At 39.9% G+C, this 57,984-nt stretch overlaps 3 protein-coding genes across 4 annotated transcripts in view; 1 reads left to right on the plus strand and 2 right to left on the minus strand.

Annotated features, from left to right (window-relative positions):
- The window catches only part of LOC101864406 (GPI transamidase component PIG-T), a 12,267-nt gene extending 6,663 nt beyond the window's left edge, over nt 1-5,604 (minus strand). Inside the window, exons 1-4 of the mRNA XM_035971116.1 lie at nt 5,384-5,604; nt 1,854-2,031; nt 879-1,116; nt 465-546 (exon numbers count right to left, since the gene is read on the minus strand). Coding sequence (XP_035827009.1) covers nt 465-546; nt 879-1,116; nt 1,854-2,031; nt 5,384-5,594 — 709 coding nt within the window. The 5' untranslated portion in view covers nt 5,595-5,604. The remainder of the gene's footprint in view (nt 1-464; nt 547-878; nt 1,117-1,853; nt 2,032-5,383) is intronic.
- Nucleotides 5,605-9,563: 3,959 nt separating this feature from the next.
- On the plus strand, nt 9,564-33,645 carry LOC101861672 (zinc finger CCCH domain-containing protein 15). Of its 2 annotated transcripts, none has more exons than XM_035971118.1 (12): nt 9,564-9,743; nt 17,484-17,585; nt 18,206-18,308; nt 20,593-20,727; nt 22,286-22,377; nt 23,267-23,369; nt 23,974-24,050; nt 25,391-25,459; nt 26,590-26,667; nt 27,646-27,741; nt 30,056-30,194; nt 31,411-33,645. In XM_035971118.1, exons 1-12 carry the CDS (start codon nt 9,672-9,674, stop codon nt 31,620-31,622), a joined length of 1,278 nt encoding a protein of 425 aa, XP_035827011.1. In that variant the 5' UTR covers nt 9,564-9,671; the 3' UTR covers nt 31,623-33,645. The 2 variants fall into 2 exon arrangements, with proteins under 2 accessions (XP_035827011.1, XP_005103635.1); XM_005103578.3 differs by having other exon boundaries at nt 9,566-9,743; nt 18,200-18,308.
- A 10,446-nt stretch (nt 33,646-44,091) lies between these two features.
- Nucleotides 44,092-56,500, minus strand: LOC101861902 (ankyrin repeat and SOCS box protein 8; the record flags this gene model as incomplete). The annotated part of the gene is given in 7 exon segments (XM_035971119.1): nt 44,092-44,616; nt 46,440-46,540; nt 48,364-48,529; nt 50,119-50,202; nt 52,860-52,963; nt 53,816-53,952; nt 56,481-56,500. Coding segments are annotated over 6 exon segments (918 nt in total). The 3' UTR covers nt 44,092-44,283.
- Between the last annotated feature and the right edge of the window lie 1,484 nt (nt 56,501-57,984).

Below are 57,984 nucleotides of genomic sequence, written 5' to 3' on the forward strand. Positions count from 1 at the left end.
CCCCCCAACAGGGCAGTGCTTCTGACTGAAGTTGTCTTTAGGCATTCCTAAAGGGGGGATATAAACATTTCTTATGCACAGCAGAATCGTAAATGGGTTGATTAATCAATGTCATGCTCATACTGTGCCTGAACAACATAGGGGGAACTGTTGCTTTTTCTTTCCTCATTCTTACTATCGTCATTTTTCCTCTACTTCTTTTGTATGTTTGTCACTCTCTTGTGAACTGTTATTTCCAGGGTGCCTTGATAGTCGAAGCAGACTTTGTGCTGCTGAGGCTAGAGAGGTGAGCAGAGTAAGCCTGATTCCTCGTTTCGACTTCTCTGTTGGCATCCACCCCTCGGCACTCATATGACCGTATGCAGTTGCGAGCGCCGTAAAACCTTACTATATTAAACTAAACAAAAGACCTGAAACTAATTCTGATATGAAAATGTATGTACATTCCTAAAAACTCACAGCACAAATTGGCCGCACATGAAGACCAAGAGAATGATAATTCGCATCATGGAAGTGAAAGGCGTTGAACAAAGTTGATAAACCAGCCTGAAAAAGAATGGTTAAGAATCACACTTTGAATAAACTCCTACAAATACAAATTCTCTCAACTTCAAATATTAACTCTTCAACCACTGTGTGTCTAAAAAAAATCTGAGAAAGTCAGTAAGCTCTGACAAAAATTAAATATGGTTCTTTTCATATTACCTTGTGGTGCTATTTCTTCAAGATTTCTTTTATCATTAAATTCTTGATAAATCTTATTTACCGATAAAATTTAAAGTAAATTACTGACAGTTGAAAATAATACAATAATGATCCAGAAATGGTATATCTTTAAACTTCATAGCAAAGAAAGTCATCCCCAAAAAGCAATGTACCTTGGAGTCACAAGGCAGCAATTTTTTCCACGGTGTCAAGTTCTCAGTACAGACAATCTCTCTGGGCAGAGTGCCATAGCGCACAAAATGAGAGGACACAGAATAACCCTGAGGGGCAAGTCCTGCTGGTCTAAAACTCCAGCGTGGGGCAATCGTGCTCCGTGAGTCCAGGAAGTTGAGAGAAGAACAAAACAGACCCGAGACAGCATTAACCAGTTCAGTCCAGGCCTTGTCCACACTGAGAAGAAAATTAAAGCACACAGCAGAAATATAACAAATCGTTTGTGGAATCATAAGCATATAATAGTGGGAAAAATATCCTAAAATGTACGGTTTAATAGCATTTATGTCAGAATATTAAAAGAGCGTTTATTTAGCTTTTTCTTCCAAACATCCTGAGCCAAAACATGTAAGCTTGAGTGAAGACTGAGCACTGATCGTTGCAAAAAGAAAGAAAAGAGAGACATTGAGAAAGGTCACAGAGAAGACAAGTGTCCATTTGGATGGAGGCAGGGAAGACAGCCCAGAACCGACACAGATTTATAAGACTGGTAAATGGTACACTATGTTAAGTAGGGAGCCACAGGTCAAAGTCAAGTAAGTAAACAGTTAAATAAAGTTTACCTATATACATATATGAGGGTGCGGTGGCAGAGCGGTTAGTGCGCTTGTCTCTGAAGCGGAAAGTCCGGGTTCGAGCCTCGGTTCAGACACTGATTTTTTTCGCCCCCTCCTGCCCACCCAGCAGTAATGGGTACCTGACTTCCAGTTGGGGAAGTAAAAGCGGCATGGAAAGGAACTGGCCACCCTACCACAATATGCCAAAGGCCCAGGAAGTTGTCTCACTAACAAGGCAATCCCCAATGTCCGGATCGGAAGCGGGAACAACTTTACTTTTACTTTATATACACATATATTTCAGTAATCAATATATGGCATTGATTAAATACAACACTAATATTCTGTACTGCTTACTCTTTCACACTTGGTCTGAACCACACCCATAACTCAGCTCCTGGTGGGGCATCATGGACTGGATAACCCCATTGCTTGTGTCGCCAAAGACCTTGAGTCTGTGACAAGTGAAGCTCCTGCACATTGTACCGAGATAAAACTTCTCCCAAAGCTTTAGGAAACAGATGAAAGTGATGAACTGAAATAAAAATAAAGAGGTTGTAAAAGAAATATCCTATTATAACGTATGTACTTTTCTGATATAACACAAATATCGTAGTAGTTTTCATGCTGTATTGGTCTACATATCATGTCTGTGACATTAGCAGACATTGTGCGTTTCAAGTAAAATTAGCTACAGTCGAGCAAAGATAATGCGAACTTTGAGTTCATGGATAGCTTGAACGATATGTTATTCCTCAACAGAGCCGCTATATTTTTTTGGTATTGTCAGCACTGTTTTCTTAAACACCTGCATCAGTGTGTTGAACAGCTCATCTCGAAAAGCCTGACCATTTCCTCAAAACTGTGTTGAATTCAAATCACACTGGGTGCATGGTGGGAAAACAATCTCACCCATCATCATTCACACTATCAGGTTACATGAGCTCACCAGACTCGCTCCTGCATAGTGTGACACACATACAGAATGTGTCAAGACATATCATTGCTCAATACCTGTAGTGTGTGTAAGGTATAAGAACTTCCTCTTAAAATCTAGTCATGTGAGGGTGGGTGCTAGGTGATGGGATTTGATCAAAGGAAGGCAGTGTGGTGCTGTACTGGGCCATATGATACGTGAATTGTACTTGTGTGCATGTGTGTATAGTGTATGTGTGGTTGTTTGAACATGAAGGCATGGATCCGGATGTGATTACACAAGAAGGGTGGGTGGTATGGCCATTAAAACCGTCGCAAATAAATCATTTTCGAGAAATTTTCAAACCTAATTGCAAAAATATCAAATTATTGGGAAATATAGGAGGGTGACTTGAACCCGCTGAAACCCCCCAGATTTCTTCAAAGTTACAGAATGACACATTGAGGAATGCAGTGGTCTGTCTCCACCTAAGATTCTATCACTTACAGATACCGGTTTGCTTAAAAGGTCCTGCTGTTTTAAGAAAACATAATTTTTAGTACACAAAAGTCAACACTAAGACCCCAATCTGAAGGATAATATTTGGTGAAGATTCCGCATTTAACATCATAATTTCCTGAACAAAAACTCGGGCAGGTGCAGTTGATTATGATCAGCCATGCAGTGAAAAAATTGTGATCGTTGTACTGCCCGTTGGTTGCACCACAGATCATCCACTCTCGTGAATGTGACTACAGCTCCGTAACAAATCTTGATGAAACGATAATGTTTGGAATGTTTGGCCAAAATGGGATCACACTGAGGTGAGAACTCGTTGAGACATTTGAATTCCCCACACATTACACTCATATAGATCTGAGCTCTCCACCTGAACTTACATCACAAGGGGGATGGGTAGGCCTACAAGTCCACATCAAAAGGGATCACACCGAACTATTTTGGACAGGTAAAGAGAAGTAGAAATGGGAACGGCGTAAATCTTGAGACTCATGATTGGATAAGTGAAAATTGCATGCCTATGCCTTTGTGATTGGTCATCAAGGTTGACAGCTCTTTGCTCGCCATAAGTCATAAACCCACCCAAGGGAAACGTCACTGGTACATTTCAGTTGATTTCAGAGCAAGGATAGACTATTATTTCACCGATTGTGGGCATGATGAGCCACCATGGATTCCCCCCTTGGTGCATTGGATAAGATCCTATTTGCATAAGATTCCGCAGTTTCCTTGCTCCCAAGCACCGGGATCTCAGGCAGACCACTGTGTATATATACAGTTTGGCTTGATGATAGAGTTTTAATAGAAACCATCAAATATTTTTAAAACTAATAACACTTTGCAACAAATATAAAGTCGAAAATCAAGTAAATTGGACAAAGGCGAACCAGAAAACTACAATTCAATACCTGGTCCTATAAATAAAAGTTTATTCAAAGTTAAGGGCCGTTGCCATTGGCCCACATCACATACACACATTTTATAGAAGAGACTTCCGTGATAATGGCAAAAATCACAAATGACATATATATGATACAACATTTCAAATTCATGTTGTGTTAAAAAGTAAGTCTTACTCCATAAAAAAATAATAAAACTGGAATGAAGGCTTTATAATTTAGGCCACAGGATACTCTCACCTCTGGTGAGAATAGTTCATGACCCGATATTCTCACCCACACCCCTGACCCCTCGCAGGCTGATAAAATCACCTAGGCCCAAGGTGGCTTACCGCATGTGGTTGGGAAATAACTCACGAGTGCTTGGCGCTTCAAGTTTCCTCATGTAGGCCAACTACTGATTAGGCTACCGTTGGCGTAGCCCCTCAATTTAAAAAAAAAAAAAATCAAATAGCCTTCTAGATCTAGATTCTAGAGCAGTATCTATGATATGAATAGATGATCTAGAAAACATGTTTCCAGGCGCGCACTCTGTACACCAACAGTACACACTGAGTGAGAGTGACCCCGGAACGTCCGACGTAATCGGTTGCTGATAATCGCATCTCAGCACAGACGCAGGAAAAGAGTTAATATAATGGTATTTTTATAGAATCACAACTACTGCTAGATCTATAGATTCTAGGTCTTCTAATCCAGATATCTAGATCTAGATTAGATTTCTAAACTAGATTAGAATAGATTTCTTGTCTAGAATGGCCACCTCTATTCTCATCCGGAGTGAGAATAGTGCAGGCGAGTCTTGTGGCTATTCTCACCCGGTGCGCGTTCACCAAATTTTGCGTTCACCCTTAACCACAGAATTCTACACTGTGACAACAGAAAAATTGTAGAATTCTGTGCCGTGAACAAACGTTCCATTACAACTGTAGCCTACTAAAAGCGTACAATTTTTTCTGTGGGCAGTGGAGAGAGAGAGAGAAAGAGAGAGAGGAGTAGCGCGAGAATTTCCGGGCAAAACAAAATGGCGACCCGCGTAGTTCGGCTCGATTCGAAAAGTTAAATAGCCGTAGCATCTTTGTAGACAACCAAATTAATTTACTTTTGTGTTTTAACATCATTTTAAAACTTTGTTTTGGTCAATTTGATCGTCCACACCGATAGACAGTATTCAGAAAGAGACAGAGAGTGAGAGAAGAGGGGAGGAGTTGATCTTGCGAGAACTTCCGGGCGGGTGAGAATAGCCACTTTCGTCTAGAATAGACGATGATCTCTCGGCGCTTTTTCGGTAGTTCCCACCCCGCATTTGTTATTCGCCGGTTTTGGCCTCAAGAGTAGGGGGGTTTCAGGGGGGCTTGCCCCCCTGACCTAATAAAAACAAGGTGGGGGGTTTCACAATTTTACCACAATTTAATGTTTTGCAGTTGTTAGGTTTGACATCTTAGCTTGCCGCGAATCAAACGTATATAGATCTAGATGTAGGTCAGGCTCTATCAAATAAGGGGGGTGGGAACTACCGAAAAAGCGCCGATCTCTCTACTGACTCTACTCACAAGTTGTTGGATCGTGGAGAGATGCGTTCCATTTTGTGGTAAACTGAAAATGAGAATAAATATAGCCTCGGGAGAGCGGCTTGATTAAAAGTTCCTCCGTAAAGCTGTCCTTCTGTTTAGAAGAAACACTAGTCGACACCAGGAAGCAAAGGAAAACCTTGAAGTAAACAGAAACTGCCCGACACCGGGACCAGCCGCTGGTAGTCGCCATTTTGTAAATTCAGCAGTGAAGAAAGACGCCGAGAAGGCTCGCAGAATTTGACCTTCGTTAACTACTTATTTCGCCACAATAATGACTCGATGAGTCGACGTCTGTCATAGGCCTGTATTCCTGTATATTAGTAGTCCAAAAGAGAATGTCTGCACTTTAACTTTAAGCATGCATTTGGATAACTGAAAGTCAGTCACAAAGTCAGGATAACAAAAACACGTAATCTTGGAACAAGAATGAAATGAAATTATGATTTAACACATCGGGTCAGTAGAACTATTGGCCAAACGGTCGGACGTCTGTTCACCTGCGCCTGACCCAAGGAGATTACTTACCTTGGCCTGGCCTGATCCCAAGCCTAGGCAAGCGATAATTATATTGCTCAGGTCCACAGAATTCTACACTTAGTATAGAATTATGTGCTCAGGTCACACATCATCATATCCAGACCTGAGAAAAAAAGACGGTTTCTTGCGTTTGCAGTAGCACATCCAGATCCATGCCCTAAACAAAAAATGGACAGAATTCCATGGTTTACAACAATTATTTATTTCTAAAGATTATTCTCTGTTTTAAAAAAAAATCCACCATTATCAGCAAAACAAAAAAACCCCAACTAAATTGAGTTCCGCTAGTATCTCTTAATCTACTCGGATCTGCTTATGAGGTAAAAATTAAGGTACAGAGTAATGATCGGGGAGTAGGAGAAACAGTGGTGGGGTGCAATTGGTGCAAGCGCTCCACCTAACCTTCACCCCCCCCCCCCTCCTTCATAATTGTTCTAAGCCAGTCAGTGCTCTAGATCTACATTACTACATCCTTGCGATCCGCCACCCGCTGGCTGCGCCAGTGAAGAGACAGGCAGCGAGGACGTTTATGCTCGTCGCACCGCTTGCGGTAGTGTCTGCTGGGAGCAAGCAAAATCTTTGCACCAAACACAGAATTCTACAAGTGTAGAATTCTGTGGCACCAAAGTAATTTTGTCACTGTAGATAGATAAATCAAGGGATCGTTCTTCCCGCACAAGAAGAAAGGTGCATGAAACTGCTCTTCGCAGCATCAGTTTGGTGCAAGCTAAGAATTTGATCCACGTTTCCACTAGCCCATCTACTACACTAGTAGAATCTACGGTAACTCAATGAAGAATGGGTATCAAAAATTTTGTCTCCCTCTATTTTGTAGCAAGTCCTGGTGCTGCACGAAGTAATTAGAAATCTTTAAATCTTCTCAGGTTGTGAGCATAGTGAGTAGTTAGTATAGTTTCACTTTATTGCAACTTTTATGCGGTTTCATATAGAAACAGTTGTAAATATCGATAGATGTAGATTACGGGATGTCCTGCAGATCCAAATTGACTTTCTCTAGAAATCTTAATAGCAGCTACTAAGCCTATTGCCCATTGAATCACTTTCCAATTATGCACCACCTTGTCTGCAACCCACGCGATGCCACTGAGGAGAAAATAATCTAGGAAGAATTACGGGGATTATGATCAGCTGGTGGTCGACCTGCTTTATAGATCTAGATCCTCTAGTGTAGTTTGATCAGTATGGCATATGGCGCTTTAATAGTGAGCCCCTCAGCCTCTCTACAGTTTCAATTACCGCAGCAGATCTGAACACTTTCTAAAAGGTAGACAGGAAAAAAAAGTTCAGTTACTTAATGTACCAAACATTTTGTAAGGAGTCACATTATTTGTATTTGGTTGTTTGATCGAGTAAAGAGAAGCACATCGACACAATAATGGTCAGTTATAAGTGCTGGGGGAAAAGTTAGACAGAAGCAACAGAGGGAAAGTGTGAAGAACCAGGACCTATAGGCCTTAAGCCTAGACCAGGACCTAGTGGCACAGTCCCTCTAACCACTTGCACGTCATTGTTTTGCGCTGATCATCCATGGTGCTGATACATTAAATTATTATCTTAAAATTCTATTAAACTAGCCAATAACTAGGGACATTTTGTAACGAAGCACATTTAAAAAATAGGCAGAATAAAAAAAATAAATAATAAAAAATAAATTATATATATATATATATATATATATATATATATATATATATATATATATATATATATATATATACAAATATTTAAATAACTACACACATAATACAAGTTAATGAAAAAACACAAACTTGATTTCCTCATCTTAAGTTTTGGGTAGCCTAATGTTCCAACACAACGCCAATTTTACACAACCTGAAACACAAATACAAATATATGTATTTGTACAAAACATATAACGTCCCAACAGTGTCATATCTTGAATACTCAATTTCTTGGTAAGAGAAATGATTTTGATTCACAAATTCAGAGCAACGACCCTAATATGATAGCCGCTTTAGATAGCCGCGACATAGGCCTATTTGTAATGATTATGTTTCACTACTCAATCAAGTTATAGAATTGTACAGGTTTTACTTCCTTACATTTCCAACCCCTTATTGCACGCCTTGCGATCGCTAGCAAAGTTAACTTCATTTTAAAAAATCGTTTTATTTGTATTTTCGATGACGAGCATAGGGCTAATTCTAATTGAATATGTAGCCGCGTCCCAGAAGGATGCACGGAGCTTTACCCAACTAAACCAACTTGGCAAATGTACAAGGCAAGCAAAAAACGATAATTTAACCTTTATTTAACGAACAAAAACATGGCTTTGCTTTTTTTTTTGGGGGGGGGGGGGGGGGGGGGGGTTGTCAGTTTGTTCTGTTTTGTTAATTTTTATAAATTACGTTATGTATATTTTTGAAAATCCGACATGAGTGCAACAAAAGTCAAAAGTAGCACTAAAGTATGGATAAGAAAAGTGACGAGAACATTTAACCCATTTGTACTCCAACTTTCCGATAAAATAGGGTTTAACAACCAAAGATTCTCTACGTACTATACTATACACACGTACAAAAATGTACTCGACCTTTCGCTTAACGTTTTGTTATTAAAATATATCCCTCTTGGACAAACACAGCTCCTGTATAGGTCTAAGCTGTTAGAAGTATCAATGTTTTTAACCTTGAGCACTAGCACAGTAGACTCTAAAAAGGAAAACAAAAATAATTTCGGACAGTGTGCTTTGTTTTCACTACTCCAGTAAGCACTAAATAGGGCCTTTACATTATACACGTAACGGTCTATCTTTATGGGAAATTCTTCAATTCCCACTTATGTTTAAACTGTCTTAGTCTCAGATCGTTGGAGTAAAATGATAAAATTAATTGGAGGTTGACAAGAGCCAAAGACAGTACAAGACGATCTTAGCTGAGTGCCCTTTAAAACTACCACAAATTATATATATTCTTCATTTACCTTCCATGAGTACATCCATGAGTACATGGGCAGACAGTTCTTAATTATTGTTATCGTTGTCATGTTCATTTTAATCACCACAATAATTATTAGGCCTACCATTTATACAATTTTATTAATGTTAGCAGATCATTATCATCATCCTTACCATTTTATCATCATCATCATCATATGATCATATTATTATTATTATTATTATTAATATTTTTATTATTATTATATTATTATTATTATTATTATTATTATTATTATTATTATTATTATTATTATTATTATTATTATTATTATTATTTATTACTACTACTACGTCTATTATTATTGTTGTTGTTGTTAAATTGTTGTTGTTGTTATTCGTTATCGTTATCATTCATGATCATTATTACTATAGTTATCATTTTTTCATTAATATTAGTAGTAGTAGTATTTGTATTATTATTATTACTATATATTATTATTATTATCATCAATATCATTATTATTACTATTATGATTATTATGATTATGGTTATGACTATGATTATGATTATGATTATGATTATGATTATTATTATTATTATTATTATTATTATTATTATTACTATTATTATTATTTGTCTTCATTTGTAGATCTAGCTGCTCTTTTAACTCACTTCGCTAGATCTACCTGGCTTCGGGTGCTTGCAGGACAGGAGGACTGAGTTCTCACTACTTCCGGTGTGTGTGCCAAATCCAGATTGTGGTGAAATAATTACCTTGTCACACAGCTGAATAAATCTTACTCTACGTGATGCCTCCTAAAAAGAAATCGAATGAGCCCAGTAAAAAGACTGAACAGAAGAAGAAAGAGAAAACCATTGAGGTATTGTGACCACAGGTTCTTTAACAACAAAAAAGGGGGCAAAACTTGCACCAAGTCGACTACTAAACTAAACTAAGTCAAGACCTCCTAAGTAGATCGAATGCCTACCACCAAGTGTGTAGAGTGTAGAAAATCTAGTGTAGCTCTTATGCCACAGTAGCAGTAGGCAGTAGGGTAGATGTAGATTCTAGTAGATCTAAGATCTAATGTAGATTGGGAAGATTGAACAATACCGGACCACTTGTTACGACTTGTATTATTGCGCCTTGCGTGAGCCAGATTACTTCCATAACAACACCGCTCTGCCGCATGCGCTTCAATTCATGAGAGGAGGAAGGCTAGCATTGGATGGTCCGACATTCTTCATTCACACACATCTTGGAAGGGTGGGGTTCAAGGGGGGTCTCCCTCCTGACAATTCAAATCTTGGAGGGGTGGGGAGGGGGGGTCACCCCTGACAAACTACTTTATGAACAGATATATAGGCCTGCCGGTCCGAAATTCATCATTCCGGTTGTAAGAAGAGGGAAGTTGTTTGGGGGGTTCAGGGGGGTTTCCCCCCTGACAACGGTTGGGGATTTTTCATTGAGAGTTATAAAAATCGATGTTATCTCACAATGCTCTTCGAAGAATGCCGGACCGCGCGGGGAAGGGAGAGGCGGTGGCTCGCGCGCTCGGTCTCGCGATGTTCCACACGCTGTGTTCTTTAGGCCCCGCCGTGCAGGCACATGATCCGTGGTCTGGCATGCTTCGCTGTGGTCCGGAATGCTTCGCCGTGAATGCAGGCTCTTGGTTTAGCCTTAGGGCCTTAGGTGAAGTTTCCCGGACTAGGTAGGCCTACATTGTTGTCTAAATGAAGTATCCCGGACCACGGTACGGTTGAGAGAAGGATGCTGTACTACACAAATTAGTTCCTGCTAAATTCCATTAAAAATGATTTTGTAATTGTTTTTCATCTCAATTTCCCTTCCATACATTATAAAAATAGCATTACGATTTTTAAAAAGCCATTAACCGCTCTTTTAACTGTGCTGAACTCCTAAAATACCAGCGGTTGAGACATAGGCAAAAGTAGTCCCAGTCCGCTGGTCCGGTATTCTTCAATCTTACCTGTAGATTTCTAGATCTAGAATCTAGCACCCTAAAATTTTATTCATTTTGTGTGTGTGATAGACTAGAGTGCCAACACTGACGGACACACAGATGACACAGTTCTAGATGTCTAGATCTACACTACACTACTACACTCTAGTGCGATTTTGTAGTTTCGTTCGTTAAAGTCAGGAGTGGGGGGGTTTCAGGGGGGCTTGTCCCCCTGACCGAATAAAAATATGGAGGTGGGGGGGTTCAGGGGGGCATGCCCGACTGAATTTTATCCTAATTTGATGTTTTGCAGTTAGGTTGCATCCCTGCTCTTTGCCTGAGCCGTAGCATCTTTGTAGACGACCAAATTAATTTACTTTTGTGTTTTAACATCATTTTTAAACTTTGTTTTGGTCAATTTGATCGTCCACACCGATAGACAGTATTCAGAAAGAGAAGAGGGGAGGAGTAGATCTTGCGAGAACTTCCGGGCAAATTTTTTCTTTGCTTTTATCCATTCGATCATACACACAGATAGAAAATATTCAGAAATTAGGAAAAGCAGGTCTTGTTTCACACCGGGTGAGAATAGCCTACGGTGGCAAGTCTCACCCGGGGTGAGAGGTCGATCGTATTTTTATTCTCACCCCGGGTGAGGATAGCCACTTCCTTCTAGATATCTAGGTCTAGTACTGTCTCGGCTGTCCGGACAAGTCGGCCAACCGCCTAAACAGTGTTGTTCCAACTCAAACAGTGTTGTTCCAACTCGTTTTGAAGCCAATTTTGAATGGATATAATCTTGTTAATTTATAAATCAATGTAATCTTTGCTGGGTAAATGCTAACAATTTAGTGTTTTGTTTCCCTTTCACCTGTTTTCATTGAATTTTTGCGACAGAGCCAGTTGAATCGAAAGTACGTCCCATCATTTTTCATGGTCTCCTTAACTTGAACTATGCATACTCCTAAGGTCATAGACATGCGCAGATGCTATAGGCCTCTTACTACGTCACATGACCTGTGACCGAAGGGAGAGGAGTTTTTGTGCCTTTTGTCTATTCTGGGAACAAGTTAAGGGGAAGCCCTTCTTGCATCTGGAGTGATGTGGTGGGAGGGCCGAGTCAACAGGACAAAAAATATTGCATGTCCAGGCTGTTCGGCCAGGGTTGGCCGAGCTTTGTGGATGCAGTTCGCGCATATCGGCCACGTGCACAATATTTTTGGCCAGCTCTATTTCTCCGAACATTCGGGAAAATAAACTAGAACTCTATTTTTCAGAACGGTTTCCATTCTCGAGATTTGTCTATAATAATTATGAGTGGGGTGGCCCATGTGAGTGTGTGCGTGTGTTTAGGCCTAACCTGTGAACGGGGGGGGGGGGGGATTTTTTTTTTTAACTTGAAGGACTTTTTTGGGGGGCTGGATGACTAAATGCAAAATAGGTTACTGCCAAGGTCGATCAGTCTTGTTTTCTCGCAGTACCTTTTGAAGGTATTTTCAAACAAAGTATAGTCCGGGAACGTTGCCCGAACCACAGCTGAAATATCTGAATATTCAGACATTTAAAAATCTCTAGCTCTAGAAATTGAATTTGATGCATAAAATGGTTCTTCCCTGTCATCGCAGAATGAAAGATGACACTTAAATCTCGCAAATGAAAAAAAAACCTCGAGAACGGAAACCGTTCGGAGAAAGAGTTCAAGTTTATTTTCCCGAACGTTTTGAGAAATATTCACTTCGATGTGTTTTAAAAATATATTTTCAAGCTTATGGAGTTGCTTGAAGTTTCTTTTTATTTGACAGAAGGGTGTAAAATGGATTTCATAATTTGAATGAGTGGTTTTGAGGGTGATTGGGGTGAGACTTCGATGAGTGAATCATCATCAATGCCTTTCACCCCTGGCAGGGTACCTCTGTAGGCCACATATACAAACTCCTTCCATTTATCTCTGTCCTGGGCCATCGTTCCAAGTGAGCTTTATCTCTCTCAAGTCCCTTTCCACACGTGTCTCCTCCATGTTTCCCGTGGCCTACCCCTGCCTCGTGTTCCCTGCTGGTTCCGCACTGTGACTGTCTTTTGATGTTTCGGCTGGGCTTTCTTAAGGTGTGTCCGATCCATCGCTACTTTCTTTGTCCTATTTCTACTTCTCTTCTATCCTTTTGTCCCTGTCCTTTCCCACAGCTCTTCATTTCTTATTCTATCCTGCCACTTAATTCTTAGAATACTCCTCTTACATCTGTTGAAGAAAGTCTGGACTTTATTCAGTACTGTCTTTGTTGTCTTCCAAGTTTTGCTGCTGTAGAGGAGCACAGACTTGACGTTGGAGTTAAAGAGTTGAATCTTAATGCGCAGTGAGGTGTTGCTTGCTTTCCAGACTTTTGATAATTGATTGAATGCTGACCTTGCCTTTCAGTCCTTGCTTTAACATCTGCCTCGGTTCCACCTACTTTATTGTCGATGACACTTCCAAGGTAGGTAAACGAGTCCACTTTTTCCAGAGGTGTCTTCCATTGTCACAGCAGGGCTTGAAACTTTTACTAGTTTCACTACTTTTGACTTGCCTAGATGTATTCGTAGGCCAACACTCCTTTATGGGCTGTTGAGTTCCTTGGTCTTTTCTTGAATCTGAGCATGTGTGTGAAAGAGCAGTACAAGGTCATCGGCAAAGTCCCAAGTCGTCCAGCTGCTGTCAAGGGATCCACTGTATTCCATTACGCTTGCCTCTGGTGGCTTCTTTCATGACCCAGTCTATTGCCAGTATGAAGAGAAAAGGTGAGAGCAAGCAACCTTGTCGCACTCATGTCTGTACCTGAAATGGTTCTGAGAGTTGTCCTTCGTGGAAGACTTGGCAGTTTGTTCCATCATAGGTGGCCTTCACAAGTTTGACGATTTTGTCAGATATTCTAGAATTCCGCATGAGTTTCCACAGAGTTTTCGGGTCCACTCTGTCAAACGCCTTTTCATAATCATTGAAGTGGTGAATTCCTTTCAAGCGATTGTTCAACAATGATGCGCAGAGTAGCGATCTGGTCCACACATGATCGCTTTTTGCAGAATCCTGCCTGGTTTCCTCAGAGCTTCTCATCTGTTGCCAGCTTGATTCTCTCCAGGAGTATCTCGTTGAAGACTTTCCCAGGTATGGACAGGAGTGTAATGCCTCTGTAGTTATTACAATCGCTGAGGTCTCCTTTCTTTGGCAGCTTGATTAGGTGGCCTTCCTTCCAGTCTGATGGTATTTCCTCCTTTTGCCAAACCTTTTCAAATAGAGCATAGAGAATTTCCACTAAGGTATCTTTATTAGCCTTAAGGGCTTCCGGTAGTATATGGTCAGGACCAGCTTCCTTGTGGGACTTCAGTGATGTTATAGCTGCTGCAATTTCCTCTCTTGAAGGTGGTTCCATAACTATTGTGAGGTCGTTTCTGGCTGGAAGAATTTCTGGTTGGTTTTCTGAAGGTGGTCTGTTCAAGAGTTGATTAAAGTGTTCTCTCCATCGGTTAAGTTGGCCCTTTGGGTTGAAGATAGTCTTTCCCTCTTTGTCTTTCACTGGTAGAGTGGGCTTGCTGAACCTACCTGAAAGAGTTTTTGTTGTCTGGTGTACAATCCGCAAGTGTCAGTCTGTTGCTGCTTTCTCTGCCTTTTCAGCCAGGCCATTGAGGTAGGTATTCTTGTCCTTCTTGATGGAATTCTTTACCTCCCGGTTTACTTCGGTGTACTCTTGTTGGGCAGCGAGTTTCTCAGTTCGGGTACGGCTGTTGTCGACTTTGGCTTTCAGCTCTCTTCTTCTTTTGACTTTGTCTAGAGAGTCCTGTGAAGTCCATTCATTTATTGTCTTTGGGTTCTAGGGTGCTCTGGCAAGTTGCATTTACTGCCTCTTTTATCTTGTCCCAATGTTCGTTTACTTCACATTCATCCAGACCTTGAAGCGCTTGAAATCTGTGCTTCAGTTTCAACTTGGAACTCATTCTTCTTCACTGGGTCTTTCAGACGGCTCACTTCGTACTTTTGACGACTTCCAGTTGTGACTTGTGCATACTCTTCTCAGTTTCAGTTTCATCTTTCCAAGGATCAAATGGTGGTCTGATGTGACGTGTGCTCCTCGTTAGACTGCGACGTCCTCCAGTGAGCCAGAGGAGTGAATGTGGGCTGGGAAATTTTTTAGAATTAACTTTTATAATGCCATTTTCTTCTTCATCTCAGCTGAGTGCCCTCCTTCCTCTTCTTTTTCTTCACCTCAACCTTCCACCTCTTGTAAGGACATACATTCTTTGACCTCTTCAGCTGAGCCAAACTGTCGACCCTGTGTCTGCTGCCATTTCTGTCTAATCTCTTAATATAATAGATGTTTTCCAGATTTCACAAACGCCTTGTGTGCTGGTGTGGAAAGGACGAGTTTTACGAAAGGTGCCAAATATGGCTTTAACCAGTGAAGAAACAATGACAATTTTAAAGAAATGGAAGAAGCAGAACTGAGTGAGGAGAGGAAGAAGGGAGAAAAGCAGCCAATGAAGAGAAGAAGAGAAGGTGGAGAAGAAAAGCAGAGAAAGACTGAGGAAAGAAGGATGAAATGAGAAAAAAGAGAGGTAAAGAGATGGAGAAGGCTGCAAAACGTTTGAGGTTTTAGGTAATTAGTAGCAGTGAGGGTGAAGCAACTACATGCATTTGAGTGATGAGTGATGTGATGCTTACAGCCACATGCATTTAATATAAATGAACAGTTAGACATATACAACAATAATAATCTTAAGCTAAATTCAGTATTCTTTACAATGTAGCCCCCAGAACCCCGGCTGAATTTTCCTTACTTTTCAACTTCAGCTGTTGGAAGCACTGCATTTTGTATAACTTTCTTAAACTAAACTTTCTAATCTAGTCTGGACTGAAGTTAGTCTAAAAAATGGAAACAATTTGCCGCCTGAGAATTACAAAGTTTTATCTGATATTTTTATTTGTTTTGGGGTACTAAGACCATGATTTCGAGAAAGCCTATTTTGGCACCCTGCCTTCGTTCCGGTCCCGTATCAGTCCCACCCTGGCTCAGCGCGTGCGCGCAGAGCATCATCCCCGTGATGGCCGGGTTCCGTATTCCCGCAGCTCAGGTGTGTGTGTGTCAGTCTGTTTGAGTTTCTGGCCTACTTCTAGAACCGCCTGCGTTGGTTTGTAACTGAGACATATGACTGATTCAAAACACGCAAAGTTGGTAGCTGTAGTTCGTCCAATGAAATTAGAACAAATTGACCCACTTAGACATGAGGAGCTCGAAAGGATAGTCCGCAAACAAGACTTCCATTTTTCTACACAAAATCTTTCAAATGAACTTGATTTTGTATGAAATTATATAACCGTATAAAAATAAGCTTATTTGATAGTTTTGAATTCCTTTATACAGGTAAAAAGAATGATTTGAAAGCAAAACATTAGTTGGAAATTGATCTATATTATCCCCTTTTGAACCCCAGATCATTCGTAACAACAAAAGCGTCTAAAAATGTTATTCGAATGGGTGTAACTACTCGTAATCTCCTATCAGCTTACGAGAGGGAGTTATTTATGTGTTGGTAACACTTTATAAATAGAAAGCTATAAAAGATAAAGCATTATTTTCATCATCAATTAACATACTCCTGCGGTATTCACGTTGAAAACACACACGGCGTTTCCAGTGCCGCTGGCTGTACACCCAACAGTACACGCTGAGTGACCCGGGTTCCCCTCCTGGAACGTCTGACGTGATAGGTTGCTGATAAGGTTCGCATCGCGGCACAAGACGCAGGACAATAGTTAAGGAAATATGGTGCTGATATTTCTATCTTGAAATGAGGACCGTTCATACTTGGCTTAACATTGAAATTACATATTTTGTGGTATAGAGATGGAAAAAATAGATTCAAAACTCACATTTTTTAGTCCTCAGCCGACATATGCAAATAATGGTCACAAAATGACGAAAATTCACCAATTGAGAAGTTTATTGCTTAATTAATTGTACACCAATCTCCTTCAAATTTTGTAAAGATATAAAAGATATAAATTCCTACAAATAGATTGTCAATTAGAGCAATTTCAAAGATTTTACAGCTTCTACACTTTAATGTACCCACAGTAATGACAATTTAAGGGGGTAGGGCTGTTAATAAACAATTTTCTTAAAAAGTATGTTACAAGTCAAATTCTCTTCTTTATTGTGTTCGTTGGTGTAGTTGCTCGTTACAGAAGTCCTTCCCTCACTTAACCTCGAACCCTTTTCCCTTCTGTACTTTTTTTTTTTTTCAAATCATTAGCCTTCATTAGGAAATTGACACATAATGTTTTTTTCTTTCGAACACTAGTTTGTAACAGCAACAGCGTCTATAAGGGTTATTTGAATGGGGGTAACCACTCGTTATGGATTATCAACTTATGAGAGGGGGTTATTTATACATTCGTAACAGTTGTATCTAAAGCTTGGCTTTTTTTATGTACATTTTCATGCAAAACGAAAATCGGAAATAGATTCCTCGTACAATTCCCCATCAGAATTGATTTTTTAAAAATGTATGATATTTCTTCACCAGACCAGTAAATATTTCTGGTGTGTTTCTATGGGTTGCCTCAATCGACTCAATACCAAAGAAAATAGTGTTTAATTACTTTCATTTTTCTCCATTTTATCGTTTCAGGACAAAACATTTGGCTTGAAAAACAAAAAAGGTGCAAAGCAGCAGAAGTTCATCAAGAACGTTACCACCCAAGTGCAACATGGAAATGTTAAATCTAGCCGTGTAAGTTACCTCATGTCATTGTGCTCTATTTTGTTGTGTTCTGTTTATTGATCTATTTCCTCAAGCTTAGCTTACTCTCTCCCTTTTCCTGCTCTTTTTCTTGTTTTTTCTGATGTCTCCTCCCTTCCTACAAGTTGGTCCATTGTTGGACTACACACCTGCTGCTCCTGTATAGTCTGTTGGGAGTGCCTGTTTCTCTTACCCTGTGTGATTATATGAGCCATAGAGGTGTTTCTGCTACTCTAGTGCTAATGTAGTTGACCTATAACATTGACATGGCCTTTCTTCCCCATTGCCCTGTCTTTGTTTTTCTTTGCTTTCCCCCCTGTAGGATGCAGAACACGAGAAATGTCTGTGGAGATGTCTCTCAAAATTTTGTCCCCTGTCTCATCCTTATGGACATTGAATATAGAAATTGTTGCTTTCAATCGTTGCGCTACTGCATGTATTTGCTTTTAGAAGTAAGTGTTGTAGTTTGTAATGTATAAAAACTAATAGCTGATCAGCCTTGCTAATATTGAAATTTAAAATGAGTGCCTGGAGAGTGGTTTAGACAAAAACAATTTTTTTAAATATTGGAAGCTGCCTCCACTAACTTGTTTTCTCATCACCAGCTACAGGCATCCCAAGAACAGGACAAGGCCCTAAAGAAGGATGAGAAGAAAAAGCTGCAGGAAGAAATCAACTCTCTGTTCAGACCAGTAGCTCAGACTGTCCAGAAAGGTGTGTCTTTGGAATAGGAGAAGGTTTTTATGGTCCACCTGTTCATTCCAGTGCATTTCTCGTTAGAACAGCAAAAGGCATTTGAGGTCTTATTGTTTATATTCATTAATGATTTTCTTTTGAGTTTTGAGGGTTTTTTTTTAGTTCTGAAGAAAGGCTCATGCATTGAACAACTTTTGGAAGGCAAGTATTAATATGGGTATTTGGAAGGTGGGGTGTTATTTTGTTACATGAGTAAATGTACATTGACTCTGGAATTGAGAACATATCTCCCTTTGTGGCAGTATAGCATGTCTGAGGCTCTTTTAGGATTTGAGAGGTGGTTGGGTGTTGCTGAATATTGTCCTCCACAAAGGAAATAAGTAGTTGGTGGAACTTCAAGTGTGGTCTGTTGGTTTTCAATTTTTTCCATTTTATTTTTGGTTTAATCTGTATCTCGGGAAATATTTGTTGGGTTTTTTTTTGTTTTTGTAAAGTGTTTTACGGCGCTCGCAACTGCATAAGGTCATATGAGCGCGCGGGACACACCTAATATTTTCAGTTGGTAGGAAATTTTGAATTTTGCCCGGGTGGCGGCCGAAGCCTACTCTTATCGATTTTAGATCACCAAGGGATCTTTAACATGCGCAACTTGCACACGGGCCCTCCGAGATTTTTCGCCCTTGTCCGAGAAGGCTAGGTGTAGATCTTTCCTACCAGAATATCAGGGGTGTGGCAGAAAGACAGCAGTAAGGAGGAGCCAAGGAGTAACAGTAGAAAGGCTGCAGAAAGAGTCAGGAGCCCAGAGGAGGGGGCAAAGGAGGTGAGGGGGTGGGGGGCAGAAAGTGGAAATGAAAGCAGACAACAGAACATTGCTAGAGAGCAGGAAAGGAGGTGAAAGGAGACAATTTTAGAGAAGAAAATTTTTTGGTCGCTACCCGGATTCGAACCCGGGACCTTTTGAATGAGAGGCCAACACCTTAACCTCTAGGCCACGAGAGCCCCCTCAGGAAATTTGGCCAATGGCGCTGACTCTGTAAGCTTAACACTTTGCCGTCACATCTCGCCGATCGGCGATATTTACCATCCAGTTTCTTTGGATTTTCCCTAAACTGCCTTTGCCTTTGATGGAAAGGGTTTTAACTTTATGAGCCTTGTGATGGCATAGTGTTAAAGGCTACAGGGCGACTGAGGTAAAAGTATTTACCATAACCTTTTTATTTTTACATTTGTCAATTATTGTTGTGATACATAGTGTAGCAATGCCAATCGCCCGCTGCGCCTTGTGCCGGAAATCGGCCTCCGCGCGAGGGGTATTTTTTGGGCCGCTCGGAATCAGAAGTGACTCTCTTCTAAGTTTAGTTACGGGAAAACTCCTGGACGAAAATCAATGAAACTCGGCAACCAACCAGAGGAAAGGTTAAACTAACGACATGCCAGCGTACAATCCCGAACGATTACTAGAACCGGAGATATTGCCGTGTTTGTGAGAATTTCCTCTGCGGTTCGAAAACTAAGCGGAGCAGCGGGTTGATCGCCGACCACACAAGCGCCCCACATGTCTTCTTTATTGCTGTAAAATTTCAGATCTCTGCGTTTAGTAGATTTTCCGTACCAACTTAAAATTACCACCCACCCATTGATAAAACACTAGATCTAGAAACTTAATCGCGCATTCAAAACGCGAGGTGCCGGCATGCAAGAGGCGCGTGATCGCTAGGCGGCATGTGATTGGCTGCCTATAACCAAATGGGTCACCGATGACTACATCGCGGGTTTTCCCGATAGCGCTTTACTGAGTTTTAGAAGCGGTGATCGCGTCGCGGTAAAAACGATGTCACGCAATTCAACAAATTTCACGCAAATATCAGTGTTTAAGATCCAAAGTAATAAAGACAACGAAAAAGTGATAGCAGAACTAGATTTGGCACTAAAAATCACATGGAGATGCCAAGTTTCATTCATATGCTCCAATTCATTACTGACTTATGAACAGTTTTTCCTCAAAATACATCAAAACATGTCCCACATTTTGGCGATTTTTTCCTATATGAAGGTCCTCCAACATTTTGCAAACAAAAATCCCAATAACTTTTTTATTTATCAATGGATTTTTAAAATTTAAAAACCACAGTTCTTAGAATTTACTCTAGTTTCATTTAAGCCCATTTTTAAGCAATTCGGATGAAAATTTAATTTTTCATTGTCATTGCTACATAGTGACTTTTTTGGGTGATGGAAATACTCCTCTACCCTCTCAGATGTTGTTAATTAATTCATTTTCCTGTTTGTCTACTCTTTCCAGGTGTGGACCCCAAGTCTGTTCTGTGTGCATTCTTCAAGCAGGGCCAGTGTACTAAGGGAGACAAGTGCAAATTTTCCCACGACCTTACCATTGAGAGGAAGGGCGAGAAGAGAAATATCTATGAAGATAAAAAAAGTAAGAGCTCAAGTAAATGGATGAAATGTCGATGAGCATTTTTCAAGTAGAGTCGCCTGGGAAGATGAAAAATGTATTAGTGAAAATACATCCGTTAGAAGTCTGTGAAGATTTCAGAAAGTTAGGTCAAGTATGAACCTTGTGTCGTGTAAAAAGAAATGTAAGCTTCTTGTTTTGAGAGTTGGGTTAAATTTATTTTGGAAAAACGACAGATTTGCACATACGCTTTTTTTTTGCCAATAACTTTTTTATTTGTACAAATTTCTTATGAAAGTAAGAATAAAAGTTTTAGAATATTTATGAATATGTGAAGCAAAAAGTATTTTGTGAAGTTGTTGTAGTAGTGGTGTTGGGAATGACTGAATAAAAACTGCTGGTTCATTAGATCTCTAGATCTAGACCAGAGTCTAGACGCTTCGTAGGTCTACGTTATATTCCACAAAGTGTTAGCTCTAGCATCAAAACCCTCGAAATCATCTTCCGATTCAAGGAAAACACGCGGAACATCTTCATCTGAATCTGATGCGACACTATTTTCATGTTTGTCGCGGGTCGCAATAGCGAAATTTCCAACTTCACTGTCACTCGACTTCAAAGTGAAACAAAAAACTCCTCGCGCCTCGATCGAAATTTCGTGACAAGAAAAATGGCGGGCGAAATCAATTCTGTGTAGCCTACTAGCCAGCAGTATAAAAATTAGTACTTCTTTCTTTTCGTATATCGCGTTATACTATGCCAATGTCTATCTCGACCAGGCCGGTCGCGATGAGCACTTTGCGGAAGTGGTCGCAATCAGCACTCTAAGTGGGTTAAAAAATACTTTCAGGTGTAGGTTCTTCTTTGAATGCTTTGGAGGCACTTGGAAACAAAAATGTCCTAGCTTCACCTCTGTTGTCCATGTGGCTCTTGTGTGAGTCAATAAAACTTTTGTTTGTTTTTTTTGGTTAGTGTTTTACGGCGCTTGCAACTGCTTATGGTCGTATGAGCACGCAGGACGCACTAAACAATTTGAGTCGGTAGAAAATTTTTGAATTTTTGCATGGGTGGCGGCCAAAGCCTACTCTTAGTCTTATCAATTTTAGACCGCCAAGGGATCTTTAACGTGCGCAACTTGCACACGAAACCTCTGAAATTTATCACCCTTGTCCGAGAAGGCTAGGTTCTTTCCTACCAGAAGATCAGGGGTGTGGCTGAAAGACGGCAGTAAGAAGGGGTCAAGGAGTAGCATTAGAAAAGCTGCAGAAAGACTCGCGATCCCAGAGGGGGAAAAGGAGGTGAGGGGGTGGGGGGTAGAAAGTGGAGATGGAAGCAGAAAACAGAACATTGCTAGAGGGCAGGAAAGGAGGATAAAGGAGACAATTTTAGAACAGAAAATTTTTCCGTCACTACCCAGATTCGAACCCAGGACCTTTGAATGAGAGGCGGACACCTTAATCTCAAGGCCACGAGAGCCCCCAATACAAGTTGTGTATTTCCTGTTTTGTTTACAGTGTTTTGAAACACTTGCGCATGGGATGTGAAATTGTATATATATGTGTTTTTGTTTTTTCTGATGCAGGTACAATGGAAGACTGGGATGAAGCCACTTTGGAAGATGTCATCAATAAAAAGCATGGGGAAAGTGAGAAAACCAAACCTAAAACAGGAATTGTGAGTGCTTTGTTTGGTGTGTGGGGTAGGAAAACTAGGACAAGTTTTGATGGTGGACAATCTTTGGAGGCTTGTCTGGAGCAACTTCTTTCCATGCTGTCTTTGTAAATCGTTGTGCCATATTTCCTTTGACTATTTTCAGTATAATCTTCGAGAAAGAAGCTTCAGCTTGGTGGGTGGTTGGCGGGTGCTCTGGTGTGGTTTGCTCCTTCTTTCCTATCAAGCATCTATCGACCTTATCTCCCCTCCTTCTTTTTTATGTTTGTTACTCTCTTGTAACACCTCTAATCTTCTGGCGCTCATATGACCTTATGCAGTTGCGAGCGCCGTAAAATCTCTACTAAAACTAAACTAAACTAAAGCTTCAGCTTTGCGAATCAAATGATTATACCGTATTTTCAGATTGCAGAGGCTTGGCGTTATCATTTGTTTCGTTTGTGATCTTTTTGAAATAGAAATTCTCATTATGAGTTCAGCTTAATGGCTAGGGCTCTTTTGAAAAGGTTGTTGTTCTTACTCCCTATATGATTAATTGTGGTGTTACTGTTGGGTTGGCAGGTGCTCTGGTGTGGTTTGCTTCTTCTTTCCTATCAAACATCTATTGTCCTTATCTCTCCTCCTTCTTTTTTGGGTTTGTTACTGTCTTGTAACACCTCTAATCTTCGGCACTTATATGACCTTATTCAACTTATTGTGTTGCAGGTTCCTACTAAAAAAATGTTGAGTTGTCTTGTTACAGGTAAAAAAAATTTTTTGGCAAAAAAGAAATACTTGAATGTGAGATTTCTGTTTTTGTAATTAATGTAATCGCTGATTGGAAGGGCATGTTTGGTCCTCACATGTAGTGCTCGAAGCAAGCGCTGATTATGACTTTTTTTTTCTCTCTCAGATTTGCAAATTTTTCCTTGATGCGGTGGAGAACAGCAAATACGGCTGGTTCTGGGAGTGTCCAAACGGGCCTAAATGTATTTACAGGCACGCACTTCCTCCTGGTGAGTTGGCTCTTGCAGACACTGTCACTCTCTCAGTCTCTTGTCTTAACAATTTTGTGACAACCTATGTCTACTTGTGTATCTATACATGAGATGTTTGGGTTACAAAACAACCATATCACACAAGCTGCTGGCTTGATCACTCCCACTGAGGTCATAGTTGATTAAGAGAAAATGGAATTTTTTTAGTTGTGAAGTAACTTTAAAAATTATTAGTATGAAATTGTCTGTTGCCTCTATTGTTTACCAACAATTGACTTTGTTAAAGTTTAGGTTCATTGTGACCAGAAAGTCATAAATTGATATTTCTGATCTGATTTGTGATTTCCACATTCATAAGTGTTTGAGGAAATTTACATTATGACAAAAAAGTTATAAATTGATTGCAGCTATCATTAGGGTTAAAGAAATGTTTGTGGACATTTTGGAAAGGATATGTTTTTATGCTTGGCCTTGCTTCAAAGAGTAAAATGCTGGTGTGAGGGCAGATGTTTCAATTTGTGGCAACAGGGAGGGATGAGACGAAGATCGTACCAGAAATAACCATGAGAATTTATGAATAATAGAAATTGAAACTTTTTCCCCCTTTTAAAAAAAAATTCAGGGTTTGTTCTGAAGAAGGATCAGAAGAAGGAAGACAAGGAAGAAAAGATTTCTATAGAAGACTTGGTGGAGACAGAGGTACGTAACTAGAGAAGTGTTTCTTCAGATTTGTTTGTTTGTTTTTTAAAAAGTTTTCTGGAGAACTGCACAACCTGTTTGCACGCTGTGTTGTTGTTGTTGTTGTTATCAATCCAGCAACAGCTGGGCTCTCACCCTTCTGTCCAATGCCATGTAGTGATAAGTGCAGGTCTGCTGCAGTTGCTGTAATTGCATGCTGTGTATCATCATGGATTTGTGCAAAAAAAAATTTTCCTTTGGGCCATATTAAGCGATTGTTTTTATTCTTTACATTTGTTATCTTTAATTAATTTTTTAAAATTTTTATTATTTTCTTGAAGCGATTGTTCTTATTCTTTACAAATGTTATTTTTATTACTTATAAAGGCTGCATGTTGAAATGGGTTTATTAAACTTGTGAAACCCTCTACTATAAAAAAAACCCCCCAAAAACATTGTAAATCTTTGTCAGCACCAAGTAATTCCTGTAGGGACATGACATCATGATGACCTCTGTGACTTGTTGGAGCACAGAAGTAACGTATTGTCAGTGCCTGTCATGACAGCTGGCTCTATTATCATTTTATGTGAATGTCTGCTATTCTTTTTGATTTTGGGGAGGGGGGTGGGGGTTGTTAACAGTATAGTGGGACCTATTGTTCTTTTATTCTTGGAGTGAATGCCATGGACACCCTTTTGAAAAACTCCTATGTGAGGAAGTGTGGTCAAATCAGGCACTCGTCAAAATAAGGAAATCAGAGAAACTGGCATTTTCCCACCAGTTTGGAAATTTTTGTTGAATTTTTGTTTTTTGGCTCGTCCCATTTATGTCCTTATAAATGCAGATTTCCAGGTGAATTTTACGGAAAAACATTGATCAAAGGCTCAAAATATGTCTTTTTCACTTTTCAAGGTTTCTTTAGCTATTGGAGTTATTAAACTTCGGCTGTCATTTTCTCGCTAATTTCACCTCTGAAACCAGGTGACTTCACCTCCTTCAATCACATTTATCTTGACTTTTCTTCAAGATAATTTGGATATATATTTCCCTGGAAGCAAGGCTCGTGAATCAGCTTTCAGACTATACCTTTACTTGAGATGCCCAAAAATTGACGGGCGCCTGATTCCATCGCGTCGTGAGGCATATGTTTCTGTGTATTACGTGTGTTGTCTGATTGTATACTGTTTAAAATAATGTAAGACGTTTTACTTCAGCCATGTGAAGCATCTTAAAATTAGTTTCTACCTTCTAAATACTTTTCAATTCTGATATGTTGTAGAGAAATGGATGTCTACAGCTGTGTTGTCATTATGCTTTGCCTTAACTGATTATTATCATTTTCTGTGTCTTTGTCTTTCAGAGAGCTGCTTTGGGATTTAATGTAACCAAGGTGACACTGGAAACCTTTCTTAAGTGGAAAGAGAGAAAGGTTTGCATTTGTTATTCTTTGCTTGTTTTTAATCCTTTTTTCTCCCCTTTTGTCTCTCAGCAAACATGGGAGACTACCAGTCTAGACTTGAAGATTCAGTGGTGTCTACTTGTCAGCGCCCCAAATATGAGCCACATCTGACTAACACCAACCTAAACTTGTGTAACGGAATTTTGTTATATAGATAACCTCTTTTTATAGTATCTTTTGCCTCTAATGGCAACCTTTCTTGCCATATTTTGATCATTCAAAATTTCTGGGAACACCACGACTTGCCCCTTTTCTCTTGTTTATCTCCTCACAACTCCTACTTGGGCCAAAAATACACTGCACTGAGTACCAGGTGCTCTGGTATGGTTTGCTCCTTCTTTCCTATCAAACATCTATCGTCCTTATCTCCCCTTCTTCTTTTTTATATTTGTTACTCTCTTGTAATACCTCTATTCTTCTGGCGCTCATATGACCTTATGCAGTTGCGAGTGCCGTAAAACCTCTACTAAAACTAAAAAACTGAGTACCAGAACTCTGTTTACTCCCCATCACCAAGAGCTGTCTGTAAGGCAGACACCACTGTAATTTCAAAAGTATTTCAATCTCTGTTTAGAAGACTTATCCAGAATTGACAAGATTGTTTCAGAAATGTGTAAGGAAATATTGTGTTGTGGTGGGTAAATATTAAGGCATCATAGTGGAGCATGCAGTTATAATACTGTTCTGATGAAAAGATCTTCTAATTTTCTGAACATTTTCACTCTGTTGAAATCAGATCATGCAGTTAGAATAGTTACATGGTGATGATCTTTTCTCATCCTAGCTGCATTCTCAGATTGTGGGTGGTTGGCGGGTGCTCTGGTGTGGTTTGCTACTTCTTTCCTATGAAACATCTATCGTCCTTATCTCCCCTTCTTCTTTTTTATGTTTGTTACTCTCTTGTAACACCTGTAATCTTCTGGCGCTCATATGCAGTTGGGAGCGCCGTAAAACCTCAACTAAAACTAAACTAAAACTAATTCTCAGATTTCCATGATTTTTCTACTGTTACATATAGCTGGAGATGGACAATTGCATGTGATGTTCACAAGAATGACATTTTTACATAAATTTTTACTCTTTTTTTAATGTCACCACAGAAAAGAGAAAAGTTGGAGCAGCACTATGAAGAACAGGAAAAGAAGAAAGCTGACTACAAGGCTGGACGCACTGTTGGGGTATGTAGTCACTCTATGTGCCGGTATGCTGTTTACTTGGTGGGAAAATGTTCGGTGGCCTAGTGGTTAGTCTCTCGGACTCGCAACCGTAAGGTTGTGGGTTCGAATCCCGTCAGGGGCCCGACGTTGTGTCCTTGGGAAAGACACTTTACACAAATTTCCCTCACTTCACCCAGGTGGGAATGGGTACCCGGCTATAGATAGCGAAAGATCTTGTCAGTTTGTTAGTGTTTGAGCGCTTAATCAGCTGCTTGCACTGTATGCTTCCCGGGAAGCTGAGAATGTTTCGGAGTGTTCTGTGGTCTGCTGGGGTAATAATAGTTGTAAAGCGCATAGAGCCTGCAGTTGAGCGGGGATATGCGCTATACAAATGCTATTTATTATTATTATTCTTCACTCTTTGCTTGTCACAGCGTACTGATAGCTAGGTCTTGGTCTATTTCCAGTTACATCTTATTTGATAAAGTTTTTCTATTGTTTGTTTGTATCCTGATGTGAGACCTGTTCATTTTCTTACTGTTCTCTTTGTATTTCTATTGTTAAATGGTTGGCAGGTGCTCAAGAAGAGTCTGCTCATTTTTGTTGGTAATACAAATCGTGACCCCAGTGCTTTTTTTGTCATATTTCCATTTTTAAGAACAGTGAAAACAGTACATCACAAAGAGTGAGTTTAAGAAGATGTCACATTTTTACTGTTAAAATAAATGAAGATACGACAAGGAAGCACTGAGGTCACGAAATAGTGCAGTCTGCTTTTAGGTGCTGTATCAACTCATTGCAAATTACAACTTGCCAACAGAAAGATTGTCCTGTTGTCTCATATATTTTGTACCTGAATGTGGAAGTTATTGTCATTTATGTGTTTATTGGCATGTGTAGGAATATTAAAGTATCATGCAAATTTCACCTGCATTCTACTTGTAGATTGGACCTCTTGCTGGATGCCAGAATTTCAAAGTTTGTTTCCTTTCATAACAGATCAGTGGTCGTCAAATGTTTGAGTTCAATCCTGACCTTATCAAGGATGATGATGATGAAGCCCAAGATGGAGCAGTTGCCATAGAACGGGAAGAGGTTTGTGTGTTTCTTTTGACGATTATGTTCTTCAGATTTACTCCACAACATTATCATCTTTCATTAGCTGTGAAATGTTTTGGGTTTTCTTGGTCTGCTTTATATTCTGCGTCTTCCCTCCTTCTAAAACCCTGCATTTATACATTTCTTTACATCTACTAGAGGGTTAAGTGCTCAACTGTAGGGGCGGGCACGAGACGAGCCGAGTACTCGTTTATCACGAGAAACGCCCTGCCCGTCGCTTCTCGGGCACTAAACTACTGCTCGGTACCAAGACTTGATACTGCTCGTTGGCTTGACATAACGAGTAACAGTAACGAGAGTGAGAGGCGAGAAATGACAACGCAGACAGTGCCACCCATCACCGTGTCGTCCTGTGTGTGAAACTGAAAGGGAGGGGAGAGGGTGGCGAGACGAGGCGGGTGGGGAGTTGATTGGGGCCTAGGCCTTGATCTCCCTACCTTCCTTCACCGCCTGCGCCTGCGCAACAGGGCAAGCCTAGTTTCTAAGTTTAGATCCCCGCCACGATCGGCCTTCCCGCTAAACGAGTTGCTCGTTTTGTGGGGCGAGAAGAGAAATCTCGGCCACGGCCGTCCTTCTCTGCTGAACGAGTGGCTCGAACTGCGGGGCGAGAAGAGAAATTGGTCCCGAAATGAGAAGTATTGCTCGAGGCACGAGACGCGAAGTATTTCTCGTTCCCGGGACCGGTCTCGGCGAGAAGTAGGTCAGCTTCTCGGTCTTCTCGCTCGTGAAGGAAAAAGCGCTTCCTGCCCGTCTCTACTCAACTGCCACTGGATTCAGTACAATAATTGTTTCTTTATACCAGACAGAATTAAAGATAATTCGACCTTCTGATGCCACAACTCATAATGTAGCAATGCCAATCCCCCGCTGCGCCTTGTGCTGGAAATCGGCCTCCGCGCGAGGGGTATTTTTTGGGCCGCTCGGAATCAGAAGTGACTCTCTTCTAAGTTTAGTTACGGGAAAACTCCTGGACGAAAATAAATGAAACTCGGCAACCAACCAGAGGAAAGTTTAAACTAACGACATGCCAGCGTACAATCCCGAACGATTACTAGAACCAGAGATATTGCCGTGTTTGTGAGAATTTCCTCTGCGGTTCGAAAACTAAGCGGAGCTGCGGGTTGATCGCCGACCACACAAGCGCCCCACATGTCTTCTTTATTGCTGTAAAATTTCAGATCTCTGCGTTTAGTAGATTTTCCGTACCAACTTAAAATTACCACCCACCCATTGATAAAACACTAGATCTAGAAACTTAATCGCGCATTCCAAACGCGAGGTGCCGGCATGCAAGAGGCGCGTGATCGCTAGGCGGCATGTGATTGGCTGCCTATAACCAAATGGGTCACCGATGACTACATCGCGGGTTTTCCCGATAGCGCTTTACTGAGTTTTAGAAGGGGTGATCGCGTCGCGGTAAAAACGATGTCACGCAATTCAACAAATTTCACGCAAATATCAGTCTTTAAGATCCAAAGTAATGAAGACAACGAAAAAGTGATAGCAGAACTAGAATTGGCACTAAAAATCACATGGAGATGCCAAGTTTCATTCATATGCTCCAATTCATTACTGGCTTATGAACAGTTTTTCCTCAAAATACATCAAAACATGTCCCACATTTTGGCGATTTTTTCCTATATGAAGGTCCTCCAACATTTTGCAAACAAAAATCCCAATAACTTTTTTATTTATCAATGGATTTTTAAAATTTAAAAACCACAGTTCTTAGAATTTACTCTAGTTTCATTTAAGCCCATTTTTAAGCAATTCGGATGAAAATTTAATTTTTCATTGTCATTGCTACATAATGTTAATTTTAAAGTGCTCGTTAGGTTGTGTTTTGAAAGTATTCATGATACCATGAATGTATGCAAGATTTTTGAATGATAGAAGTAGGTCAGTGTGCCCAGGCTGCAGTGCTATATGTGCTCCCCACTACTAGGCGACTAAAATAGTAGATCTGAATGAACAGGCTGGTCAAATGAATAAGTGTGGGGGGGGGGGGGTACTCTAAATCTATAAATTGACTTTTAACCCCTCATCTCATTATTCATTTCATGGCTTTCTTTAAATACCCCTTTGAAAAATAAACCCATCCCCCCCCCCCCCCCCCCCCCCCCCGAACGCGGACTACAGAACATGAGATACACACAGGCATACAGTATACTTTCAGGAGGCATGGGCTCTGGTCCATCAGGTTGCGGCGTGGATTAAGTCGAACAAATAATTATTACGCAGCCCTGTTGTCACTAAATTTGTCTCATAGCTTTTGTTTTTGACTTGTCAGGAGGAGATGGATGAGTTCAAGGTAGTGGACGTGGATTTGTCCAACTTCAAGGCCACCGATGTGGACGCTTCAGGGACGCAAGCCACCGCTGACAGGCTGAGTACTGCAGTCACCGTCAATGGAACCTCCGAGCACCAAGGTACTACTTGTTTCTTTGATGTACATAGGGAGAGGAGGTGGTGACTTTTCTGGTGTAAAGTCTCTCATTTGGACTGCTTTTCAGTGTTCCTTTTGTCCAATTCCTAATCTGTTTATGGGGGGGGGGGGGGGGGAGGGCATAGGTTGACTATGGGGGAGCAAAGAATAACGCCTGCCGTAATACTGTGTGTCGTAAGAGGCGACTAAAGGTGCATAGGTAATACTGTGTGTCGCAAGAGGCGACTAAGGGTGCATAGGTAATACTGTGTTGCAAGAGGCGACTAAGGGTGCATAGGTAATACTGTGTCGCAAGAGGCGACTAAGGGTGCATAGGTAATACTGCGTGTCAAGACAGGTTCAAAACAGATATTTAATTTAGATTTTTTAGATTTGCTCTCATCTTGATGAGACAGATGTGTAGAAGATCTAAATTCTTGTTTAACTCTATATCTGGCTTAGGCACGTTCCTTTATGACTATGACGACTTCGACATCATATTTACTTTTCAGCAATTGTCATCGGGATTTCATTCATTAGATAACCTATCGAAGTAGGTTCATTTGTTTTGATTTAATTACCAATTTAGTAATGTTTTCGTCATTTTTAGATTTAGTAGGCTACCAAAAATGGGCCGTGGCATAGTGGGTTTATCCCCCACGGAGAGGAAAGAGTTAAAAAAAAGAGATGAATATATATGGAATCTCCCCCCCCCCCCCCCCCCCCCCCCAGGGCAGTGCTACAGACTGAAGTGTCTTTGGGTCATTCCCAAAAGGGGGACATTAACATCTCGAGTTCTTATGCACATTAGAATTGTAATTGTAAATGGGCTGATTCATCAATGTCATGCTCATAACTGTGCCTGAACTTCAAGAGGGAGTTGCTGCTTTTTCTTTCCTCATCCTATCCTCATTTTCCTCTACTTCTTTTGTATGTTTGTCACACTCTTGTGACCCACTATTTCCAGGGTGCCTTGATAGTCGAAGTAGACTTTGTGCTGTTGAAGCTAGAGAGGTGAGCAGAGTAAGTCTGATTCCCTGTGAGGACTTCTCTATTGACATCCACCCCTTAGCGTTCATATGACCTTATGCAGTTGCGAGCGCTGTAAAATCTCTACTAAAAAAATATATGGAATCTAGATCTTGGCAGTATAGAATAGACACCATGAATGAAAGTGGTATTTTTCTGTTTTCATCTTGGACCACTCTTACTGTTCTCAGAGTCTGGCAAGCTGGATGAGGCAGCTGCCCTCCCGTCTGATGCCAAGACGCGACTTCAAGAAGAGACGGACGCTGCTATCGCTGCTGCTGTGGATGCCACCATCAACGGTGACCTTGACATTGACGAAGACCTGTTTGCCGGAGATGATATCGACTTGGTAGAGGAGGATCTGGAGACCCTTGAACTGGAAGACGACCCAGTCGGCTTGTGATGTCGGCTCATGCACGTGTTTGCGTGTGTGTTCCTCCTTGGTTTTGTCCTCTCTCCTCTCCTTGGTCCCCATGTATGCTTGTGTAAAGTGTTGGAAGCTCGAGTCCATTTTATTAGAAGTTGTCACAGGGTTTTATGCTGTTCCTGACAGTTCTCCTGTTCTCACTTGCCCTCTATTCTCACTTGCCCTCTATTCTCACTTGCCCTCTATTCTCACTTGCCCTCTATTCTCTCTTGCCCTGAGTTTAAGTAGGTTTTTTTCTTCTTCTCAGTTCTGGTCAGTCCCGTAAGTGTGGTATTGCGTCACAGTATAGGGCACGTTCACTCTATAAGATACATGTTTATGCTGCCTTATATATGTGTGATGGCACAGGATAGTCTAGCACAAAGGTCCCCAAATCATTATTGACATGATTCCAACGATTTTGCAATTCTGAAAATTCTGAACGTTGTTCACACAACAGTAGCAGACATCTTGCAAGCACAACAGTCCATTGAGTTGCCTCTATGTTACTATATATAGCTTGTTTCTGAGGGGCTCTAGCCATGTGATCAGTCTTGGTCTGTATATATTTTAGTATACAGTCTAAATGTTTTAATATGGAATGCTAGTTTTGCTTTTGAGAAAATTAATTTTGTCCCTGCTTTTCCCAATCAACTCAGTGTCAATGTTTGCGGCTTTTACCAAGTTTTCCTGAAGCCTTAAACACGTATTTAATTTTTAACAAACTATCCAAGTTTGTGGAAAGTGATACCTAAATGAGTACTGTCGAATTTCTGACTCCTTAATGAAAATATTTTCTTCTGTTGGAAAGTGCTCTGTGAAAAGGGTGTCAGGGTTGAATTCTATGCTTCTTTCAAATCAATGTAAGTGCTTAAAACTTGTGTCTCCGATAGAGTAAAAAATCATCTTCCTTTTCATTTGATCAGGCCCATACCGGTAAATGTCCTATGTGATACTAGAAAATTTGTTGACATTTCCAGACCTGACCCATGCTTTTGAAATAATTTGAGGTGAGGAATAATTTTTTTCAGGACAGTTGTCCACAGTGAGTTCATTATAGTTTTGTCTTCACAATCACAAAATTATTGCTTATGTTATGGAACTTTATGTCATTGTGGCTCATCTTTTCTCTGTAGTATCATCAGTTTGTTCTGAAGGTGTAGGTCACAGGGAGTCAAGTCCACTGCCCTTTCTCCTCTTCTCTTATTTTTCTGAGTTGGAATCTTTTTTTTTTTTCAGTTCAGATATTTGATATATCAGTGAGATGGCTGGTTTAAAATTAGCGTCTGGGGACTTTTGTGTACATGTGAGCAAAATTTGAGAGAAAGTAAATGTTAGGTGAGAGGCCACCAGGCTGTTTCTTCAAAACCTTCTTGAAACTGTTTGAAAGGATTACAATCACTCTTATCAGCTGTTACTTGTTGAGTGAGATTGTCGAAAGATGCCTAGATAAGATGAGGTAAAGTTTTCGTAAATGAAAAACTGGCTTTATTATATATATGTTTTATCTCAAGTCAGTTTTGAATGATTTCCCGTGCCCTCCCCCCTTTGTGTTTGTTCAGCAAAGACAAATGTTTGGTTCTTTGTTTCGTAGTATTGGCTTGTGGTAATGGATGCCCATTTGCAGAGTGGCTTTGTGTGTAGTTGAGAACGGTTATTTTCATAATGTGAAAGTTTGCCAAAGACTTATGCATTCTTTTGTTTAGCGGATTACCATCTTTTCCTGCTGGATATGTGCTAATTAGCAGAATTTTTCTATCTCTATTTCCTCCGCAGGTCTCTATTCTTTTGTTGTCTTTCGTTAATACAAATTGCTACCACAATACATATGTACAACACTGTTAGTCATGATAAGTCATATGATCGCCGGATTTTTATTGTACATTATATGTACTCACACATGTGGTAGTCCTAGGTCAGGGCAGAGTGGAGTGACGCTTTGTCCTATGATGACCTCTGACCCCGTACTTCAAAGACTGGACAAGACTGAACATTAAAACACAGATTAATGCTCTCAGTAGTTTCTTTGTTGGTTTCTTTCTTTTCCTCTTTGCTGTGTCGGAAACATGCGGACACTTTAAGCGTGGGTGGTTGGCGGGTGCTCTGGTGTGGTTTGCTTCTTCTTTCCTATCAGACATCTATCATCCTTATCTCCATTTTTTCTGTTTTATGTTTGTTACTCTCCTGTAACACCTCTAATCTTCTGGCGCTCTTATAACCGTATGCAGTTGTGAGCGCCATAAAACCTCTACTAAAACTAAACTAAGAAAGACACTTCAAGTAGTGGAACCTGCCCTAATGGCCACCTGTACAAACGGCCACTTTCCATTTCCCCCCTTGCGTTTTTTCTATATATATAATTTAACTGTGTAAAACGGGCACCTGTCCAACGCGGCCGCGGCCACCATATTTTAACACACAACCCCTATCACACTAAGCAATAACACCTGTCTTAGACGGCCACCTTAGTGACTCCATTATGTTTTGTCATAAATTGTGCATTGGCCCCTAGCGTTGTGGACGAGCCGTCATAATTCAATCACCTGTCGTTGTTGTAAGGTAGTCTCTTTAACGATCATGTGGCGTAGGCCCCTCCCATGGTTGACCAATAGGTATCAATTTTCAGCTGCTGGTGAGGTAAGCGTGTGATCCCTCATAACCCATAAGTCCTGCCCAGAACTCATACACAAATCGTAAGTGAGATGAGTGGTCACTGTTTACCCAGTCTGTAACAAAGGACGTCAGCATGAACCCATGACAGAAGCGTCGCTCATTCTCAGAGTGGTAACATGAACCCATGACCGAAGCGTCTCTCGTTTTCCGAGTGGTGGCGACTCATGAGTTTGTTCTAACATGGCACTCGGTCTTCCTCGTCTGATACATTTAGTTTTATTGTCAACCTTGCGCAAAATCCGCAACAAAATAACAAACAAAATACATGTACAAACCAACAACAACCAAAACGACAGCAATGCGGCTACTTTCGATTGGGACCTCAAATGGGAATGGTTTGGGGGGGTTTTTTTCATCTTCATCAGTCCTGCCTAAGACGGCCACCTATCTTATACGGCCACTTTTCTCCTTGACAATGGGTGGCCATCTTTCTTACACAGATTTGACTGTAGTTGCAAGACAGAAAAATGTGAAAGAGGTTGGACTTCTCAGCCACCTGTGTTCACATTGGACTTCAGGTTGGGGTTTTTTGTGCGCGTTTTGTTTTCGCACACATTTTGAATTTATGCTATAGTCGCACAGTGTTTATGTTCTGATGCAGTGGTGCGCCTTTTTGACGTTTGTCAAACGACTCGTCACGTTTGCTGTTTACTTCACAAGGCTTTATTTTTTATGATTATAGTAGAGGGTTTTACGGCGCTCGCAACTGCATACGGTCATATGAGCGCCACGGGGCGGGTGTCAACAGAGGTCTTTACAGGGAATCAGACTTTCTCTGCTCACCTCTCTAGCTTCAACAGCACAAGGTCTGCTTCAACTATGAAGGCACCCCGGAAATAGCAGGTCTCAAGAGTGAGACAAACATACAAAAGAAGTAGAGGAAAAATGACAATAGTAAGGATTAGGAAAGAAAAAGCAGCAGTTCCCTGTTGTAGATCAGGCACAGTTATGAGCGTGACATGAATCAGCCCATTTACAATTCTACTGTGCTTGAACGAGAAATGTCCCCCCTATGGGAATGGCCTAGAGACACTACAGTCAGTGGCACTACAAAGAAAATACACATGCAATGAGCCTAGATCTTTCAGTTGAAAGGAGAAGAAGAAACACAAACAAAGCAATGATCTCGCAATATCAGGCTTCTACCACACTACGACATTTTGTTGTGGGACAGACTCGTCTGGACTTTGAATTAGAGTGTAATGTACCGCACCTATTACTATTAGGACAGGACATTTTTGCTTTAGTCCCCAGAAGTTGTGAATTTCTACAAAATCGGTGGGACAGGACTGTTCCAGTCCCGGGGTAATATTGTCTGTGGTTATAGTTATAGAGAAATATAGCCGCCTACCGCATTGGGACAAAACTGTCCCACACTTGGTGGCGCCTGCTGTCAGGATCGTGGGGCTTGCAGGTTGTGACGTAGAATCACTTTATTTAAAATGCAGGATTAAACCCGGGGCACAAATTTTTAAAAATAATTAGCACATCTCAAAACTGATTTCATATTCGTCTCAAAAGAGGCAAAATGGTTCGCGGTGAACCTGTCGACCTGATGTGGGGCGATACCATGTAGGCTAAATATTAGCAAATTGTGTTATTTTTTAATTGATCGTCAATGGTGAAGTTGTGTATCAAGGTCACCTGGTGCGTTGCACATTTGCAGTAAAGTCAAAGCTTCTACACACAACACAAAGCAGACTTTTTTTGTCAGCTGCAGTCGCGCGGTTATTTCTAAACAGTCTACTCTCATCAAAATGGATGTTGATCCAAATTGGATAGAAAACTTTGTTTGTGCTGTTGAAAAAATAAACCATGTTTGTACAACAAGGCTGGTGTTGCCTAGTACTAGTAGTAGTAGTTAGGCTATGGGGTGAATGGTGAAGCACATTTACTGTTTTGCTGAGAACCATGGGCCCCGTTAACCATTTGGGATTATTATGCTTTGCAAACAGTTCATTATATATATAATGAAAGAAATAACTCCAACAAGAAAAGTTCTGTTTGAAAGAAATAAAGTAAATTATAATACATGACATTCCTCCATCATCACACATATATGTGAGGCAGCGTGGTGGAATCAGGCTCTCGTCAGTATTTGGGGGTGTAGAGTTATTGGTATCATCTTAAGGTTGTTCACTTGTCTTTATTTGGATGAAAAAAATATCCATTTATCTTGAATACAAGTCGAGATATTAGCAAAAGAAGGAGGTGGGGGTCACTTGTTTTCAGAGGTAAAATTAGTGAGAAAATTGCCGCTAAAGATTAGTTATTTGCTTAGCTTAAGAGTCCGTGGTAACTGAAAATTTACATTTTTTGTGCCTTTAATCAACGTTTTTCATAAAAATCCACACAGAAATGAGTTCTTTAATGGGCATGAAAGGTGTTGAGCCGAAAAACAAAAATTTTATAAAAATTCGCAAACCTGCGGAAAGAAAAGTGCAAGTTTCTTCACTTTGATTATTTTGATGAGAGCCTGATTCCACCACGTTGCCTCACATATTTCAATCATAAACTAGTAACACTAAAGGTACATTAACATTTCATCAAGCAAATAGACATGAGATTGAGAAGCAGTGAAGGATTCATATACACTTTGTACATTGTACATCACAACAACAACAAAAAAGACTGTATAGTTGACAATGATTGTAATAGTTCTAAAATCTTCAAACCATTCTTAGCACTCTTACAGAAAAAAAAGTTGATTATATTATGTTAATCTGTCCCCGTCGTTTTATGCAAGAACAATTCTGAAATTATGCAAACTGAGCCGAAAAATTTGAAATTATGTGATTCTGTTAATTTTAACAAAGAATGATAAAGGAAAATAATCCAAAGTTATGCAAAAAATGATCAAATTTTGCTAAATTATGCGGGGGGCATAAAACCACGGGGACAGGTTAATATTTACACCATTGTGGCACAATCTAGAACATTTTGTGGGTGAGCTGCTTCCACTCGGCCCATCAAGGCCTTTCCAGGTTTGCAGGTCCCAAAGAACATTTCAATATTTGAATCCAACCTAGTTCTTTTATCTGCTAGGTGCAAAACCATAAGATGATATCACAGACACCAGTGGACAGAAAACAATGTACTCATGTATGCACATTGCTGTCTATAAACTCCCTACACCATGGTCAATATCACAGGAGGGAAATGCAAATTTTGCTTTGTCCAAAAACAGTGAGGGAAACAAATCTTATACTAGTGGCTTATACTTATACATGTACCACAGAAGGGACATGCTATAATTAGCACAGCTTTTTACTGCACAAAAATTATCCACATAAGCTGATATGGTATAAGAAAGGCTGAATATTTTATATGATGATACTACGGACCCAATAAGCAGAGATTGACAAATAAAGATTTACAAGTCATGTATAAGAAGCGACAAGGTAACAACCGGTGAGTGAGTGGCAAAAGTAAGATGAGAGCAACACAAGGAAAGAGCTGTCATTCAACCATTTACAAAAGCCATAGCAATAAAAGTATTGATACTCGATGAAATACTATACTCTCAGAATTGATGAACTGACATTGAGCATGGCATATTGTTACCAAATAGGAAACACTTTACAACTGTAATCAGGTGAGAAGCAAAGCAAGACTCAAATCCAAATAGGCAAAAAATACAAGAAAAAAACCCTACAAGTACAGGAATGGTATAGGACAAGTGCCATTTGGGTCTTGTCTGTGGGTGTGAAACAACAAGGAAATGGTCAAGTGTTTGACCACAATCTACCAGAAATTATGTCCCATGAGAATAACATACATACACACATTTTAATTTTAGGAATAACATTCAGAGTCAGAATCACAAATAAAAACACCTATATTATCAGTGCTCAGACCTACTAGGGCTGATCAGACCAAAAGCTGAGACATCATAATATGACAACAACGACCAACGACCACTGTATGGGTTAAAGGAAACATTAAAGACGAAAATGAGGATCTAGAATCTAGTGCTGACAAAGAGCAAGACAAACAAGGCCATATTATGAAGGAGGTAATTTACACAAGTCAGTGCTTCTCTTCAACCGTCCATATTGAATGTCCAAAGATTAAAGAATCTCCCAAACAAAAGCCTAAAAATGTCCTTCAGAAACAGGGAAGTGGGCAAGAAGAAGGCACAGGCTTACAATATTCAAAATCTCTTCTGTGGAAAAAAAGGAAACAAAATCTATATATTTATTTATCCCTGGAGGGGAGGGAAATTTGGGTTACAAAAGTTAAATAGCATAAGTCTATCAAGAAAATAGTAATATAGACACAAAAGACTATCATGAAAGTAGTCATATAGACACAAAAGTTAAATAGCATAAGTCTATCATGAAAATAGTCATATAGACACAAAAGATAAATAGCTTAAGTCTATCAAGAAAATAGTCATATAGACACAAAAGATAAATAGCATAAGTCTATCAAGAAAATAGTAATATAGACACAAACTTCACAAATTACACTTAACCAGACAACACAAGTGTGCCATTGCTGGCCGACAAAGTGTCTTGCATCTATGATTGCATGCAATGTGCCTTGGTGATTAAAGAAAATAAGGGAAGCTGAGGTGGAATACAAGAGAAGAGGAGGGAACTACTTACTACTAGGCAGTCGTGTCCTACTCCGTCAACTTAGGTACCCAGAGTCATATATATCTAATCATTATATGCCACTACACTCACAATTAGCTTCCCTGAGTTGAGGCTAGCATTCATAGCTTACTTCTCTAGACATGGAGTAGTGAGAAGGAATTGACACTGAGCAAAGAAAGACGGCTTGTCTTATTTTCAACATATAAAAGTGTAGAGTACAACATCATGATGTAGCTTACTTCTCTAGACATAGAGTTGTGAGAAGGAATTAACACTGAGCAAAGAATGACGACTTGTCCTACTTTCCACATGTTAAAGTGCAGAGTTCAATATCATGATGTGTTAGAGCCTACAATGACACAGTTAGGAAACATTGGGAACTTTTATTTATTTGTACAAGAACATGTAACATTTTGATTGCCATTCAAAGTACATTCATGTACAAGTGTGGTTCCAAACATATATAAAATTATATATATATATTCTTTTCCTCAGGCCTAGGAAAGTTCACAGTCCATTCTACTTTATCTTCTCAGTTCCTGGGACACACAAGGTTAAACACAAATAACTTCAGTTACTGCAAACCTAAACTAAATGACTATGTTCAGGTGAGTTTCCTTGTTCTGTGTATAAAAGCAGAAAATGTGGCCTAGAACTAAAACTGGTAAAGTTTGCCTGCCAGCTAGCCCCTATAATATAAAACAAACAAGAGGACATTGTACATAAATCACATTGGAGAAACTTAAATAGCTTCAACAAACGTCTTTTTTTTTCGTAAGTGTTTTCTAGAAACTTTTTCTTAAACTTTTTTTCATTCCCACACTAGATCACAAAGCTTGTTAATACTATAGTCTGTTTCCTCTACATCTAACTAACAGACACAACCTGTCAATGTCAATTTTTACTACTAAAGTGAAGTCCTTTTTCTTCAATCAACTACTTGACATTATCAATGATACTGTGGACAATTTATCCAAAAAAATAAATTATTTTGCCCTCTAGAGACCTAAAGCCTTGCACCACTCAAAGGTTCCAGTATTCAAAATGAGGCAATTAACAGCCACACCTAATGCTATGCGGTAATAGACACACGGTAACATTGAATTAATATCAAGTGGTAAATTCAGTGTTCAGACACATTATATTGTACACGGACACAACATTAAACATAATGCAAATGTTAACCAAAGTTGTCAGATAAGAGAAAGAAACCCTGAAATCTTACATCACCGAAAATCTGATTGTTGTTATCGATCCAGCAACAGCTGAGCTCTCGCCCTTCTGTCCAATGCCATGTAGTGGTAAGTGCAGGTTTGCTGCAGTTGCTGTAATGTTCCATAGAGTGTGTTGTCTATGCTAGGTCTCGGAGGGAAAAGGGTAGCTCTGATGTCATTTAGGGCTGTGCAGTGGAACAGGTGATGCTCCACTGTCTCATATGCATAGTCACACAAGGGACACATTGGGGGAAGTTCCGGGTTTATTCTGTTCAGATGGAAGTTGAGCTGTATATGTTCTGTTCGTAGGCGGAAGATCGTGGTCTGTTTCTTTCTCTGAACGCGGTTGATATTGTCATTCCTTTTTGTTCTAAAATCTGATTAACAAGACATATTTTTATTATTGCCATATTCTGCTAACTCGATGAACAGAAACTAAAAAATCACAGGACTCTACACTGGCTTAGTAGTATTCCCATACTTTAGTGAAAACAAGGAAATTTTGTTTTTGTAAAGTGTTTTACGGCGCTCGCAACTGCATACGGTCATATGAGCGCGTGGGACACACCTACTGATATCTTCAGTTGGTAGGAAATTTTGAATTTTGCCGGGGTGGCGGCCGAAGTCTACTCTTATCGATTTTAGACCACCAAGAGATCTTTAACGTGCGCAACTTGCACACGGGCCCTCTGAGATTTTTCGCCCTTGTCTAAGAAGGCTAGGTGTAGATCTTTCCTGCCAGAATATCAGGGGTGTGGCAGAAAGACAGCAGTAAGGAGGAACCAAGGAGTAGCAGTAGAAAGGCTGCAGAAAGAGTCAGGAGCCCAGAGGAGGGGGCAAAGGAGGTGAGGGGGTGGGGGCAGAAAGTGGAAATGAAAGCAGACGACAGAACATTGCTAGAGAGTAGGAAAGGAGGTGGAAGGAGACAATTTTAGAGAAGAAAATATTTCGGTCGCTACCCGGATTCGAACCCGGGACCTTTGAATGAGAGGCCAACACCTTAACCTCTAGGCCACAAGAGCCCCCAAACAAGGAAGTGGTCACGACAACTTAGATGTGTTATTTTCAGAACAATGCAGCCTGATGTTTTTAGTAAAACAAACACACAGCTGTTCACTCCGGGGACTTCTGAGACACCCTGTAGACATCCACTACTATGGCACAATAGGGAAAAAATGGCAGCTAACTCTTCTCAGTTCAGCTACTTTCTCTTCGTCTGGGGTGGGCAATTTTGGTGTGTGCTAAAGAGAAGCTCATTGACACAATTATGGTCTTTGTTTGAGTAAAGAGAAGCTCATTGACAAAATAATGGTCATTTTGTTCAAGGAAAAAGCAGGATAGACAGAAAAAAAAAAACGAAGGAAAAGAAAAGAAGCAGATTCTACCGGCTGTTCCCAAATACCACATGCTCAACAATCGTCATTATATATATATATATATATATATATGCTGACTGAGAGAAAGACAGAGACAGAAATAACAGGGAGAGTAAAAACGAAGGACCACTAGTGGCACCCTCCAACAACCTGACGACTCGTCTGTAATAATTTCAACACAAGTCAGTGTGACTCACGCGGGTGAAAAGATTACGAAAATGTTGCAACATTTCAACAAAGAAAAAACAATTATAAACAGAAAGTTATCCTCATTTTACAGGCCTTCTTTTGTTGGCAAATCCTTATTAGAAAATACACCCTACATAACTGTTTTACAGCTGGTTGTCATGGTAATAAAACATTTATAAAAATGCATTATCCTGAGAGCTCTCCATGAGTTTGTATCATGTCAGATTCTATTACTTCTGCATAGAAATGAGTCTCCTTTAGCATAGTAAGCCGTTAGCTCTATGGTAACAAAAAGCACAGAGCCTTTTTGTTTAGTGTATGTAAACAAGCAAAAGCTCTGAAAACAAGACATGCCTCTCAGAAAAAAAAATTTCTTTTAGCAAATAAAACCAGCAACAAACTCGACAGTTAGGAAAATCAACACAAGGGTCATGATTTGTTGCCAGACCACTAGACCAACATGGAATCACAAGATTAACAAACACAGTAGTGTCTAAACTAAGGAAACCTTTCAAATTATAAGCCAGAAAAAAAACATAAACTATATGTTACGATGAATTGTAAACAGGAATTGCAAGGGAAAAGATGAGGTGAGCCCTTCTATTGTAGTTTACAATCACCTAAGATCATCCAGTGCACAGAGTGACTTGTATCTAAAAGATGAATGGATGCATTTACAAAATTTGCCATGGAAAGAAAATGGCCAGAAGATCACATTTTTTCCCAAGATCCTCAACCATAGATCAGCTGAAGAAAAACATAAAAACAGATAAAAATGTGCTTGAGAAGTTGTCATGAGTGTATTGAGAACGAGAATTATAAATGCAATTAAGAATGTCCCTGACACTTCTTTGTACCACTCTCCTTCCTTTAACTCACTTGCGACTGGGCCCTTTCACCAGTCACAAGCGTTGAAGACTGGCGTTTTTGGGGGTATTTCAAAAAATCACCACAACTCTCATAATTACCCTATTGTAATCATTTTTTGACACAGTAAAGTAACATTCAAGCTTAATCTAATACAAAAAATTAAAGTTGTCTAAGTCTAATACTTTAATTTGTATGATTTTTTAAAAATTGGCATGAATTTGATTTTCCGAAAAATTTCCAGAGACGTGACAAGTAGAATGAAATTCACTGCAACAACAAAAATAAAAGTTCAAAGTGTTCTGGTTTGATTTGTATACATGTGCGAGTGTTTGGTGAAAATATAAAAGCTGGTCTGTGCATTGATTCAGACCCATACACTGAATTACATGAGACAGATGTACGGCACGACGTTGTGATTTCGTTGCGCGAAAAACAACACCGGTACTAGTGCTAGATCTAGCCCTAGAACTACGACTCGGGCCGTGTTCGGGTACATATCCAGGATCCTAACTATTAGACACATCATATTCTGAGACACTAGAACTAGTAAAACGCACAGAAGTATAGAAAACGGCGAAATTATGTGATTCTCGTTCATGCGACTTCTTCGACCGTTACTACGACGCGACTGTCGGATTACTATGAGCTGTATAGAAAAAAACAAAGCGCGAGTTCCGGTCTGTTCAACCCCAGTTGGGGTCACTGTCCTTCACCTTCAATAACTTAAAAACTACCGGCCCCAGAGATACGAAACGAAGTCTAAGTAGCTCAGGTTTGGCCAAACAAGGGTACGAGGCCGGTCTCGCGATCCGTGCGTGATTTGTAGAGCGAAAAAAAAATTCCAAAGTTGGTCACGCAGGGCTTGTGAGACCCGTCGCGAGCGTCGCGGCGGGGGTCACGCAACTGTTGTGTGACCCGTCTGAAGTGAGTTAACTGTTCCCCTCCTCTGTCCTCATTTAACTCAGTCTTGCCCACATCAGTGAGTGATACAAAACTCACATTGCCTTGACAGTCGTGGATTGCAAGGAAGTACAAAACCTCTGGCTTTCCCCAGGTCAGAGAAATCACACTTCTGTTCCAACTAGTGCCTTCAGTCTGTCTCCCTGGTCAATTCAAGGTCTCATGCCTGCATCCTTTGGTGACAGAGTACAGACAGTTTTTCCTTGGGAATCAGATCTGTACTCCTTCCTTTGACGTCATAAGGAATCACAACTTTCAGCTTTGGAAAAGGTAAGCTTTCAAAAGAGAGAAAGTTTTCAACTCAGTTCACATGCTGGGAAAGTGACCACCCATGACTGACTCAATACATATGAATCTTCACAGGGTAAGCAAAGAGATTCTATCCCGATAAGTCTCAAATTTTACAAGTTTGAAAGAATATAACAGGACTGAAAAACCATTTTATACTTCAACAATCTTTCACAAAAAACCCCCCACAAGTCCTGGAGCCTTTCACAAGAACACCCCCCCCCCCAAACAAACAAAAACAAAAAACACTAACCCATAAAGGTTAAAAATAATAAAAACGAAAAATACCATGAAATGAAAGTAGGACTCAAAGGTCTAACCTCTGTAACTATTTTTGTCAAGTACAATAGAATAGCCTCCCTTGTGCCCATCACAAAAGACAAGCCAGTCACTGGAGTCGTCTGAGATAAATTGCATACACCGGTCGAGCAGATGAAAGGTAGAATCGGTCTTCAAAACATCAGTTAAATATACTCCAGGTACCAAGTCAATCACTGTCCGTCTCATTTGAGCTTGGCCTGAGGTATCGTGGCGACTCATGTCTTAGTAGTAGGTATTCTTTCACTTTGCGCGGCACAGGAAGAGATGGAACGATATAAGGGAGATAACAAGGGCCTAGAGACTTCCTGATTCGATGAAGACACAGTTGCAACAGAGGTCTCGGGTGTCGGCACAGCGGCTGCATAATCTCCTCCAGACGGCTGTCTCGCTGGACCACCCTCAGCACCTCACCGGACTCGTCTAGGAGATTAAACTGTCCCGAGGCTTTGATCAGCAACTCCAGAGTGTCATCATCATCCTCTGTGTTCAGCCCAGATGCCTGACAGAAGAAATTTGAGCTTTATCAACTTCTTTAAAATGTGAAAGATCTTGTCAGTATGTTAGTGTTTAAGTGCCTGCACTGTACGCTTCCCAGGAAGTTGAGGTTGTTTCAGAAGGCTCTCAGGTCTGCTGGGGTAATAGTATAGATTGCGAAGTGCATAGAGCTTGCTGTTGAGCGGGGATTTGCGCTATACAAATGCTATCTATTATTCATGTTATTAAAATACGGAGTCAATTCAACAAACATTCATTGAGCTTTGATAACACATTGCAAGAACAAAAAAATTAAACTAAGTCAATATGATGTAAAATGAAAAAAAAACAACTCAGCTACATCATTATAAGGAAAATAAAGACTAGAGCTATGTCAACAAAATAAATCTTTCAAAAAGAGCTTAGATCTAGTCAAAAGAATGTAGCCTTAAAACATGTCAACACATATTAAAAAAACAACTCATAAGCTCAGTCAACACTCCATTTGAAAATAATTTAATTCAGAAGAATAAAACTTAGTCTACATATGTGAGGTATCGTGGTGAAATCAGGCACTCGTCAAAATAATGAAATCAAAGATATCAGCATTTTCCCTCCAGTTTGACAATTTTTTTCTAATTTTTTTTTTTGGCTTAACCTCTTTTACGTCCATATAAAAACACATTTCCATGTGAATTTTACTGAAAAGCATTGATTAAAGGCACAAAATATGTATTTTTCAGTTTTCAAAGATTCTTTAGCTATTGGAGTTACCAAACTTTGGCAGCCATTTTCTCGTTAATTTCACCACTGAAACCACGCGACCTCACTTCCTTCAATCGCAAATATCTCGACTTCATTTCAAGATCTGCGTGTATTTTTTTCATCGAAAGAAGGTCAAATCAACAATCTTTAAGATGATACCAATAACTCCAGATGCCCAAAAATTGACCAGCGCCTGATTCTACCGAGTCGTAACACATATGTAGTTTTAAATATTATACAGCTACGTTAAAAAAATTTCCTCAATAAATGTGATGAATCAACACAACAGCCGAGGATTAGCTGGCATGATAATATAAAAAAAGCTTCGACAGCAAGATGCAAAAAAAGAATTCAGAAAGGAGCTAAAACAGTTAGCATAACAACTAAGAAGAAACACATTAACACATAATTTAGGGAAAATCCCGATCCACAGATGATTGTCTAGAATGTATATTACTAACTTGTTCAAAGTAAAAATGCAAAGGATAACTGCTCGTCTGAACTGATTTCATATTACAAAGAATCATATGCAGGTACACCCTCTAAACAGAATACATGTATCATTAAGTATGTATTTGGTATGCCCTTTTTAAGGTTGTCAATATGATATCACAGCATGGTATCAAAGCATAACAGAGAATCTTCGTAATGTGATGGTTTCAGTCGTATCATAAAGATTGATGTTTTTCAAGAGTTCTTCAAGGTCAAAGTCAACAATGACCTGTGATATTATGAGCGATGAATTGAGGGGGTTCTTATCTGCTGCGTGGAGAAGCACTCTCATGATCTTCAGAAAGGGAACATCAGTACAATAAACATACTGTTGTGTATTCTACTTGCGAACAGTCCAAGAACACCAACAACATTAAACATTAATAAATGAAACAACTTCTCGGGTTGTGTTCCAGAGTTTAATATATGACTTAAACTTTACATGACTGTGGCTTGTGCTGCCGTAGGCTAGACATCTTTGTTGTTCCTCTGTGTATGTGTGTGTGTGTGTTACTCTTTTCTTGCTCTCAACGATACCAATATACTGACCATTTCATGCTACATTATGATTACTCTACAACACATACAAACCTGAACACTTGCAGCTCTTTGCAATGGCGTGAACCCAAAGAAATTTTTAATGTCTAGATTGGCATTGAAGTCCAGCAGTATCCCGATGACTTCAACATTACCTGAAGACACAAATGCAGTTACAGTAGAACATGACTATAGTGCCACCAGTGAATCCCCCATTTTTTTTCTATGTAAACTCTCCTGGTTTCTTAGGAGACTGCTAAGAGTATCATGGAAGGAAAAGAAATCAAATGAGGTAGTGCTTGATGAAGCCCACGTGGGACGCTCAATGTTAAAAACAATCAGGAAACGACAAATGCAGTTTTTGGGACACCTGAATAGACATAAGGGTCTTGAACATCTAGCTCTCACTGGCAAAATTGAGGGCAAGCGAGGCAGGGGTAGGCCCAGAACAACATACTTAGGGAACCTAAACAAATGGGTAACAGGGAAAGATCAGGGAAACGTAGCAAAGGAATGAATGGCAAACAATGATCGCCGATGTCTGCCGCAGATCTGGCACTGGATGATGATGAGACTCAATTACTTATGCTTGGGCTTAGTGGGGCAAGGAAAGTCCCAAACTTGGATACAGCCAGGGGGAGATAGAGTGAGCTCGAACTGGAGGGAAGGGGGTTGGGAGGAGGGGGGCTTGAGGGAAGGGGTTTGGAAGGTGGGGGGCTGTAGGCGGGCTCCAAACAGGCAGTCAGCGTTGTGGCATTGTGATTGGCCAGTCCAGTGATGAGTGAGGTGGGGCAAGCGGCAGAGAAAGATGGTGCGGAGAGACGCGCTAAGTGAGCCACTCAAAAAGTGATGTGCCGTAGCTAAGAGGCTCAGTAGGAGAGTATATAGGCCATAGCCATAGGCCTAGGCTAGGCCAAAAAGTAAAAGAAGAGGAGAGCATGTGTGTGATTCCTGATTCATTGACTCGAGATCGTTGATGCTCAGGCATACGCACACATCCACTTCGCTAGTTCTACAGTAGGCCTACTGGTATCATAGACAGCACAAGCAACAAGACAGAGGAAAACATGGCTTCCAACAAAGACAAAACGAAAAGCTTGTCACTCGAATCAAAGGCCGAGATAATCAACAGAAGTTGATAGATAGGAAAAGGAAGACTAATCTTTCAAAAGCACAAATTTTATTAATATGTAAGGGAGGTAATCATGTGGATTAAAATTTTTTTTTCAGCAATTCCCTTTCATATTTCTAGTGCAGGAACTTGCCCACAGCAGGAATTTTCTTCTGGAACCAAAAGTCCCACTATAGCCATGTTCTACTGTATGATGAAGTGTATGCTAATCCCGGTAACTTTTGCACACAGACATAAGTCTGATGTCTAAAATAAGACATCATGAAATTGTTTGTCAGTCACAGTGTTAGTGCATGTACAACGGAATACTGAAGGATTTCTTTTTTTTTACATAACTCTGGTTCACAATCATAACCATATCAGAGCCAATCAGCTCTTCGCCTAGACCAACGCAACAAGTATATTAAACACACTGTAGGCCTACTAAACAAAAAAGAAAGGAAAAAAAAACCTCACCAAGAATAAGTACAAGGTAGAGCCTCAAAGGCAGTCATGTAGGTACTAGAATAAAACTGGAGTGGTCAGTAGAAAAACATTTATTAACATTGAAATGGCATGACATTATCCTGTCAGGCAAATGAACTAGTTCAGTGACCATTCATATAATTGAAATACACTAGTTCAGCAAGTATACATAACAACGTGATGGAAGGAAAATGAAAAAAAAAAGAGTAGACCACATGATACAAGAATATAGACTGAAGAAACGAGAGTAAATCAGGTCTGCTTTTGATGTTATTGAAAGGAAGCAAGATAGGAGAAGGGAGATTCATCAGGAAGTGTAACAGCCTATACTCAAGTAAGTAAATAAAATTCTCGTAGTTAAACCGACTGAAAATACAATACCTTTGCGAGCAGCCCAGCTGATGGGCGTGTCATTGTTGTAGTCTGCGGCGTTGATATTAGCCCCAAATTTGAGGAGCAGCCTCACACACTTTGGCTCACACTTGTAGCACGCCCAGTGCAGGGCTGTATCATTGTTCAGGTCTCCTTGGTTAATGTTAGCACCATGCTGAGAAAGGATTTACATGAAAAATTCCTTTTTTTTACCTTATTGACAACAGTTTACTCATTTATTTTTAATGTCATCGATTATTGACAACAGTTTACTCATTTATTTTTAATGTTATCGATTATTGACAACAGTTTACTCATTTATTTTTAATGTTATCGATTATTGACAATAGTTTACTCATTTATTTTTAATGTTATCGATTATTGACAATAGTTTACTCATTTATTTTTTATGGTATCGATCTAGTGTTGTTGTTGTTGTTATCGATCCAGACTTATTTATCTTTAATAAATGTGATATACATAGACAAATGTGAGGCCTCGTGGTGGAATCAGGCTCTCGTCAAAATAATCAAAGTGAAGAAACTTGCATTTTCCCGCAGGTTTGTGAATTTGTATCGAATTTTTGTTTTTTGGCTCAACACCTTTCATGCCCATTAAAGAACTTATTTCTGTGTGAATTTTTCTGAAAAACGTTGATTAAAGGAACAAAAAATGTAAAATTTCAGTTACCACGGACTCTTAAGCTAAGGAAATATCTTATCTTTGGCGGCCATTTCCTCACTAATTTAACTCTCAAAACAGGTGACCCCCCATCTCCTTCTTTTGCAAATATCTCGACTTGTATTCAAGATAAATGGACATTTTTTTCATCAAAATAAAGACAAGTGAACAAGCTTTAAAATGATACCAATAACTCTACATGCCCAAAAATTGACGAGAGCCTGATTCCACCACGCTGCCTCACAAATGTACTGCCTGTGACAGGGACCGGCAACCTCCAGCTTACTGAGGTTTTTCTGTCCTGCCTAATGTCCCCTCTACTTATTTATTACAACACTCGGCCTACTGGGCTGTGCCGTAACCACCATAAAGGCCTACATAGCTTCTTTCATAGCAAAAAGACACTCCCCATCCCCAGCTGATTTGAGCAAGACAAACACACACTTCAGTGATGAGATACCAACACCCCAACCTGCATCATCCCACATCCCTTATTGTTTGTCGAAAATGTTTTGATTAAACATATTCGCTTGAAAATGCTTCATTAGATGAATATATGCTACAGACTTAAGTCTAGATAACCAAAATGCCTAGCCAACTCAACAAGATGTGGTTAAAATCTGGCACCTAAACAAGTTTTGCACATTTTTATGGCTCACAATAAGCCCACCCTACTTAACTGGTCTGGTTCCTGAAAGAGTGGTCTTCAGGATGTATCAAGTACAATCTTTTACAAAGGTTAATATAACAAAGTTCTATCAAAGTGTGCATTGTCTTTGATAACGAGGCAGCCACATGGCTTTAGATCTAGCGTACCCAGTCAATCAAAAAAGAGGGCATAATATATTTTAAAAAGAAAACCGTATCTAGAGTCAAAATGTCCAACCATCAAATTCAACTGATTTCCAAGGCATCAACTAAGAGTTAACCAAAAGTTTTTTATGTTTTCCTCCCGCATTTGCAACATTGTCCCTTCAAAACCGATCAAATGAAAAAATGCCCTTTATCTACAAAGGTTATGTACCTATGGCCATAGAAAACAATCTTGAAGGGAATTTAAAAAATATCTAGAAGTTGTTTTACCCGAAGTAACACTTTGATACAGTCTACATCTTTCTCAGCAGCATAATGGATTGCACATCTTCCATAGCCATCAGTATCATTTACCTGGAGATGAGAACAGGGAACAATTCATTTCATCTGAAAAAAACATCCACTACAATGCAATCTGTTCAGAGATCATTTTGATCTAATACGATTCTTAAAATTATGATGGAGTTATTATGAAATTTGCAAAATACCAGTTTCTTCCTTTATAAATAAGTTATGTGATTATCAAATGTTGTGAAACAAATCTTTGCTTGTCACACGACAAAAACTTAAAAAACTGTACGACTTCTTCTCTCTCTTGCCCTTTTTAACTCCCAGTGGAGCACAGGCCATCAACAGCATTACTCCAGCGAAGCCTGTCATGAGCATCCTTTTCTATCTGTTTCCATGATGTCCCCGCTTTTTCAATTTCCGCTTGTACCGCTCGCCTCCATGTCATCTTTGGTCTTCCTTTCTTACATTTTCCTTGTGGATTCCACGTTAAAGCCTGCCTGATGATGCTTGTCGGGGGTCTCCTCAGGGTGTGTCCAATCCATTTCCATTTCTTCACCTGAATATCTTCCTTTACTGGCCTTTGGCTTGTTTTCTCCCACAGTTGAGCAATCGTGACTCGATCGTACCACTTGATCCCCACTATCCTTCGTAGGCATCCATTTACGAAGCTCTACAGTTTCTTTGCTGCTGATGCTGTGAGCCTCCATGTCTCTGAACCATACAGTAGAAGTATGACTTCTTACAAGTCGGTTATTCTTTGATTAAAGCAGCTGACTTTCTCATCAAACTAACCATGTCACAAGAAACTAACAAACATTTTGCTACTATATAAAATTGAAATAAAACCTCAAATACAGTAGGCCTATGAGGCATGGTTTTGAAACTAATGTTAATCATGATCTGGAGAGCTACTGATTTTTACGTATGTGACCATTTTTCCTGCTTAGGAGGGACCTTGCCTCAGATCAATCAACCACATTCCACTTTCGAAAGCACTCCATGTTTTTATACTGACTGGAGAATTTTCAGTTTAAGATTTCGGTAGGAATTTTGAATTTTGCGTGGGTGGCAGCCAAAGCCCACTATTATCGATTTTTGGGACCACCAAGCGATCTTTAACATACAGGGTGATCCAGAAAAAACTTTACAACTTGTTTTGTAAATATCTTCCTCCATACTGAAGTTTTGCATCTCAGATTTGAAGATAACGTTTGGAAGCCAAAAGGAATTTGTCTGATATGTATTTTAGATAAGTCCATTGAATGGTTTTGCTCTATATAGCGCATTTTAAAAAAACAAACCATTTTTAACCTTGACGCCATTTTCATAACATGACGCACCAGTTTGTATTAGGCCTACCACTAAAAGTTGAAACAATCATGCCATATTGCAAGCCACAGCAGTCTTACAAGTCAACAGAAGTCTGCAGATATTATTTTTCCCAAATTTTGTTTGCCTGCTGAGATCATGGCTACGTTTAGCAAAGAACAGAGAGCTTTTTGTATTGAACATTACCTCTCCACAAACTCTCATTCTCTGACATTTCGTAAGTTCTGCGCACGGCATGGAGAGAATGGTTAGGTGCCCTCAAGACCTTTGGCGTCATGAGTAGAGAAGTTCCGTCAGTTTGGATCCATTGAGAATCAGAACTGAAAAGTTCTTTAAAAAATGACCACTTCAGGTAGAACACGCACCATCCGCAGCCCTTTAAACGTCACCAGAATGCAGATTTCAGTAGCCGAGTCCCATGAGATGTCTGTCCGTAGACGATCTGCAGCTAGGACTTTCCTACACATCAACAGTCTGCATTCTCATGGCAGATCTTAACCTACGACTATACCATATTCATCTTTGCTTGGCCGAGATGACATGGATCAGAGCATGGCAATGTGTTCATGATTCGTCGATTGTCTTGTAAAGAGGGATCATTTCCTCAATGACATTTGGTTTCGTGCAAAGCCCATTTTCACCCTGCAGGATATGTTAACTCCAAAAATGCTGTCTGTTAGGCACCCCACTCTATTGTCTCTAGAAGCCACTTCTTAGTGAACATGTACAGAGTATGTGGCTTTAAAAACTCATGGTCTAGCAGGTCCTTGTGTTAGGGCGCCACTGAACATTTCGAACGGCGCGTTAAAAATGTGTCGAGTCCAAAGGCGGGAACGCGGAGCACTGCTTCTCTAGGAATTTCAGAAGGAAATCAGTAGGTTTTTAAAACTTTGTATAAGAAATTAAATATTGTTTAAATGTCACAGGGATGGAAAATTAATGTCAAGGAGAAAATAAAGAAAAAAGTCAACTAATCTTTTCAATTCACGACTTCCTTTACAAGATTTTTAAACATTGGTGAACTTTGCGTTTTTGGGTGCTTTTTTCTTTTAGGCGTTTCCGTTTTCAAACCATGTTTCTTCTTCGAGGATTTTATATCAAACAAATTCCTTTTGAATGAATTATGTCTGTTCCAAATTACAGCATTCTAGAACAATTTTTGCGCGAGATATTCAGAAAAAAAGTTGTTAAGTTGTTTTTTTAATCACCCTGTATATCATGTCTCTTTCAGATGTCATAGCTAGGCAATTTTCATGTTTTGTCCATCAAAATTATTTCGTTTGTGATTTTGCAGTATTAAAAAGTCTCCAAATTATTAAAATGCACAAAACAACAAAGAAACATACTGCAAGACATCATGGAATGAAACTGTGAATCACTGATTATCTCACCCGTGCGCCTTTGTTAATCAACAGCTCAGTGACATCAGAATCAGCAACCATGCAGGCACAATGTAACGGTAGCAGAGTACCATGAAGCCTATTTACCTCTGCTCCTGGAAAAGGTGAAAAAAAAAGTTCCCAAAATGATATTACGAAATTCAAATCAATTGCTGGGAGAGGCCTCACATTCCTCTTCTCCCCCATATTTGCTTCTGTACCTGCTTCCTTTACTATCACATAACTCAGCACAATTGACAAAACCATCCATCATGTTTTTACAATATGAAAAATTAATACCAGCACATTCTCCTTTACTAAGCATGAGTTCAAGGACAGAAAAGTACCCTAAAACAACAGCAGTCATTCAACGCTAAAAGACAGCAAGACTGATGGACAAAAATGAGAGAGAATAGCAAAGAAACCACTAGAGGCACCCTAAAAAAATTGGTTCTCCCTTTGGATAAAATAACAAAAATGATAGATCTCAAGGCTTAAGGTAACAGCTAGGACAATCAACAACAGAATTAGGTACACTGTCTGAATCGCATCTCTGGTTATTTTCTCTTCCAAAAGATTCAATGGGACCAAAAATGTTTTTCAAGTTAGTGCTTATTTGCTGAGTACTCATGAAAATGTAACTAACTCAAAGTCACAGTGTAAAGCCTTTCTATGCATACTCAACATTACAAACATTTCAGATTTGATTTTTGTAGCTGGAAAGGGAACAAACTGAAAAGAAGAAAAGAAATAAGATCAAACAAAGCTTTAAGAAATTCCCTTGCTGTATACAAAATTCCAAGCCTCTCCAGTAGGCTACTGAGAAAGTCAAAACAATAGAACCCCTCAAAACATGAAAGGCAAAATTAAGACATTTTTTCCAAAATTTTGAAAATGAAGACTGTCTCTGTTCAAAACAAAGACCAAGGCCAAGGCCAAACCAAGAGCTGTAAGTAACTTTCTGATACCTGCTTCTATGAGTTGTGTAATGTCTTCATCCCCTTGATCAAAGCCCCACTTGCTCACAGCACGTATGAGACGATCAGACAGGCGATATGAATCTTGTGTTGCCTCCATTATGTGCCACATTCCCGGCATGAGGATGCTAGAAAAGGAATTTAAAGCAAATGAAAGATAAATTCAATTCAAAGTAAATTCAAGAAAATGAACAAGACGTCAGTTGAATCATCATCATTCCCTTGATAAAAGTGCTGACACTTGACATGATGCAAATTTCAGGCCCATTCAGTCCAAACAAGATATTACACTTCACAGCCATCAATAATTTTGTATTGAAGAGGGTTTTAACAAACAGAGAAGAAGTCAAATGATTCCAGTTCAGTAACATTTCACACAAGTAGAGATGGACTTCATTTCACAGTCTCACAGCAACTCAACAAAAAATAGCATGATGAACCATCAAAAGGGAGAGCCAGGGGGTACACTTAGACATAACAAAAAAACCCAGATAATTCTTGTATGATCATTTTTTCTGCAACAGGCTATGTAGACTACAGACCTGTTGACATAGCTAATAATACTAATATATAGGGAACAAGGCTTGGCAATGGCAATTTACATTTTGGTTTAGTACACCAAGACTAATCATAGATCAACTTGTTAAACAAGCATAATGATGCCAGAAGTAGAATAGGCCAAAGACAAAAGGAAAGAAATCCATGAGTTTATAATCCTACGCAGTAGCTACATTCACGGCACCCTAAATGCAGTTTGCAGGCACTGTTGAGGCTACGTTCACTGCACTAAAGCTTCGTTTAGGGGGAGCATCCACTGACGGTTTAAGTCAGCCGGTTTCAGTCAGTGACGACAGTGACGTTACATTTAATATTTTGGCCAGCTTCATCAAGTGTTCCATCCATAGGAAAACGAAGCGCCCTTACAGAATCAAAGTCAGGATATGGGAAGAAAATTGGATACGGTACATGTGAAACAAGGTCAAGAGGAGAGAGATGGGAAATAGAAGGTGGGATTCGGAAGATGAGACTGGTAAAAAAATGTGTACAATAATGACTGTATTGCACCGGGTCAGCCTGGGAACCGACGCAGAGAGAAAATGACGGGAATCAATTATTTGTATTATTATAACAAACCCCCCCCCCTCTCTCTCTTTCTGTCTGTCTGTCTCTCTCTCCCTCTCCTTTCTCTTTCCTTCTCTCTTTCTCTCCCCCCCCCCCAACCCTTCTCTCTCTATTTTTCTCTGTCTGTCTGTCTCTCCCTCCCTCTTTCTCTCTGACTCTCTTCTCCCTTCCCCCCCCCCCACCTTCTCTCTCTCTCTCTCTCTCTCTCTCTCTCTCTCTCTCTCTCTCTCACACGCACACACATACACACACTGCCCCCAGACAAAATTGCACGCTTTCAACTCGAGTGCGCTGGAACTTGTGTTTACACTCGTATTCCTGGGCCATCATGTGCTAAAACATACAAGGTGGCACCCAAGTCTTGCCCGGACGCCACACAGGGAAATTGAAACATTGATAGGCGTGTATGCATTTTTGTTATATATCAAACGCGTTGTTGCGTAATTGAGAGATCATCGTTTTCCCTTACACTAGCAGGCTCTGAGCCAGAGCTCAGTGTAAGGGAAAACGACGAAACACTGCTTCGTTTTCCTTCATCTCATGGGATGGAATGCTTGAAGCAGGCCAAAATATTAACGAAGTGGCTAGCCGTACTTAAGTACGGCTAGACTGAGAGTCTAGCCGTACTTAGATCTAGGTTTGGCCCTATCGACTCAAGCCTGTTAAGTACACAGGTCTCAGATCTAGATCTAGTAATTATTCAGGTTCAAATACATGCAAGTCAGTAAGGCACCTTTTGGTTTTGTCTGAAATACAAATACTTTAGGCATTGCAAACTAAAAATTTCATTTACAATTCAGCCATCAATATTAAGTACGGCTAGACTGACAGTCTAGCCGTCCTTAAGTACGGCTAGCCTGGCTGTCTACCCGTACTTAAGTACGGCAAGACAAGAAGTCTAGCCGTACTTAAGTACGGCTAGACTGCCAGTCTAGCCGTACTTATCTTAGGCCCTATTAACAATAAAGAAAACAGGAGGTTTAAAATACATACACTGTCATTAAGGCACCTGGTTTCGTCTCAAATACAAATACTTTAGGTCTGCACACTAAAAATGTATATTTACAATTCAGTAGGCCTATTCTTTGTAAATGGTGAGTCTAGCCATCATATTAAGAATAAGTACGGCTAGACTGCCATAGTCTGGCCGTCATTAAGTACGGCTAGCCTCTTCCAAATATTAAATACACGTCACTGTCATCACTAATTAAAACCGGCTTACTTAAATCGGCAGTGGACGCTCCATCTAAATGAAAGTTCGGTGCCGTGAACATCCGTTCATGATGCGATTCCTAGAAAGTAACTGATGAAGTTGAAGTGTATAGATCTAGATCTAGAGTCTATTTCTATAGTCTATAGTATAGAATGGAAAAGTATAGCTTCTTAAAAAGTTCATCTAACTAAGCGATAAAGTAAGGAAAGCTCAAAGTGCTACAAATTCTTTGTAATCGAGATGCTGATAGAGCAACTCTAAACTTCAGACTCAGACACCTCTCTGAAAAAAAGAAGAAAAAAAAAGGAGAGACCAACTCACTGCAGACACAGAACGGAAGACTTGATTGACCTGATCAATTTTCCAACTCGACTCAGGGTTTAGGAATCCACTTAAGCATATTTTACTACACGGGATGCCCACAAACAAGTTTGATCAATGCCGAAAAATGACTTTCTCCTTGAAAAAAAAAAGCTAGATCTACATCAAGATCTAATATGGAAACAGAAGACGAAATGTCAGTTTCGAGTTTCCTACATTTCTGCTGTGCTGTAGGCCTAAAACTAAATAAACATTCTCATTCAGTCACAGCTGATCAAGAGAACATTATCGGAAGTTGACATTCAAGTTAATAAAAAACTCAAACTGTCATGATCGAGCAGTGTATACGATTCAATACTAACACATTTAACCGTGTGACTGTCTTGTTCGTTCGAGTGAACAATGAATAGATCTTGATTCTAGATCTATATTTTCCTAAATGAGTTTGGAAAAGCACAGATTTTGTTTTTACCTACAGTTGTCTTTTCTATGTATGTCATTGTTTGCATGGATTATGTCGTAAATTTCGCACCGTAATTTCTGCGACAGACATTTAATATCAAGTTTCAGCAGTTTTATCTATAGTATAGCCTATCAATTAATTGTCAACCCCCTCGTACACACACACAGACACACACAGACACACACACACACACACACACACACACACACACACACACACACACACACACACCTAGATTTAACCCACCCCCCCCTGCCGGGCTCAAGAATTGAGTGATAAAACAGGTTTTCGAGTAAAAGCGCGTTCCTGCGTTTCATTAATCTTAGTTCATCGTGAAAAGTAATGTTTATTGTAGGTTACTATTTTTTCGTTTGAGCTTGATATTTGGAGATTGGTATCGTCGTTGTCCTACTAGCTGTTTCCACTGACGGCCAGTAACCGTCACACTCGGATCTCAAGCCCTCAACATAAGCTAATCTCGCAGAGACGACCTTTCTATTTACAGAACTTTGCTCTCCCCTGCAGACTCTCGAACTATAGCTGTTTGTTGTGGATGTTGTTGTTGTTGTTGTTTTGTTAGTTGTTTTGTTGTTGTTGAAGTTTTGATTTTGTTTTCATCAGCCACTCAGACTTGCTGGGATAAGTCAAGAAAACCCAATTACATACCTTCAGTGGTTTCTAAAAATACATCAAATGAGCAAAAATAAAGCAAATACACAAATAGCAGACCAGATGCTTAGGCCCACATATATATTATTGTGTAGATTGCTTTAATTAGCATGTGCTAGGGTTACATCGCTAAAAGTAGTCAATTGAAATTAACCAAGCTGTGATTACATGGCGCATGCAAATGAACAAAACCCATCAAAATGTACACATTTTAATTCTTTGACATTGCATTAAATCGATATAGAATTTAAGTTATCTTGCACCAGCAGACCTTATTATTTTATAGTGCTCAATGTAAGCACAGAGCTGTGGTAGTGCCATAGCCAAGGCTTTGGTACTATATTTCCTGTGAGCAATGCGTGTGGGGGGGGG

This window comes from Aplysia californica, unplaced genomic scaffold (assembly GCF_000002075.1).
Source record: "Aplysia californica isolate F4 #8 unplaced genomic scaffold, AplCal3.0 scaffold00380, whole genome shotgun sequence".
NCBI lineage: Eukaryota > Metazoa > Mollusca > Gastropoda > Aplysiida > Aplysiidae > Aplysia > Aplysia californica.

Coding starts and splice junctions, on each gene's coding strand:
- LOC101861672 (XM_005103578.3), top strand. CDS start 9,672: ATGCCTCCTAAAAAGAAATCGAATGAGCCCAGTAAAAAGACTGAACAG. Junction 9,744..17,483: donor AGAAAGAGAAAACCATTGAG/GTATTGTGACCA, acceptor TTATCGTTTCAG/GACAAAACATTTGGCTTGAA. Junction 20,728..22,285: donor TATCTATGAAGATAAAAAAA/GTAAGAGCTCAA, acceptor TTTCTGATGCAG/GTACAATGGAAGACTGGGAT.